The sequence below is a fragment of the Macaca nemestrina genome, chromosome X, assembly GCF_043159975.1.
Source record: "Macaca nemestrina isolate mMacNem1 chromosome X, mMacNem.hap1, whole genome shotgun sequence".
Classification (NCBI taxonomy): domain Eukaryota; kingdom Metazoa; phylum Chordata; class Mammalia; order Primates; family Cercopithecidae; genus Macaca; species Macaca nemestrina.
In genome coordinates, this window is record NC_092145.1 from 136,535,865 (window position 1) to 136,596,812 (window position 60,948).

At 42.5% G+C, this 60,948-nt stretch overlaps 1 protein-coding gene and 1 long non-coding RNA gene across 4 annotated transcripts; both read right to left on the reverse strand.

Moving 5' to 3' along the window:
* Positions 1-8,772: 8,772 nt before the first annotated feature.
* On the reverse strand, positions 8,773-22,519 carry LOC139360808 (uncharacterized). Of its 2 annotated transcripts, none has more exons than XR_011618312.1 (4): positions 22,145-22,519; positions 16,500-16,628; positions 14,067-14,352; positions 8,773-9,167 (listed from the first exon to the last, which is right to left on the reverse strand). It is a non-coding gene; the product is annotated as an uncharacterized lncRNA (long non-coding RNA). The 2 variants fall into 2 exon arrangements; XR_011618311.1 differs by having other exon boundaries at positions 14,067-14,348; positions 22,145-22,515.
* Positions 22,520-34,781: 12,262 nt separating this feature from the next.
* Positions 34,782-57,987, reverse strand: LOC105478236 (eukaryotic translation initiation factor 2 subunit gamma). 2 transcript variants are annotated; one of them, XR_011618392.1, is made up of 12 exons: positions 57,857-57,987; positions 57,221-57,284; positions 55,436-55,563; positions 55,230-55,351; positions 52,900-52,994; positions 50,012-50,170; positions 48,226-48,360; positions 46,459-46,553; positions 44,094-44,238; positions 40,553-40,722; positions 35,597-39,167; positions 34,782-35,515 (listed from the first exon to the last, which is right to left on the reverse strand). XR_011618392.1 is itself a non-coding variant. In XM_071089048.1 (12 exons), exons 1-12 carry the CDS (start codon positions 57,923-57,925, stop codon positions 35,452-35,454), a joined length of 1,419 nt encoding a protein of 472 aa, XP_070945149.1. In that variant the 5' UTR covers positions 57,926-57,987; the 3' UTR covers positions 34,782-35,451. The 2 variants fall into 2 exon arrangements, 1 of the variants encoding a protein (XP_070945149.1); XM_071089048.1 differs by having other exon boundaries at positions 38,995-39,167.
* Between the last annotated feature and the right edge of the window lie 2,961 nt (positions 57,988-60,948).

A 60,948-nucleotide genomic window follows, 5' to 3' on the forward strand; every position in this document is an offset into this window, starting at 1 on the left:
TACAGGCACCTGCCATCATGCCCAGCTAATTTTTGTATTTTTGTAGAGATGGGGTGTCACCATGTTGGCCAGGCTGGTCTCAAACTCCTGACCTAAAGTAATCTGTCTGCCTTGGCCTCCCAAAGTGCTGGGATTATAGGCATGAGCCACTGAGCCCGGCCACTGGATTACATTTTAAAAAAGAAAAGCCCTCAAATGGCTGATTCCACATCTGGGACAGAAAATTTATAATACAAACCTGGGACAACTTGCCAGGATACTATCAGGAAGGCAAAGGAGTCACCTTGAAGGGGCTCCCACTGGCCAAACAAGAGATAGTTTGAGCATCAGAAACAATAATGAGTGTAATTGATTGAAATATGTAAAATATATATGTGAGCCCACAGAGATAATTTTAATAACCCTTACCATGCTAGAGCACCATCTCATAACTCTGCAAACTGATAAATGGAAAGAAACATTTATCATGGCATTTCTGTCCCCAGGCAGAACCCCAAGGTCACCAAGTAATTAATGGAGAATACTTTGTCTCCATCAAAGAATGCCAGACAAAAAAGTACAAAAAGAATGAGAGAATGAGAAAATCAACATTTTGCCACTGCAGCCTCCACCTCCCGGGGTTCAAGCAATTCTCGTGCCTCAGCCTCTGGAGTAGCTGGGATTACAGGCATGAGCCACCACACCCAGCTGATTTTTGTATTTTTAGTACAGATGTGGGGGGGGGGGTCTCACCATGTTGACCAGGTTGGTCTTGAATTCCTGACCTCAGGTGATCCACCTGCCTCAGCCTCCCCAAGTGCTGGGATTACAGGTGTGAACCACTGCACCTGGACTTGCTCTCCCCACTTCTATTCAACATTGTAGAAGAGGTTCTAGCCACAGCAATCAGGCATGAAAAAGAAATAAAAAGGCACTCAGATGGAAAAAAGAAAGAAAACTATCTCTATTTGCAGATGACACAGTCTCAAATGTAGAAAATCCTAAGAAATTTGCTAAAAAAACAATCAGAACTAAGGAACAAGTTCAGAAAAGTGTCAGGATACAAAATCAACATGCCAAAGTCAGTTATATTTCTATACGCTAGCATTGAAGAATCCAAAAATCAAATTAGGACAACAATCCCATTTATAATAGCAGCAAAACCAAAGAATGCCTAGGAATAAATTTAAGAAAAAAGCACAAGATTTGTACACTGAAAACTATAAAACACTGTTGAAAAAACTTTAGATCTAAAAAATGGAAAAATATATACGTTCATGGATTGGAAAACAAACATTGTCAAGATGGTAATACTCCCCCAATTCACCTACAGATTCAATGGAATCCCTATCAAAATCCCAGGTTGTTTTGCAGAAATAGATAATTTAATCATAAAATTCATAGGAAAACGCATCAGACTCAGAATAGCCAAAAAAATATATATATATATATTGAAAAAGATCAAAGCCGGACGCGGTGGCTCAAGCCTGTAATCCCAGCACTTTGGGAGGCCGAGACGGGCGGATCATGAGGTCAGGAGATCAAGACCATCCTGGTTAACACGGTGAAACCCCGTCTGTACTAAAAAATACAAAAAATTAGCCGGGCATGGTAGCAGGCGCCTGTAGTCCCAGCTACTCGGGAGGCTGAGGCAGGAGAATAGCATGAACCCGAGAGGTGGAGCTTGCAGTGAGCTGAGATCTGGCCACTGCACTCCAGCCTGGGCGACAGAGCAAGACTCCGTCTCAAAAAAAAAAAAAAAAAAAAAGGAAAAAGATCAAAGTTGGAGGACTCACATGTCCCGATTTCAAAACTTACTACAAAACTACAGTAATCAAGACAGTGCCGTACCGTCATAAGGATAGGCATATGCATCAATGAATGGAACAGAATTAAGAGCTCAGAAATAAACCCTTACATTTGTGGTCAACTGATTTTGATAAGCGTGCCAAGACAATTCCACGGGGAAAGAGCAGTCTCTTCAACAAATGGTGCTGAGACAATTGGATATCCCCATGCAAAAGAATGAAGATGGACCTCTTCCTCACACAACACACAAAAATGAACTCAAACGGATCATGGCCTGAGTGTAAGGACTAAAACTGGAAAATTCTTAGAAGAAAATATAAGAGTATGTCGTTGTTACCTTGGATTTGGCAATGGTTTCTTAGACACAATAACAAAAGTACAAATGACAAAAGAAAAAATAAACTGAGCTTCCTCAAAATTAAAAACTTTTGTGCTGCAAATGATCAAGAAAGTAAAAAGACAATCCACAAAATGGAAGAAAATATTTGCATATTACATATCTATAAGGAACCTGTATCTAAAGTACCTAAAGGGCTCAATAATAAAAAGACAACCCAATTTAAAAATGGGCAAAGGAGGCCGGGCGCGGCAGCTCTTGCTTGTAATCCCAGCACTTTGGGAGGCCAAGGCAGGTGGATCACCTGAGGTCAGGAGTTCGAGACCAGCCTGACCAACATGGTGAAACCCCGTCTCTAATAAAAATATGAAAATTAGCTAGGCATGGTGGCGGATGCCTGTAATCCCACCTACTTGGGAGGCTGAGGCTGGAGAATTGCTTGAACCTGGGAGGTGGAGGTTGCAGTGAGCCGAGATCGAGCCATTGCACTCCAGCTTGGGCGACAGAGTAAGACTCTGTCTCAGAAAAAAAAAAAAAATGGGCAAAGGATTTGATAGACATTGCTTCAAAGAAGATATGCAAATAGCCAACAAATACATGGAAAGATGCTCAGTATCCTTACTTGTCAGGGAAATGCAAATCCAAACCAAAATGAGATACCACTTCACATCCGCTAAGATGGCTAGAATCAAAATAATACACGCTGGTGAGGATGCAGAAAAATTAGAACCTTCCTACATTGCTAGTGGCAATGTAAAATGCTGTGGCAGCTGTGAAAAACAGCCTGGCAGTTCTTCCAAAGGCTAAACACTGAGTTACTATACATCCCAGCAATTCTACTCCCAGGCATATACGGAAGAGAATCAAAAATATGTGCCACACAAAACCTGTATGTTCATAGCAGCATTATTCATAATAGCTAAAAGGCAGATGCAACCCAAATGTCCATCAACAAATGAATGAATAAAGAAAATGTGGTATATCCATATTATTCGAATATTATTTGGCAATAAAAGGAATGATGTGCTGCTATGAGTTGAGTTGTGCCCCTCAAAAAGATATATTGAAGTCCTAACCCCCCAGCACCTCAGACTGCAACCTTGTTTGGTAATATGGTCTTTACAGAGGCAATCAAGTTAAAATGAGGACATTAGGATAGGCCCTAACCCATAGGACTGGTGTCCTTAAAAAAGAGGAAATTTGGACACAGAAACAGGCATACATACAAGGAGAATGCCAAGTGAAGATGAAGGCAGAGATAACAGTGACATGGCTGGGCGCAGTGGCTCACGCCTGTAATCCCAGCATTTTGGGAGGCCAAGGAGGGCGGATCACCTGAGGTCAGAAGTTCAAGACCAGCCTCCCCAACACGGTGAAACTGTCTCTACCAAAAATACAAAAATTAGCCAGATGTGGTAGCAGGTGCCTGTAATCCCAGCTACTCAGGAGACTGAGGCAGGAGAATCACTTGAACCCGGGAGGCAGAGGTTGCAGTGAGCCAGGATCACACCACTGCACTCCAGCCTGGGCGAGAGAGTGAGGCTCCCTCTCAAAAAAAAAAAAAAAAAAAGATATAAGGGTGACACATCTTATCTTTGGAATGCCAAAGACTGCCAGCAAGGCAGCAAAAGCTAGGAGAAAGGCCCAGGCCCAGAACAGATTCTCCTTCACAGTCCTCAGAAGGAGCCATTCCTGCCAACACCTTGACCTCAGACTTCCAGCCTACAGAACTGTGAGACAATACATTTCTGTTGTTTGAAGCCACCCAGTTTGCAGTACTTTGTTACAACATGGATGAACCTTGAAAACATTTTGCAAAATGAAAGAAACCAGGCAGAAATGGCCACATATTATATGAGTCCATAATAAAAGTGTCTAGAATAGGCAAATCCATAGAGACAGAAAGTAGATTAGGGTGTGCCAGGGGCTGGGTGTGTGTTTGAGGTAGTGCTGGGATGGCTGCCTAATGTATATGGGGTTTCATGTTTCAGAATTAGATCGTGGTGGTGGTTGCATAACTTTGGGAATATACTAAGAACCACTGAATTATATATTTTAAAAGGGTAGGTTTATGGTATGTGACTTGTATTTAAAAAAAAAATTAAGTCCAGGCGTGGTGGCTCATGCCTGTAATCCCAGCACTTTGGGAGGCTGAGGCAGGTGGATCACCTGAGGTCAGGAGTTCGAGACCAGACTGGCCAATGTGGTGAAACCCCGTCTCTACTAAAACTACAAAAATTAGCAGGGCGTGGTGGCGAGCGCCTGTAATCGCAGCTACTCGGGAGACAAGAGAATCGCCTGAACCTGGGAGGCAGGAGAATCGCTTGAACCTGGGAGGTGGAGGTTACAGTGAGCCGAGATCATGCCACTGCACTCCAGCCTGGCGACGGACTGAGACTCCATCTCAAAAAAATAATAATAATAAAGTAAAAAAATAAAAGAATCACTTGAACCCGGGAGGCAGAGGTTACAGTGAGCCGAGATCATGCCACTGCACTCCACCCTGGGCAATGGAGCAAGACTCTGTCTCAAAAAAATAAAAATAGGCCAGGCGCGGTGGCTCAAGCCTGTAATCCCAGCACTTTGGGAGGCCGAGATGGGCGGATCACGAGGTCAGGAGATCGAGACCATCCTGGCTAACACGGTGAAACCCCGTCTCTACTAAGAAATACAAAAAATAGCCGGGTGAGGTGGCAGCGCCTGTAGTCCCAGCTACTCGGGAGGCTGAGGCCGGAGAATGGCGTGAACCCGGGAGGCGGAGCTTGCAGTGAGCTGAGATCCGGCCACTGCACTCCAGCCTGGGCTACAGAGCAAGACTCCGTCTCAAAAAAACAAAAATAAATAAAATAAAATAAAAATAAAAATAAAAATAAGGGCTGGGAGTGGTGGCTCATGCCTGTAATCCCAGCACTTTGGGAGGCTGAGGCTGGCAGATCACTTGAGATCAGGAGTTTGAGACCAGCCTGGTCAACATGGTGAAGAACCCTCATCTTTACTAAAAATAACAAAAATTAGCCGAGAATGATCGCAGGTGCCTGTAATCCCAGCTATTCGGGAGGCTGAGGCAGAAGAATCGCTTGAACCTGGGAGGCAGAGGTTGCAGTGAGCCGAGGTCGCACCACTGCACTCCAGCCTGGGCAACAAGAGCGAAACTCCATCTCAAAAAATAAAATAAAGGCCGGGCGCGGTGGCTCATGCCTGTAATCCCAGCACTTTGGGAGGCCGAGGCGAGTGGATCACGAGGTCAGGAGATCGAGACCATCCTGGCTAACACGGTGAAACCCCGTCTCTACTAAAAATACAAAAAAAAAATTAGCCGGGTATGGTGGCAGGCGCCTGTAGTCCCAGCTACTCAGGAGGCTGAGGCAGGAGAATGGCGTGAACTTGGGAGGCAGAGCTTGCAGTGAGCCGAGATCATGCCACTGCACTCCAGCCTGGGCAACAGAGTGAGACTCCGTCTCAGAAATAAATAAATTAATCAATAAAATAAAAATAATAAAAATAAATAAATAAAATAATAAAAATAAATAATCCCTCAAGCCTCAAGGAACAGGACAAGGCCCAGTGACTGTTCCTATTGTGGCTGGATGTTGAACCCACTGGTTCCTGGGGAAGGGGCTTGATTTAAAAAAAAAAAAAAAGTTGTGAAAACAAAAATAGGGGCTGGGCGCAGTGGCTCACGCCTGTTATTCCAGCACTTTGGGAGGCCAAGGCGGGCAGATCACTTGAGGTCAGAAGTTTGAGACCAGCCTGACCAACATGGAGAAACCCCGTCTCTACTAAAAATACAAAACTTAGCCAGGCGTGTTGGCGCATGCCTGTAATCCCAGGTACTCAGGAGGCTGAGGCAGGAGAATCACTTGAACCTGGGAGGCGGAGGTTGTGGTGAGTGGAGATCACGCCATTGCACTCCAGCCTGGGCAACAAGAGCGAAACTCAATCTCAAAAAAAAAAAAAAAAAAAAAAAAGAAGACAAATAGGAAAGCCTGAAAATAAGTGAGTTATATATTCAGTTCAGGATCTTAGACTTCAAAAAGTAAACTCCAAAGAAGTAGAAAGATGGGTATAAAGTCTATAAGAGCAGAAATTAATGACAGAAAGGAAAGAAAAAGGCAATCAGTACAACCAACATTTTGTTCTCTGACAAAACTACTAAAATAGAAAAAATTGTTGGGCACAGTGGCTGTCGCCTATAAACCCAGTTACTCAGGATCCTGAGGCAGGAGGATCACTTGAGCTCAGAAGTTCAAGGCTACAGTGAGTTATGATCCCGCCACTGTACCCTAGACTAGGCGACAGAGTAAGACACCATCTCTAATTTAAAAAAGAAAAAGGAAAAAATTCCAGCGAGTCTGATCATCAGAAAGGAGAAGAGAGAAAATAAACAATAATAGGAACAGAAAGGAAATATAACAAATGATAACAGTAGAGATTTTTAATAACATATGAGAACATTGTGAACAACCTTGGCCCAGAACATTTGAAAACTAAGATACCATGGAAAGATTTCAAGAAAAATACAGATTACCAAAATAGGAACTGATAATCAAATACCTCTCATGATAAGAAATATCAAGCCCACACAGTTTTACTAAAAAGTCTTACCAAACCTTCAAAGGAAAGATAATCTCTCTATATTAAATTATTATGAAATAATATATTTCAGAAAACAGAAATAGTGGGAAATTTACTCAGCCCATATTATGAGCTAATACAAATTTAATATCAAATTCACAAAACAGTGTTAAAAAATAATGTTTTAGACCAATCTCACTTATTAACATGCATGCAAAACTTCTAAATAAAATAACAAGCCGGATGCAGTGGTGCGTGCCTGTAGTCCCAGCTAACTAGAGGCTGAGGCAGGAGGATCCCCTAAGCCCAGGAGTTTGAGACCAGCCGTTGCAACATAGCAAGACCCCAACTCCAACAACAACAACAAAAAAAATAGTAACAAACCAAATTTTAGCAGACCTCATCTCTAATAAAAATAATACACCAGGCACAGTGGCTCACGCCTATAATCTTAACAGTTTGGGAGCCTGAGGTAGGTGGATCTATTGAGCCCAGGAGTTCAAGACCAGCCTGGGCAACATAGTGAGACCTCTCTACAAAACATTTTTAAAAATTAGCCAGCTGTTGTGGCGCACACCTCTAGTCCCAGCTACTTGGGAGGCTGAGGTGGAAGGATCGCTTGAGCCTGGGAGGTGGAGGTTGCAGTGAGCCGAGATTGTGCCACTGCACTCCAGGCTGGGTGACAGAGCAAGACCCTGTCTCAAAAAATAAATAAATAAAAATAAAAAGTAATGTGTTATGACTAAGTAGACTTTTATGAGGAATGCATCAAGAAGGGTTCAACATCAGAAAATCTAGCAAAATATTTTATAGATTAAAGGGAAAATATAATCATTTCGTGAGATAAAGAAGAGACAAACACTCATTATTTGAAACAAAACAGGCCAGGCATAGTGGCTCATGCCTGTAATCCCAGCATTTTGGGAGGCCAAGGTGGGTGGATCACCTTGAGGTTAGGAGTTCCAGACCAGCCTGGCCAACATGGTGAAATCCTGTCTCTACTAAAAATACAAAAATTATCTGGGTGTGGTGGCATGCGCCTGCAGTCCCAGTTACTTGGGAGGCTGAGGCACAAGAATCGCTTGAACCTGGGAGGTGAAGGTTGCGGTGAGCCAAGATCGTTCCATTGCACTCCAGCCTGGGTGACAGAGTGAGACCCTGTCTCAAAAAATAATAATAATTAAGGCCAGGCACAGTAGCTCATGCCTGTAATCCCAGCACTTTGGGAAGCCGAGGTGGACGGATCACCTGAGGTCAGGAGTTTGAGACCAGCCTGGCCAACATGGTGAAACCCTGTCTCTACTAAAAAAACAAAAATTAGCCAGGCATGGTGATGGGCACCTGTAATACCAGCTACTTGGGAGGCTGCAGCAGGAGAATCACTTGAACCCAGGAGGCAGAGGTTGCAGTGAGTCGAGACCATGCCATAGCACTCCAGCCTGGGCAACAATAGCGAAACTCAGTCTCAATAATAATAATTATTATTATTATTGACTGGGCACGGTCGCTCACGCCTGTAATCCCAGCACTTTGGGAGGCCGAGGTGGGTGGATCATGAGGTCAGGAGATCGAGACCATCCTAGCTAACGGAGTGAAAACCCCATCTCTACTAATGACAGGGTTTATGCTATATATTATATAATATATATTATATATGCTATATATTATGTTATGTTATAGATAATATGTATATTATATCATATGTTATGTTATATGACATGTATTATATATATTTATATTATATATAATTTTTATATTATATATTATATCAATTGTATATAATATATTATATATCATATCATATTTTTAAAATAATTATTATGTAATTATATATTATATATAATTTTATATATAATTTATATAACATATAATAATATATAATTATATAACTATATAATAATTAATATTAATAATTAATATAAATAACATATAATAAATAATAATTGTATATTATATAATGTATATAATTTATAATAAATAATATATAATATATAATAATTATATAATAATTTTTTTAAAGAAAAAACTTCTAAGAGAATTAGAATTAAAAGGAAATGTCCTTAATCTGGAAAAAGAAATCTATTTGAAAAATAACACTGTAGTAGAGGCAGGACTAGTAAGTACAAAGATGGACAAAATCGACAAAAAACAATTGTACAATGACCTGAGAAGTGGTCATGCCTGAAAAATTGCTGAACTTTGTGCAAGAACGGTGGGAGTCTGCAGTGTTCTTCTCTGGGGCCTCTCCCAGATTCCAGCTCCATTAGCGTGAAGATTCTGCTAAGGCTGGGTTGGCTGTGAGGTAGTCAAAGTGGTCTCACTCAGTTGGGAACAGTGGGTAATGCCCATGCACAGTAGCACAGTCAGAGGAAGTGACGATCTCAGCAAAGGGTGGGAAGGGATGATATACATCTCCCTTAGCCTGGGGTTGCCATTGTGGTTGCAGCAAGCGCATTCCTAGCTGAGACTGTATATACAGCAAAATCAGACAAAATGGCCTTTAAGATAAGAAATACTACTAGAGACAAAGAGGTACATTTCATGATGATAAAAGGTTCAATACATCAGGAAGATATAACAATTATACACTGATACATACCTAATGAGAGTCTCAGAATACATGAAGCAAAAAGTGAAAGAATTCAAAGGGGAAATAGACAATCAGCAACAATAGGCAAAGATTACAATACTTCATTCTTGATAATAGAGTGAAAAGAAAACTTTTTTTAAGAAGAAAACTTTTTTAAAAAGTTTTTTTAAAAAGACAGAGTTTCAATATGTTGCCCAGGCTGGTCTCAAACTCCTGGACTCAAGTGATCCTCCCGCTTCAGGCTCCGGAGTAGCTGGGACTACAGGCATGTAACACTGTGCCTGGCATAGAGAGAAAATTTGAACACTATTGTAGTAGACATAGTCCCTCCAAAATATCCACATCCTAATCTCCAGAACCTGTGAATACGTTATCTTACATGACAAGAGACTTTGCAGATGTGATTAAGTTAAAGATCTCAAGGTGGAAGGATTGTCCTGGATTATCTGGGTGGGCCCAATGTCATCACGAGGGTCCTTAGAAGTAAAAGAGGGAGGCAGAAGAGTGAATGTCAGAGTGATGTAATGTGAGAACGACATGAGCAACCTATTGCTGACTTTGAAGATGGAAGGGGACCATAAGCCAAGGAATGCGGAGCAGCTTGTAGAAGCTGAAATGGCAAGAAAATCCCCTACAGCACCCAGAAAAGAATGCAGCCTTGTCAACATCTTCCCCTCACCCAGTGAGACCGATTGCAAACCTCTGACCTCCAGAACTATACGATAACAAGTATGTGTTGTTTTAAGCCACTAAGTTTGTGGCAACTTGTTAGAACAGGAATAGAAAATGAATACTACTATCAACTAACTCAATCTAACTAACAATTTTAGAACATTCCACTCATCCAGTTCAGAAAACACATTCTTTTCAAGTAGACATGAAACATTCTCCAAGATAGAGCATATCATAGGTGATAAAACAAGTCTCAATAAATTTAAAAGAACTGAAATCATACAGAGTGTGTGGTATTCTGACCACAATGGAATCAAACTAGAAATCAAAATCTCTAAACATATGGGAACTAAACACACTTCTAAATAATCCATGAATCAAAGAGGAAATTTCAAGGGAAACTTTTAAAATACAGTAAATTTAAAAAGATAAATACTGTATGGTTCTACTTAAATAAGGTATCTAAATTAGTCAAATTCATAGAAATAAAAAGCAGAATGGTGGTTACCAGGGGCTAAGAGGAAGAGAGAAGGGGGAGTTGTTTAGTAGGTATAGAGTTTCAGATCTGCGAGATGAAAAAGTTCTGGAGATCTGTTTCACAGCAACAAGTCGGATATATTTAGAACTACTGAACTGTATACTCAAAAATGATTAAAATAGCCAATGTTTATGTTATATGTTTTTTTATCACAGATTAAAAGGTAAACACATTACATATTTTGGGAAAACTGGAAAGAAAAATTAATCACCTTTATCAAAATAAAAATGAATACAGTGAACTGCATGAAAGTGAAAATACAATAGCAATTATTGGTAGAACATTAGCTGAAGCAGTATTAAGAGGGGAAAAAATATCTCAAAGCAATAATCTAAGCTCCCGATAGGAAAGCCTAGGAAAATAAGAGTAAAATAAACCCCAATAAAGCAGAAAGGAGGAAATAATAAAGATAAGATCAGAAACCAATGTGAAAACAGAAAAAAAAAAAATAGAGAAAAGTCAACAGAACAAACAGCTGGGTTCTTGGGAAAAGACCAATAAAATCTACAAACCTCTAGCAAGATAGTTGAGAGAGAGAGGAAGGACATAAACTACCAATATCAGGAATGGAACAGGGGATATCACCAGAGACCCCGTAGACATCGAAGGATAAGGGAATACCACAAACAATTCTACACAGAAAAATTTGTCTTTTTTCCCCCACCATTTTGTGGAGAACGGGGTCTCGCTATATTGCCCAGGCAGGTCTCGAACTCCTGGGCTAAGCTATCCTCCTGCCTCTGCCTCCCTAAGTTCTGGGATTTACAGGTGTGAGCCACTGCACTTGGCCAAAAATTTGACAACTAAGATGAAGTGCACCAATTCACCTAAAGACACAAACTAATAATGCACCCAATATGAAATACATAATTTCAATAGTCCTATATATCTTAAGGAAATTGAATTCTTACTCTTAAAAATCCCATGTAAGGGCCGGGTGCGGTGGCTCAAGCCTGTAATCCCAGCACTTTGGGAGGCCGAGACGGGCGGATCACGAGGTCAGGAGATCGAGACCATCCTGGCTAATATGGTGAAACCCCGTCTCTACTAAAAATACAAAAAACTAGCCGGGCGAGGTGGTGGGCGCCTGTAGTCCCAGCTACTCGGGAGGCTGAGGCAGGAGAATGGCGTAAACCCGGGAGGCGGAGCTTGCAGTGAGCTGAGATCCGGCCACTGCACTCCAGCCTGGGCGACAAAGCGAGACTCCGTCTCAAAAAAAAAAAAAAAAAAAAAAAAAAATCCCATGTAAGAGGCTGGGCGTGGGGGCTCAGGCCTGTAATCCCAGCACTTTGGGAGGCTGAGGCAGGCAGATCACCTGAGGTCAGGAGTTTGAGACCAGCTTGGTCAACAAGGCAAAACCCTGTCTCTACAAAAAATACAAAAATTGGCCGGGCGTGGTGGCAGGCACCTGTAATCCCAGCTACTTGGGAGGCTGAGGCAGGAGAATCACTTGAACCCATGAGGCGGAGGTTGCAATAAGCCGAGATCACGCCACTGCACTCCAGTCTGGGCAACAGAGTGAGACTCCATCTCAAAAAAAAAAAAAAAAAAATCCCATGTAAAATGCTATAGCAGCTTTGCAAAATACTTTGGAAGTTTCTTAAAAAGTTAAAACATATAATTACCACGACCCAGCAATTTTGCTTCTAGGTGTATACCCAAAAGAATTGAAAACAGGTGTTCAAACAAAAACTTGTACAGGAATGTTCATTGCACCACTATTCACAATAGTCAAAACATGGAAAAAACCCAAATGTTCAACAACAGATGAATAAATAAACAAAATATGGCATATTATTCAATTGCAAAAAGGAATGATGTACTCACACATGCTACAACATAGATGAACCTTGAAAACATTATGCTAAGTGAAAGAAACCAGACACGAAAGACCACATATTGTATGATTCCATTTATATGAATTATCCAGAGTTGGCAAATCCATATAAACAGAAAGCAGATTAGTGGTTCAGTGGCTGAGGGGAATGAGAATGAGGAGTGACTACTCAATGAGTCTAGGGTTTCTTGTTGGGGTGATGAAAATGTGCTGGAATTAGATGGTGGTAATGGTTGCACAACATTGTGAAAGTACTTAATGTCATATTGTACACTTTGCATAGCTAAAATTGGACATTTTATGCTATGTGTATTTTACCACAATATGTATTTTTTTTTAAAGAATCACACACCAGCCAGGCACGGTGGCTCACGCCTGTAATCCCAGCACTTTAGGAGACCAAGGCGGGTGGATCACCTGAGGTCAGGAGTTCGAGACCAGCCTGACCAACATGGTGAAACCCCATCTCTACTAAATACAAAAAATTAGCCAGGCATGGTGGTGCATGCCTGTAATCCCAGCTACTTGGGAGGCTGAGGCAGGAGCTTGAACCTCCCCAGAGACAGAGGTTGCAGTGAGCCGAGATTGCGCCATTGCACTCCAGCCTGGGCAACAAAAGCGAGACTCCATCAAAAAGAAAGAAAGAAAGGAAAGAAAGGAAAGAAAGGAAGAAAGAAAGGAAGAAAGAAAGGAAGGAAGGAAGGAAGGAAGGAAGGAAGGAAGGAAGGAAGGAAGGAAGGAAGGAAGGAAGGAAGGAAGGAGAAAGAAAAGAAGGAAAGAAAGAAAGAAGAGAGAGAGAGAGAAGGAAAGAAAGAAAGGCTCATATACCATGACTAAGTAAGGTTTTTTCCATGGATGAAAATTTGGCTCAATATTCAAAAATCAGTCAAAGTAAGCCACCACATTAACAAGCTAAAGAAGAAAGATCACATAATCATATCGATTGATGCAGAAAAGGCATTTGACAAAATTCAACACCCATTCCTGATAAAAATTCTCTGAAAACTAGGAACAGAGGGTAATTTCTTCAACTTGATAAAGGATATCTACAAGAAAACTTATAGCTAACATTATATTTACAGGTGAAAGGCAGAATTCTTTACCCCTAAGAACAGGAGCAGCGGCCGGGCGCGGTGGCTCACGCCTGTAATCCCACCACTTTGGGAGGCCGAGACGGGCGGATCACGAGGTCAGGAGATCGAGACCATCCTGGCTAACACGGTGAAACCCCGTCTCTATTAAGAAATACAAAAAACTAGCCGGGCGAGGTGGCGGGCGCCTGTAGTCCCAGCTACTCGGGAGGCTGAGGCTGGAGAATGGCGTAAACCCGGGAGGCGGAGCTTGCAGTGAGCTGAGATCCGGCCACTGCACTCCAGCCCGGGCGACAGAGCGAGACTCCTTCTCAAAAAAAAAAAAAAAAAAAAGAACAGGAGCAAAGCAAGGATGTCCCCTCTCATTACCTTCTTCAACATAATACTGGACATTCTAGCCAATGCAGCAAGATTAAAAAGAAAAAAAAAGGGGGGGAAATAAAAGCCATCTTAATTGGAAAGAAACTGTCCTTATTTACAGATGACATAATTATCTATGTAGAAAATCCACAAAAGAACTCCTAGAACTAATAAGTGAGTCCAGCAAGGTCACAGGATATAATATAAACATACAAAATCAACTGCATTACTATACATTAGCAATGAACACATGGACAACGAGATTTAAAGTACAATACCTTGGCCAGGCACAGTGGCTCGTATCTGTAATTCCAGCACTTTGGAAGGCTGAGGCAAGTGGATCATCACTTGAGGTCAGGAGTTCGAGACCAGCCTGGCCAAGATGGTGAAACCCTGCCTCTACTAAAAATACAAAAATTAGCTAGGCGTGGTGGTGGGCACCAGTAATCCCAGCTACTTGGGAGGCTGAGGCAGGAGAATCGCCTGAAGCTGGGATGTGGAGGTTGCAGTGAGCCGAGATCACAGCATTGCTCTTCTGGCTTGGGCACCAGAATGAGGGCCTATCTCTCAAACAAAAAACAAAAAAAGAAGAAGAGGAGAGGAGAAGAGAGGAAAGAAGAGAAGATTATCATTTATAATTGCTCAAAAAAAAATAAAACAGGTATAAATCTGACAAATCATGTATAGGACTTATATGCTGAAAACTACAAAACACTAATTAAAAAAATAAAAGAAGCTGGGCTCAGTGGCTCACGCCTGTAATCCCAGCACTCTGGGAGGCTGAGGCAGGCGGATCACGAGGTCAAGAGATCGAGACCATCCTGGCCAACATGGTGAAACCTCGTCTCTACTAAAAATACAAAAATTAGCTGGGCGTGGTGGTACGCGCCTGTAGTCCCAGCTACTCGGGAGGCTGAGGCAGGAGAATCGCTTGAACCCAGAAGGCAGAGGTCGCAGTGAGCCAAGGTTGCACCACTGCACTCCAGCCTGGCAACAGAGCAAGACTCTGTCTCAAAAAAATATATAAAAGAAATAAATAAAAGAAGATCTAAACAAATGGAGAAACATTTCCATGGATGGGAAAACTCAACATAGAAAATATGTCAATTTTGGCCGGGCGCGGTGGCTCACGCCTGTAATCCCAGCACTTTGGGAGGCCGAGGCGGGCGGATCACAAGGTCAGGAGATCGAGACCACGGTGAAACCCCGTCTCTACTAAAAATACAAAAAATTAGCCGGGCGCGGTTGTGGGCGCCTGTAGTCCCAGCTACTCGGGAGGCTGAGGCAGGAGAATGGCGTGAACCCGGGAGGCGGAGCTTGCAGTGAGCCGAGATCGCGCCACTGCACTCCAGCCTGGGCGACAGAGCGAGACTCCGTCTCAAAAAAAAAAAAAAAAAGAAAATATGTCAATTTTTTTCAAATTGATATACAGGTGTAATACAATTCCTATCAAAATCCCAGCAAGATTTTTCTATTGATACAGACAAGCATATTCTAAAATTTACATGGAAAGTAAAAGGAACTAGATTAGCTAAATTAATTTTGAAAAAAATGAATAAAGGGGAAAGAATAAGTCAACCTGATTTCATGCTTTATTATACAGTAATCCAGACTGTGTGATATTGGCAAAGGAACAGACACAGATCAATGGAACAGATTAGAGAACCCAGAAATAGACCCACACAAATATACCCAACTGATTTTTAACAAAAAGCCTTTTCAATAACTGGTGCTACAGAAATTATATATTCATAGGCAAAAATGAGACTCCACCTAACTGCATACCTTATACAAAAACTAACTCAAAATGGGTCATGGTCTTAAATGTAAAACATAAAACTATAAAACTTTAGGGAAAAGAAAAGTAAAAAATCTTCAGGATCTAGGGCCAGGCTAAGTGTTCTTAGATTTAACACCCACAGTATCATACAAGGAAAAGTGGGTAAGTTGAACTTCATCAAAATGTAAAATTTTGCTGTAATAGAATCTGTTTAGAGGATAAGAAGTCAGTCTACAGACTGGAAGGAAATATTTGCAAATCACATATTTGACAAAGAATTAGAATCTCAAAACTCAACAGTAAAAAAGTAAATAATCCAATTACCAAATGAGAAAAGGACATGAACAGTCATTTCATCAAAAAGGATATACAGATGGCAAATAAGCCCATGAAAAGACATTCAATATCATAGCCATTACAGAGATGCAAGTTAAAATCACAATGAGGTATCACTGCACACCTGCACACCTATCAGAATGGCCAAAATAAAAGGTGATGATGGCTGGTGGGAATGTTAAAAAGTACAGCCACTCTGGAAAACAGTTTGGCAGTTTCTTTAAAAACTAAACATGTTTAAAAACTAAAATTACCTTTTCTGTGAGTTACCAGGAAGAAATAAATAAATACTAAAACTACCACACAACCCAGCAATTGTACTGCTTGACATTTATTCAGGAGAACTGAAAATTTAAGTTCAAAGACCTGCATATGAATATTTATAGCAGCTTTACTTTTTTATACATGTATTTAATCTTGCTTAATTAAGCTGAATACCACAGCTTTATTGTAACAGGCAACAAATGTAAACAACCCAGAGGTCCTCCAATAGGTGAATCGTTAAACTACAGTACATCCAGAATACTATTCAGAAAAAAAAAAAAAAGGAACAAGCCTGGGCAACATGGCAAGACCCCACCTCTACAAAACTTACAAAAAATTAACCGGGTGCGGTGGCATGTGCCTATACTTCCAGCTATTCTGAGGGGCTGAGGTGGAAGGATCGCTTGAGTCCCAGAGGTAGAGGTTGCGGTAAGCCGAGACTGCGCCACTGCACTCCAGCCTGGGGGTCAGAGCAAGACCGTATTTCAAAAAAAAAAAAAAAAAAAAAAGAACAAACTATTACACTATTGATACACACAACAATTTGAATGATTCTTCAGAGAACTATGCTGAGTGGGGAAAAAAAAGCCAATCACAAAGTTATAGTTCAATTTATACAACATTCTTGAAATGACAAAATTACAGAAATGGAGAACTGAATAGTGGTTGCTAGAAGTGAGGTAGGAAGAAAACAGACGTGGCTACATGAGGACAACATGAGGGATCCTTGGTGATGCAACAGTCCTGTATCCTGACTGTATCAATGTTAGCATCCTGGTTGTGCTATGGTACTACAGTTTTGTAAGATGTTACCACTGGGGGACACTGTGTAGAAGGTACATGGGATCCCTCCTTATCAGCGATACCCAACCTTTTTGGCCCCAGGGACCTGTCTTGTAGAAGAAAATTTTTTCACAGATAGGGGGTGGGTGGTTTCAGGATGAAACTATTCCATCTCAGATCATCAGGCATTAGTTAGAGTCTCATAAGGAGTGTGCAACCTCGATTCCTCGAATGCAGGGAGTCTCCCTTCTGTGAGAATCTAATGCTCGCTCGCCTCCTGCTGTGCGGCCAGGTTCCTAACAGGCCAAGGACTAGTAAGGGTCTGGCACTCCAGGGCTGGGGATCCCTGCTGTATATGATTTCTTAGGACAGCATGTGAATCCACAATTATCTCCTTTAAAACGTTTGTTTAGGCTGGGCGCGGTGGCTCAAGCCTGTAATCCCAGCACTTTGGGAGGCCGAGATGGGTGGATCACGAGGTCAGGAGATCCAGACCATCCTGGCTAACACGGTGAAACCTCGTCTCTACTAAAAAATACAAAAAACTAGCCGGGCGAGGTGGCGGGCGCCTGTAGTCCCAGCTACTTGGGAGGCTGAGGCAGGAGAATGGCGTGAACCTGGGAGGCGGAGCTTGCAGTGAGCTGAGATCTGGCCACTGCACTCCAGCCTGGGCAACAGAGCAAGGCTCCGTCTCAAAAAAAACAAAAAAACAAAAAAACAAAAAAAAAAACGGTTTTTTTTTTTAATTTATTTATTTATTTTTTTTAAGACGGAGTCTCGCTCTGTTGCCCAGGCTGGAGTGCAGAGGCAAGATCTCAGCTCACTGCAACCTCCGCACCCCCGGGTTAAAGCGATTCTCCTGCCTCAGCCTCCCGAGTAGCTCTGGGGACTACAGGTGCCCGTCCCCACGCCAGGCTAATTTTTTGTATTTTTAGTAGAGACGGGGTTTCACCGTGTAAGCCAGGATGGTCTCGATCTCTTGACCTCGTGATCCACCTGCCTCGGCGTCCCAAAGTGCTGGGATTACAGGCATGAGCCACTGCGCTGGGCAGGGTGATTCAGAAATTACCTCTGCTGGGCCGGGCACGGTGGCTCACGCCTGTAATCCCAGCATGTTTGGAGGCTTAGGCGGGCAGATCGCAAGGTCAGGAGATTGAGACCATCCTGGCCAAAGCTGAGATCGTGCCACTGCACTCCAGCCTGGGGCACAGAGCAAGACTCCGTCTCAAAAAAAAAAAAAAAAAAAAAGAAGAGGGCCTGGCTTGGCAGCACACACCTATAGTCCAAGCTACTTGGGAGGCTGAGGCAGGAGAATTGTTTGAACCCAGGAGTTTCAGGTTACAGCGAGCTATGATTGTGCCATTGCACTCCAGCCTGACAGGGTGAGACCATGACTCAAAAAAAAACAAACAGATCAAACAGAAAAGAGAGAAGACATAAATTACCAAAATCAGGAACAAAAGCATACAGAACTACCTACACTTCACATAAAAGGATTAAAAGGCATTCTATGAATAATATTACACCCACACATTAGAAAACTTAGATGACATGAATAAATTCCTGAAAATATACAAATTACCAAAATTAACTCAACAAGCAATAGAAAATCTAAATTATGCAGAATGCCTCATTTTATTACACTTTGCTTGATTGCACTTTGCAGATATTGCATTTTTTACAAATGAAAGGTTTGTGGCCACCCTCCGTCAAGCAAGTCTATCAGTTCCAACGTTTTTAACAGCGTGTGCTCACTTAATGTCTCTGGGTCACATTTTGGTAATTCTTAAAATATTCCAAGTCTTTTCATTATTATTATATCTGTTATGGTGATCTGTGATCAGTGATCTTTGATGTCACTACTGTAATTGTTTTGGAACACCAGGAACCATGTCTATGTACCCATAAACGTTATGTGTGTTCTGACCGTTCCACCCACTGGCCACCCCTTGCCCTCTCCTGGGGCCTCCTTATTCCCTGAAACACAACAATATTGAAAATAGGCCGATTAATCACCCAACGATGGCCTCTAAATGTCCAAGTGAAAGGTAGAGTTACGTATCTCTCACTTTAAATCAAAAGGTAGAAATGATTAAACTTAGTGAGGAAGGCACGTGGAGAGCCAAGACAGGCCAAAAGCTAAGCCTCTTGTGCCAAACAGTCAGCCAAGTTGTGCAAAGGAAACCTTCTCGAGGGAAATTAAAAGTGTTACTCCAGCAAACACATGAATGATAAGAAGCAAAACAGCCTTACTGCTAATATGGAGAAAGCTTGAGTGGTCTGGATAAAGATCAAACCAGTTACAGCATTTCCTTAAATCAAACTCCATTCAATTCTATGAAGGTTGAGAGAAGTGAGGAAACTGCAGAAGGAAAGTTGGAAGCCAGCAGGAATTGGTTTATGAGGATTAAAGAAAGAGGCCATCTCCATAACAAAAAAGTACAAAGTGAACCAGCAAGTGCTGATTTAGAAGCTGCAGCAAGTTATCCAGATCTAGCTAATTGATTAAGGTGACTACACTAAACAACAGATTTATTTTCAATGTAGACAAAACAGTCTTCTATTTGAAGAAGATACCATCTAGGACATTTATAGCTAGAGAGACGTCAATGCCTGGCTTCAAAAGCTTCAAAGGACAGGCTGACTCTCTTGTCCTAGGGGCTAATGTATTAATAGTTGATGACATTAACTTGAAGCCAACGCTCTGGCCATTTCAAAAATCCTAGGGCCTGGGCCTGGTGTCGTGGCTCATGCTTATAATCCCAGCACTTTGGGAGGCCAAGATAGAAGGATCCCTTGAGGCCAGGAGTTTGGAGACCAATCCAGGCAACATAGCAAGACCCCAATTTTACAAAAAATTTAAAAAATTAGGCACGATGGAGCATGCCTGTAACTTTAGCTACTCAGGAGGCTGAGGCAGGAGGATTCCCTGAGCCCAGGAGTTTCAGGCTACAGTGAGGTATGATTATGCCACTGCACTCCAGCCTGGGCAACAGAGTGAGACCCCATCTCTAAAAAATAAAATAAAATCCTAGGGCCCTAAAGAATTGTGCTAAATCTACTCTGCCTGTGCTTTATAAATGGAATCACAAAACCTGGATGACAGCACATCTATTAGCAGCATGGTTTACTGAATATTTTAAGCCCAATGTCAAGACCTGTTGCTCATTTTTTTGAAATCCCTTTCAGCCAGGCGCAGTGGCTCACGCCTGTAATCCCAGCACTTTGGGAGGCCCAGGAGGGTGGATCACCTGAGGTCGGGAGTTCAAGACCAGCCTGGCCAACATGGTGAAACCCTGTCTCTACTAAAAATACAAAAATTAGCCCGGCGGCCGGGCGCGGTGGCTCAAGCCTGTAATCCCAGCACTTTGGGAGGCCGAGACGGGTGGATCACGAGGTCAGGAGATGGAGACCATCCTGGCGCACACCGTGAAACCCCGTCTCTACTAAAAAATACAAAAAACTAGCCGGGCGAGGTGGCGGGCGCCTGTAGTCCCAGCTACTCGGGAGGCTGAGGCAGGAGAATGGCGTAAACCTGGGAGGCGGAGCTTGCAGTGAGCTGAGATCCGGCCACTGCACTCCAGCCCGGGCTACAGAGCGAGACTCTGTCTCAAAAAAAAAAAAAAAAAAAAAAAAATTAGCCCGGCATGATGGCATGCACCTGTAGTCCCAACTACTCAGAAGGCTGAGGCAGGAGGATCGTTTGAACTCAGGAGGCGGAAGTTGCAGTGAGCCCAGAGATCATGCCTCTGCACTCCAACCTGGGTGACAGAGCAAAACTCTGTCTCAAAAAAAAAAAAAAAAAAAAACCCTTCAAAATATTACTGCTCACTGACAATGCACCTAGTCACCCAAGAGCCCTTATGAAGATGTACAAGGAGATTAATTTTTTTATTTGAGACAGCGTCTCTCTCTGTCACCCAGGCTGGAGTGCAGTGGCACAATCACAGCTCACTGCAGCCCCAATCTCCTGTGCTCAAGCCATCCTCTCCCCTCAGGCTCCTGAGTAGCTAGGACTATAGGCCCATGTCACCACGCCTGGCTAATTTTTAAATTTTTTGTGGAGATGGAGCCTCCCTGTGTTGCCCAGGCTGGTCTCGAACTCCGGGGCTCAAGAGATCCTCCCACCTCAGCCTCCCAAAATGCTGAGATCACAGGTGTGAGCCATCACACTCAGCCCTAATACTGTTTTCATGCCTGCTAACACAGCATCCATTCTGCAGCCCATGGTTCAGAGAGTAATTTCAACTTTCAAGTCTTATTGTTTAAGAAATACATTTCGGCCAGGCATGGTGGCTCACGCCTGTAATCCCAACACTTTGGGAGGCTGAGGCAGGTGGATCACGAGGTCAGGAGTTCGAGACCAACCTGGCCAACATGGTGAAACCCCATCTGTACTAAAAATACAAAAATTAGCCAGGCGTGGTGGCGGGCACCTGTAATCCCAGCTACCTGGGAGACTGAGGCAGGAGAATTGCTTAAACCTGGGAGGCAGAGGTTGCAGTGAGCCAAGATTGCACCACAGTACTCCAGCTTAGGCAACAGAGCAAGACTCTGTCTTGGGGAAAAAAAAAAATACATTCCATGGCCTGGAGCGGTAACTCATGCCTGTAATCCCAGCACTTTGGAGGCTGAGGCAGGCAGATCACTGGAGGTCAGGAGTTTGAGATCAGCCTGGCCAACATGGTGAAACCCGTCTCTACTAAAAGACATTCCATGTTCATGAATTAGAAGAATCAATATTGTCAAGATGGTACTTCCCTCCAAACTGGATCTAGAAATTTAGTGTGATCCCTAACAAAATTCCAGAAGGTTTGGGTTTTTTCGTTTTTGTTTTTGTTTTTGTTTTGGGGGGTGTGGAATTGACAAGCAGATCCTAAAAGTTATATGGAAATTCGAAGGACTTCAAATAGCCAAAACAGTTTTGAACAAAAAAAGAAGATAAAGCTGAAGGATTTACATTACCCAATTCCAATTTCAAAACTCCCTGTAAAGCCACAATAATCAAGATGGTGTGGCACATAGATCAATACAGTAGAATTAAAGAAATTAACTTTTATACTTACGTCAACTGATTTTCAATAAAGATGCCAAAACAATCCAGTGGGGAAAGAATAGTTTTTTCAACAAATGCTTTGGGAGAATTAGACATCCATTTAAAAATAAAATTAGGCCGAGTGTGATGGCTCATACCTGTAATCCCAGCAGTTTGAGAGGCTGAGACGAGAGGATCACTTGAGGCCAGGAGTTTGAGATTAGCCTGAGCAACATAGTGATACCACATCTCTACAAAATAAAATAAAATAAATAAAAATTAAAAAATGAACACAGACCTTTACCCCACACCATTGAAAAATTAGCTTACAATAGAACCAAAACTATAAAACTTCCAGAAATTATTAAGAAGCACATGAAAAGTGCTCAACATCATTAGTCATTAGGAAAATGCAAATTTAAACCACAAGATACCACTACATACCCACTCAAAGGGTTATACAGGGCCAGGCGTGGTGGCTCACACCTATAATCTCAGCACTTTGGGAGGCCGAGGCAGTCAGATCACGAGGTCAGGAGATTGAGACTACCCTAGCTAACATGGTGAAAACCTGTCTCTACTAAAAATACAAAAAAAATTAGCCAAGCATGGTGGCAGGCACTCGTAATCCCAGCTACTCAGAAGGCTGAGGCAGGAGAATCGCTTGAACCAGGGAGGCGGAGGTTGCAGTGAGCCAAGATTGCGCCACTGCACTCCAGCATGGGTGACAGAGCGAGACTCTGTCTCAAAAAAAAAAAAAAAAAAAAAAAAGGGTTATACAGGCCGGGCAATGTGGCTCACTCCTATAATCCCAGCACTTTGGGAGCCCAAGGCAGGCGGATCACTTGAGGTCAGGAGTTCGAGACCAGCCTGGCCAACATGGTGAAACCCCATCTCTACTAAAAATACAAAAATTAGCCGGGCGGGGTGGTGGGCGACTGTAATTCCAGCTACTCCAGAGGCTGAGGCAGGAGAATTGCTTGAACCAGGGAGGCGGAGGTAGCAGTGAGCCGAGATCACGCCACTGCACTCCAGCGTGGGCAACACAGTGAGACCCTGTCTCAAAAGAAAGGGGGGTTATACAGTAATCCCCCTTATCTCCAAGGTTTCAGTTACTTGTGGTAAACCAGTCTGAAAGTATTAAATTAAAAATTCCAGAATAAGCAATTCATAATTTTGAATTGTGTGCTGTTCTTAATAGCATGATAAAGTATGATGCCATCTCACTCTGTCTTGCCTGGGGTGTGAACCATCTCCTTGTCCAGCATATCCATGCTGTATATACTATCTGCGAATTAGTCCCCTAGTAGCCATCTTGGTTATCACATCAAAAAATATAGTATATATAGGATTTGGTACTAGCTACTCTTTCAGGCATTCACTGAGGGTCTTGGAATATATCCCCTGCAGGTAAGGGGGGACGACTGTAATAAAAAAAAAAATACCAAGTATTAGAGAGGATATTGAGAAACTAGAACCCTGCTCCATTGCTGATGGGAATATAAAACGGCACAGCCTGGCCAGGCATGGTGGCTCATGCCTGTAATCCCAGCACTTTGGGAGGCTGAGGTGGGTGGATCACTTGAGGGCAGGAGTTCGAGACCAGCCTGGTCAACATGGTGAAACCCTGCCTCTACTAAAAATACAAAAATTCGCTGGGTGTGGTGGTGGGCACCTGTAGTCCCAGGTACTCAGGAGGCTGAGGCAGGAGAATCGCTTGAACCCGGGAGGCGAAGTTTGCAGTGAGCCAAGATCATGCCACTGCACTCCAGCCCAGGTGACAGAACAAGACTCCATCTCAAATAAAATAAAATAAAATAAAACAAAACAAAATAAAATAGCACAGGTACTTTGCAAACGTTTAGCAGTTTCTAATTTTAACATACACTTATCACACAACCCAACATTCCACTCCTAGGAATCTTTTTTTTTTTTTTTTTTTTTGAGACGGAGCCTCGCTCTGTCGCCCAGGCTGGAGTGCAGTGGCCGGATCTCAGCTCACTGCAAGCTCCGCCTCCCGGGTTTACGCCATTCTCCTGCCTCAGCCTCCCGAGTAGCTGGGACTACAGGCGCCTGCCACCTCGCCCGGCTAGTTTTTTTGTATTTTTAGTAGAGACGGGGTTTCACCATGTTAGCCAGGATGGTCTCGATCTCCTGACCTTGTGATCCGCCCGTCTCGGCCTCCCAAAGTGCTGGGATTACAGGCTTGAGCCACCGCGCCCGGCCTACTCCTAGGAATCTACTTAAAGCAATTAAAACATACGGCCTGCCACAGTGGCTCATGCCTGTAATCCCAGAACTTTGGGAGGCCGAGGCGGGCAGATCACCTGAGGTTGGGAGTTCAAGACCAGCCTGGCCAACATGGTGAAACTCCGTCTCTGCTAAAAATACAGAAATTTGTTGAGCATGGTGGCACATGCCTGTAATCCCAGCTACTTGGGAGGCTGAGTCAGGAGAATCACTTGAACCTGGGAGGGTGAGGTTGCAGTGAGCCGAGATTGTGCCATTGCACTCCAGCCTGGGCAATGCAGCAAGACTCTGTCTCAAAAAAAAAAAAAAAAAAGAATTAAATTAAAAAAAAATATGACTACACAAAGACTTGCATGTGAATGTTTATAGCGCATTATTCTTTTCTTATTATTATTTTTTTTTTATAGAGATGAGGTCTCCCTATGTTGTCCAGGCTGGTCTCTAACTCCCAGGCTCAAGTCATCCTCCCTCCTCGGCCTCCCAAATGCTGGGATTACAGGAGGGAGCCACTGCGCCTCGCCTGCATTATTCTTAATAGCCAAAAAGTGGCAACATCCGAATGTCCATCAAGTGGTGAATGGATTAAAAAAATGTGATATTTCTTTATAGTACAATACTATTCAGCAATAAAAAGGAACAAACTATTGAGACATGCTACTACATGGATGAATCTCAAAAACGTTTTACGTGGCTGGGTGTGGTGGCTCATGCCGCACTTTCAGAGTGTAATCACAGCACTTTCAGAGGCCTTGGTGGGGAAATCACCTGAGGTCAGGAGTTCAAGATCAGCCTGGTCAACATGGCGAAACCTTGTTTCTACTAAAAATACAAAAATTCGCCAGGCATAGTGGCACGCGCCTGTAATCCCAGCTACTCAGGAGGCTGAGGTAGGAGAATCACTTGAACCCGGGAGGCGGAGGTTGCGTGAGCCAAGATTGCTCCACTGCACTCCAGCCTGGGTGACAGAGTGAGACTCTGTCTCAAAAAAAAAAAAAAAAAAAAAAAAAAAAGGCCAGACACGGTGACTCACGCCTGTAATCCCAGCACTTTGAGAGGCCGAGGCGGGCGGATCACTAGGTTAGGAGATTGAGACCATCCTGGCAAACGTGGTGAAACCCCGTCTCTACTAAAAATACAAAAAAATTAGCCGGGCGTGGAGGCGGGCCCCTGTAGTCCCAGCTACTCAGGAGACTGAGGCAGGAGAATGGCATGAACCTGGGAAGTGGAGCTTGCAGTGAGCAGACATCACGCCACTGCACTCCAGCTTGGGCGACAAAGCAAGACTCTGTCTCAAAAAAAAAAAAAAAAAAATTTAAGTGGAAGAAGCCAGATGCCAAAAGACAACATATTGTAGAAGGATAAGGGAATTCTCTGCGGTGATGGAAATGTTCTGTATCTTGTTTAGGCTGCAGGATACAAGGGTGTATACAATTATCAAAATGCATCAAAATGAATATTCAAGATTTGTGCATTTTATTGAATATAAATTATACCTAAATAAATGAAGTCTTATTTGCTCAGCTAAGGAAGTACCAAGTGGGAAACTTTAGCCTTAAATGTTTATACCAGAAAGACGGCTAAAAGAAAATTAATGGGCTGGGTGCAGTGGCTCCCACCTGTAATCCCAACACTTTGGGAGGCCAAGGTGGGTGGATCACTGGAGCCCAAGAGTTCGAGACCAGCCTGGGTAACATGACAAAACCCGTCTCTACAAAAAATACAAAACTTAGCTGGGCATAGTGGCGTGCACCCGTAGTCCCAGCTACTTGGGAGGCTGAGGTGGGAGGACCTCACTGGGTATGCAGTGAGCCTTGCTTGTGCCACTGCACTCTAGCCTGGGCAAAAGAGGGAGACCTGTGTCAGAGGGAAAAAAAAAAAAAAAGAAAGAAAAGAAAATTAATGAGTTAAGTACTTACAAAAAAAAATAGCATGATAAACCCAAATAAAGTAGAAGAAAGGAAATGAGAAAGGTAAGAAATCAGTGAAGTTAAAAGTACAATAGAGAGGCTTTAACAAAATAAAAAACTGGTTGTCTTTGTTTTCTGCTGCTATAACAGAATACTACAGTCTGAGTAATTTATAAAGAAAAGAGACTTGTTTGGCTCATGGTTCTGGAAGCTAGAAAGTCCAAAAGCATGGTGTTGGCATCTAGTGAGGGTCTTCTTGCCGCATGGTAACAGGAGCCCACTTTCATGACAACCAACCCACGCTTGAGATGAAGGCATTAATCCATTTATGAGGGCAGAACCCTCTCGGCCTAATCACGTCTTAAAGGTCCCACCTCTCAACACTGTTACAATGATTAAATTTCAACATGAGTTTTGGAAGGAACGTTCAAGCCATAGCATTGATCTTTTGAAAAGACTAATATAATTTTTGAAAAATAGGCCATGAGTGCCTGTAATCCCAGCACTTTGGGAAGCCGAGGTGGGCGGATCACGAGGTCAGGAGATCGAGATCATCCTGGCTAACACGGTGAAACCTGTTCTCTACTAAAAATACAAAAAATTAGCCGTGCGTGGTGGCGGGCGCCTGTAGTCCCAGCTACTCGGGAGGCTGAGGCAGGAGAATGGCGTGAACCTGGGAGGTGGAGTTTGCAGTGAGCCGAGATTGCGCCACTGCACTCCAGCCTGAGTGACAGAGTGAGACTCCGTCTCAAAAAAAAAAAAAAAAAAAAGAAGAAAAAAGAAAAAGAAAAAAAAAAGAAAAATAGGCCATGAGTCATATTTGATGAGAAACTTTGAGACAAGCAAAAGACTGTTGGGTTATGCTTTTGAGAATGCCAACCACTGGACTAATGGGTTTTGTTGTAATTGTGCAACCCTTTGGAGAAAGTTGAAGATGATTACAAATGATGAGGTCTCTAAGACTTAGGAGATTTTGCAGTAGACAAAGGTCTTGTTTAAGTTTGAGTTATGCATATTCTGCGTCTTACTACCACTAAAGTGTGTTCTGGGCTCATTGAAACCCCTACTGTGACATTCTTGGTATACTTTTTTTTTTTTTTTCGAGATGGAGTCTTGCTGTGTCACCTAGTCTGGAGTGCAGTGACGCGATCTTGGCTCACTGCAACCTCCACCTCCCAGGTTCAAGCAATTCTCCTGCCTCAGCCTCCTGAGCTGGAACTACAGGCATGCGCCACCACGCCCAGCTAATTTTTGTATTTAGTAGAGATGGGGTTTCATCATGTTGGCCAGGCTGGTCTCGAACTCCTGACCTCAAATGATCCACCCACTTCGACCTCCCAAAATGCTGGGATTACAGGCATGAGCCACTATGCCCAGCCCAGTATACATATTATTATTATTATTTTATTTATTTTTCTTGAGATGGAGTCTCTCTCTGTTGCCCAAGCTAGAGTGCAGTGGCACAATCTCTGTTCACTGCAACTTCCACCTCCCAGATTCCAGTGATTCTCCTGCCTCAGCCTCCTGAGTAGCTGTGACTACAGGTGTGTGCCACCACACCTGGCTAATTTTCGTATTTTTAGTAGAGACGGGGTTTCACCATATTGGTAAGGCTTGTCTCGAACTCCCGACCTCGTGATCCACCCGCCTCGGCCTCCCAAAGTGCTGGGATTATAGGCTTGAGCCACCGTGCCTGGCCCTAGCCCAGTATACATATTATTTTTAAAGGATTTATTGTTATCTCTTTTGGAGTATAATACTCAGTTATGATTCCTGCTATGTCTTTGTTTGTTTGTTTGTTTGTTTGTTTGTTTGTTTGTTTGTTTTTGGAGATGGAGTTTCCCTCGTCACCCAGGCCGGAGTGCAATGGCGCAATCTCGGCTCACTGCAACCTCCACCTCCCGGGTTCAAGCAATTCTCCTGCCTCAGCCTCTGGAGTAGCTGGGATCACAGGCACCCACCACCACACCTGGCTAATTTTTGTATTTGTAGTAGAGACGGAGTTTCACCATGTTGGCCAGGCTGGTCTCGAACTCCTGACCTTAGGTGATCCACCTGCCTCAGCCTCCCAAAGTGTTGGGATTACAGGCGTGAGCCACCGTGCCTGGCCTCCTGCTAAGTCTTTGTATGTTTCTTGTGGAGAACATATTACTCAACGTTCACTTGTAATAGGAAATTATATTTAGGCCGGGAGCAGTGGCTGGCGCCTGTAATCCCAGCACTTTGGGAGGTAGAGGCGGGTGGATCACCTGAGGTCAGGTGTTTGAGACCAGCCTGGCCAACATGGTGAAATCCCAATCTACTAAAAATACAAAAATTAGCTGGGTGTGGTGGTGCCTGCCTGTAATCCCAGCTGTTCAGGAGGCTGAGGCACAAGAATCACTTGAACCCAGGAGGTGGAGGTTGCAGTGAGCCAAGATTGCGCTACTGCACTCCAACCTAGGCGACAAAGTGAGACTCCGTCTCAAGAAAAAAAAAAAAGTAAAAGGAATTTATATTTGATAGAAAGCATGTGTTTTAAGAAAATAAACTGTAATGGACACACCAGCTCAATAGTGATTTTTAACGTATAATTTCACTACTATAGAAGTGGTACAAATTCACTTGTTAGTGTTAGATTTCTCCCTGTGACGCTGTATGAGAAAATAAAGTTGTGATTCGAACAGATTCAATGCTAATACTGATGTGGGGCGTGTTCCTTTTACATTCCTCTTCCTTCTTGTTTTTTTTTTTTTTTTTTTTTTTGAGACGGAGTCTCGCTTTGTCGCCCAGGCTGGAGTGCAGTGGCCGGATCTCAGCTCACTGCAAGCTCCGCCTCCCGGGTTTACGCCATTCTCCTGCCTCAGCCTCCCGAGTAGCTGGGACCACAGGCGCCGCCACCTCGCCCGGCTAGTTTTTTGTATTTTTAGTAGAGACGGGGTTTCACCATATTAGCCAGGATGGTCTCGATCTCCTGACCTCGTGATCCGCCCATCTCGGCCTCCCAAAGTGCTGGGATTACAGGCGTGAGCCACCGCGCCCGGCCTCTTCCTTCTTGTTGAGTCAGCAATAATCAATACTGTATTTTGAATTCTCAAATCACTTGAAGTCAAAAATTATTTCCTCTCAGGGATTCCCAAGAAATATTTTTGGGACCAGTATTTTCACTTTTAATTTTAACCAGGCTGAATCAAAGGTAGCTCATTGCTTTATTTCATAATAGAATGAATTTACCACAAAATATTTTAAATCATTCCCTTTGACTAACATTTAGGTGCCTTGCAATAGTTGCTATAATAAACAATGCTGGGGCCCATCCCTGGTGGCTCGCACCTGTAATCCCAATGCTTTGGGAAGCTGAGGTGGGACGATCACTTGAAGCCAAGAGTTCCAGACCAGCCTGGGCAATACAGGAATAAAATAGAATAAGTAAACAACACTGGAATGAACATCCTTCTACATATATCTTTATGAACATAAGCAAATATTTATGATTTATTTTCAGATATGAATTCTGGGTCAAAAGGTGAGACATTTTAAATCTTGATAGATATAACAGTAATATATCCTCACCTACATTGATTATAAATATTTTTAATATTTTTGTTTTTGAGATAGGTTCTTGCTGTCACTCAGGCTGGGCTGGAGTGCAATGGCGCCATCTAGGCTCGCTGCAATCTCCACTCCTGGGCTCAAGCCATCCTCCCACCTCAGCCTCCCGAGTAGCTGGGACTACAGGCAGTGTCACCATGCCTGGCTTTTTTTTTTTTTTTTTGAAATGGAGTTTTGCCATGTTGCCCATGCTGGTCTGGAAGTCATGGCCTGAAGCCATCTGCCCTCCTCAGCCTCCCAAAGTACTGGGATAACAGGCACGAGGCACCGCCCCCGTCCTTTTTTTTTTTTTTAGACACGGAGTCTTGCTCTGTCACCCAGGCTGAAGTGCAGCGGCGCCATCTGGGCTCACTGCAACCTGTCTCCTGGGTTCAAGCGATCCTCCCACCTGTCTTCCGAGTTGCTGGGACTACAGGCACACACCACAACGCCCAGCCAATTTTTGTTTTTGTTTTTTTTTTTTTTTTTTGAGACCGGGTTTCCCTATGTTGCCCAGGCTAGTTTCAAACTCCCAGGCTCTACCTCGTCTTGTACCACAGAGTGAGACCCTGTCTCAAAAAAAAAAAAACAAAAAAACAAAAAAAAAAAAATTTTTTTAAACCTTTCTGGATTATGTTGAATTTGTAGAAAAAAATGGCAGTCATCTGTACATTGATCCCATCCAATATTTTCCTTGTAATTCATATCTTCTTTAGCAAAATGTTTTATTCATACATATCTTGAGTATTCCTGTTAAATGTATACGTGGGTAGTTTACATCTATCACATTTTGATTTTTGTGTGTGTGTATGTGCGCGTGTGTGTGGTGAATAAGGAAACTAATATTAAATAATTTTGCATATTTATCTTGAACTTTATCACCTTACTCAACTGTCCTAGCAGTTTTTCAGTTTCTGGGATGTATTTTCTACGTGGACTATCTTACACTTTGTGAATAACATTCAATCTCTCCATAAGGTAAACTATCTTACATTCAGTCTCTTCCATTCCCAGTACTTTTATCATTTGCTAAGCCCCAGAGAACAATGTTGTAGAATTGTAGTAGTAGCTGACGTTCTTGTTTTAGGCCTTAATGAGAACAGAGGTGATGAATTCTGATATAATGCAAATGATTGCTTTTCACGCTCTGAATTGCATCCTAATCATTTCATCAACTTACAATAACCCATTTTACCCAACTGAAATATTTACCTCACCTATCACATTATGGCAAGATGTTACTGTGCTCCAATGTCTCATCACTGAAAATAATTCTGAAAGTTCTTTGCTTAGCACACATTAAGTTCAGTTTCCTTTACATGGTATCTCTTTTAAAAATCACTTTGAACTGTATCAAACACATCTCCAAGGTACTTTCTTTCAACCTATAATACATCCCTGTATACACAATGTGTTATTTTTAATACACTGCTGGGTTTATTAAATTTTAGTATGGACTTTATATTTGTATGTGAGAATGGTCTCTAGTTTTTCTGGGTTTTTGTTGTTGTTTTTATGTAGAATTCTCTCCCAAGTTTGAGTAGTGGGGACAGAATAATTTTTTTTTTCAGAGTCTCACTGCAACGCCCAGGCTGGAGTGCAATGGCACAATCACTGCAACCTCCACTTCCCAGGTTCAAGCAATTCTCCTGCCTGTTTCCCAAGTAGCTGAGACTACAGGCGTGCGCCACCATGACCGGCTGATTTTTCTATTTTTAGTAGAGACGAGGTTTCACCATATTGGCCAGGCTGGTCTCAAAACTCCTGATCTCAAGTGATCCACCCACTTTGGCCTCCCAAAGTTCTGGGATTACAGGCATGAGCCTCCATCCCGGCCAGCAGAGGTAATTTCTTTTATTATTATTTTTTTGAGATGGAGTCTCGCTGTCACCCAGGCTGGAGTGCAGTGGCATGATCTCGGCTCACTGCAACCTCCACTTCCCAGGTTCAAGTGATTCTCCTGCCTCAGCCTCCTGAGTAGCTGGGACTACAGGCGCATGCCACCACGCCCAGCTAATTTTTGTATTTTTAGTAAAGATGGGGTTTTGCCATGTTAGCCAGTCTGGTCTCGAACTCCTGATCTCAGGTAATCCACCTGCCTCGGCCTCCCAAAGTGCTGGGATTACAGACGTGAGCCACCGTGCCCGGCCCCAGCAGGGGTACTTTCTGAATCACCTGTTTCATGGTTATTAACCTTTTATCTGCTTCATTTTAGGTTATTAAAATTTTCAAAATATATCTCCAGAAAATCACCCATTTCACTGGAAGCATCACCCTATCAGGTTTTTCTAGAAATGGGATTTTATGAGTGGTTATTTGCATATCCTTATTAGAATAAAAGTCACATTGCCTCTGCAAAAACAAGCACACACAGGCATCCTCTTTGGAAGTTAGATACAAGGAGGAAAGTACTGATGGCTTTCCAGGTCAGCTTCAAAATCACCTGGAAGATGTCACAGCTAGTCTGTCTTCATACCCCCCATTTCTGTGAGGCTAAAAAAGGCTAACTTTTACACCTTACTATCACAGAGTTGTATGTAGTATTCGCTAAAAAAACAGGCACTCTGACTATTGTGTTGTGAACAGACTGCAGCAGGGCAAGTGTAGAAGCAGGAATTAGAAGGCTAGTCCAGGTGAGAGCCAGTGATGGCTTTGACTAAGGTGGTAGCAGTGGAAGTGATGAGAACTAAAGACTTTGAAAATATCTTGACAGTAGAGCCAAGAGAATTTACATATGCAATATATACTTTTTTTTTTTTTTTCTCCAAGACAGAGTCTTCCTCTTGTCGCCCAGGCTGGAGTATAATGGCACAATCTCGGCTCACTGCAACCTCCACCTCCCAGGTTCAAGCGATTCTCCTGCCTCAGCCTCCAGAGTAGCTGGGATTACAGGCGCCTGCCACCACACCCGGCTAATTTTTGTATTTTTAGTAGAGACAGGGTTTTGCCACGTTGGCCAGGCTGGTCTTGAACTCCTGACCTAGTGATCTACCCACCTCAGCCTCCCAAAGTGCTGGGATTATAGGTGTGAGCCACCGCGCCTGGCCGCAATGTACTTTCATCAGAAACATTACAGGCACATTCTCAACTAGGTACATCTCTTGATAAGAATCACTGCGCTGGCTTCAAGTTCTATGAAAATAAGGTCCATTTTCTTCCTATCTGTATATGCCCATTACACTCAGTACAGTGCTTTACAAATTTGCTGATAATTCATGTGGATGTCTGAAATTCATTATAATAGAATTCTGGTTTCAAATCTTACATGAGATTAATTATAATAAATTAGTCTATATTTTAAGTCTTATTCCAAAATTTCTGGTAGAAGGTACCTTCAAAACACATGGGGACATGTTAGATATAAAATTAATGTTTGATTTAGAATTGTTTTATTTGTGTTCCTCATGCTACAACACAACCTTCAAAGTCAGCGAAGTTTATAACATTAATATGCTTCCTCAAAACATCAATTTAGATAACCCATAGCCAGAGCTTCTAAACTTCTACAATGCAACTTCAACATTCCCAAGAGCACAATATGCTTCAAATCCCATCTCAATGCAAATTTAAGCAAAGCAAAGCAAACTGTATTACCAGACTACCAAAATTCAGTAAGATTCTGTAATTTAATATATCTACTTCTCAACTCTCTAAATTTGTTTCTCAACACTGGGGAGAGTTTTTAAAGATATCAATACCTGAATTCTACTCCAAGCCAATTAAATCAGAACAATTAAAATCAGAATCTCGGCCGGGCGCGGTGGCTCACGCCTGTAATCCCAGCACTTTGGGAGGCCGAGGCAGGCGGATCACAAGGTCAGGAGATCGAGACCACGGTGAAACCCCGTCTCTACTAAAAATACAAAAAAAAATTAGCCGGGCGCGGTTGTGGGCGCCTGTAGTCCCAGCTACTCGGGAGGCTGAGGCAGGAGAATGGCGTGAACCCGGGAGGCGGAGCTTGCAGTGAGCCGAGATCGCGCCACTGCACTCCAGCCTGGGCGACAGAGCGAGACTCCGTCTCAAAAAAAAAAAAAAAAAAAAAAAAAAAAAAAAAAATCAGAATCTCTGTGGGGCATCTTTTTTTTTTTTTTTTTTTTTTTTTTTTTTTAAAAAAGCTTCCCCAGCAATTCTATTGTCAGTGAGTTGTAAATCACTGCTCAACAGAACCTCTTATGAAGCAAAAACATAAAGAAAAATAAGCCGGGCACAGTGGCTCACGCCTGTAATCCCAGCATTGTGGAAGGCAGAGGTGGACAGATCACCTGAGGTCAGGAGTTCAAGACCAGCCTTGGCAACATGGTGAAATTCCATCTCTACTAAAAATACAAAAATTAGCCGGGTATGGTGACACGTGCCTGTAATCTCAGCTACATGGGAGGCTGAAGCACGAGAATCACTTGAACCAGGGAGGCAGAGGCTGCAGTGAGCAAAGATCGTGCCACTGTACTCTAGCCTAGGTGACAGAGTGAGCCTCTGTCTCAAAAAAAAAAAAAAAAAAAAAAAAAGGAAAAGTACACGAAGTATAGGGACATGGGGAATAAGTTAAAAATCAAAAGGACTCACTCACTGCTTTCTAACATCTTTTACTTCTTGACCTTTCGAAACATCCAAAAATTAGTAATATAATCTGTGTCACAATCTTAACAGTTAAGAAAAACCATAAAATGAAGGCCTAGAAAGATCTTTGTTACTCATCTAGAATTATTTGGTATAACAGTATTTTCCAATGGAGGAAGACTATTGGATTTCAGGCATAAAACAATGCAGAAAAAAATCTCAAGGCATCACAGGGAGAGGGAGATAACTTCTGACTCTGGTTTCCTGTGTTTCAGGCCAGGAAGAGCAAGGGGAGAAAAATATCTGTCCATGGGAACAAGTAATCATGCTTTAAAGGACAATTTCATTCGAACCCATTCATTTCCTTTTCATGCAAAATTTCAAAGATAAAGCAACATAAAATATGGGGCCAAAGAAAAGAGAGAAGGTCTTCAAGGAGAATTTGTGCCTTTAAGTTTTTACTGGTACAACAGTCCTTCAGCCTGGAGGTACTCAAAGACGAATCATGAAAAAGAAAAAAAAAACTTTATTTCAAGCAGGTTCAGTGATATATGTGTGTACTACAGCAAAGGCTGGTTGTGGCAAAGTTTCATTTCAAACTGTATGATGTGGGCTGGGCAAGGTGGCTCACGCCTGTAACCCCAGCACTTTGTGAGGCCGAGGTGGGCTGATCACCCTGAGGTCAGGAGAGACTGGCCTGGCCAACATGCCGAAACCCCGTCTCTACTAATAATACAAAAATTAGCTAGGTGTGGTGGCGCGCACCTGTAATCTCAGCTCCTCGGGAGGCTGAGGCACGAGAATCGCTTGAACCCGGGAGGTGAAGGTTGTGGATCACGCCACTGCACTCCAGCCTGGGTGACAGAGCCAGACTCAAAAACAAAAGAAAATAAAACAAACAAAAAAACCAAAACTGCATGATGTATAATTTTGACATTATGTGGGAACGCTTGACTTCTGCCAAAATGTAGATTCAATCCAATATTATGCCAATTTTTATATTCACTGTAGTCCCTAAATTTTCATAACCAAAAAAAAAAGAGAATAACCTTACAGTTACCTACTAAGGTAACGAACTGTGAAATCAATTCCCCAATATTGCTTTGAAAATAAACCCCTTGGTTGTTAAGAGAAATTCCAACTTCCAACTCCATCCGAATGTATTATTTAACTGGTATTCTTCAGTCATCATCTACTGTTGGCTTGATTGTCACTCCTCTTCTTATCTGACCCCAACCAATTAAACTGCAAAATGAAAATAAAAGAAATCATAAATCTTACATCCATTTCACTCTCATTACCACACAATCGTATGATAAATTTTACCTGCTTATCTTCTGAATTCAAATTTGTTCCCAAAGCCTGCTCCTCCATAAAGAAAGCCTACATTATATTCTTAGATTCTTTTTTATTCTTGCTTTTTTGTTTTTGTGGTTTTTTTTGAGACAGTCACTCTGTCACCCAGTCTGGAGTACGGTGGTGCGATTTCGGCTCACTGCAACCTCCGGCTCCCGGGTTCAAACAGTTCTCGTGCCTCAGCCTCCCGAGCAGCTGGGACTACAGGCATGCGCCACCATGCCCGGCTAATTTTTTGGTATTTTTAGTAGAGATGGGGTTTCACTATGTTGGCCAGGCTAGTCTCAAACTCCTGGCCTCAAGTGATCCGCCCACCTCAGCCTCACAAAGTGCTGGGCTTACAGGCATGAGCCATCGTGCCCGGCCTGAAAGTTTATTGTTTAAATCTATTTTAAAATACACTGGAAGTCGTATGTCTGCAATAGCAAAAAAATATATAATCACAAAAGAGAGTAAAATCAAAAGGGCATAAACCACCACAAATAATTATTTACTTAAGAGACAGCAAAAATTTAACTTTCTAAATTACAGGGCAATAATTCAGATAAATCTCCTGGACAAGTGATGAGACCATCATGGGCACAGTAGCATGGAAGCCTTAACAAAGGAAACAGGGCTGGGCAGGGTGGCTCATGTCTATAATCCCAACACTTTAAGAGGCTGAGGTGGGAGGATGGCTTGAGGCCAGGAGTTTGAGATCATGCTGGGCAACACAGTGAGACGTGTCTACACGAGACAGTGAGGAGTGTCTACAAAAAACAAAAAAATTAGCTGGTCACGGTGGTGTGAGCCTATAGTCCTAGCTACTTAGACACTGAGACTGCAGTGAGCTATGATCAAGCCACTAAACTCCAGCCTGGTCAACAGAGAGACCCTGCCTCTAAAAAATATAAAATAAATAATTAAGGAAGTAGATAGTGGGCAGGGGTGATCTGAATAATTATGGGGACAGTCAGGGCACAAAATAGTCTAATTTAGAGGGTTTATATAAGACAATGCAGAAGGAAAGGTTAAATGGGTTGAAGCAGGTTTCTAGAAAAGTCCCAAATATCAAAAAGTAGTGAGAAGCCTCTAGAAATTATTAAACACAGCATGATGAAAATGTTTTAAGAAGACTAATTTTGACCAAGCTCTTAAGTAATAAAGAGGCAAACTAGGGGTCTTTCACACTAACTGTGAAGTGTAAAGTATGGTGGTATGGACTGTGATGATGTGACAAGGAATGGAAAGCAAGGGGCAAATTCAATAACTAACCTGGAAAGAGCAAAAAGTCAGGAGCCAAAAATGTGTGTATGCTTCCTGGGTCTATGCTCTCAAAAGACCTAGAAGCAATAGCACCCTAGGAGCAATGAGCACACCTGAACACTCAGCTTTTCATTTCTAAGAGAAATGGCCAGTTCTAAAACTGGAACAGAGAAGGTACAAGATGAGTCTGGAAGATACTGTGCCAGAAAATAAGGAAATGTTCCAAAAAAAGAAGAGGTTGGGCATGGTGGCTCACGCCTATAATCCCAGCACTTTGGGAGGCCAAGGAAGGCGGATCACCTGAGGTCAGGGGTTCGAGACCAGGCTGGCCAATGTGGTGAAACCCCATCTCTACTGAAAATACAAAAATTAACTGGGCACGGTGGCACATGCCTGTAGTCCCAGCTACTTGGGAGGCTGAAGCAGGAGAATCGCTTGAACCTGGAAGGCAGAGGCTGCAGTGAGCTGAGATCACGCCACTGCACTCCAGCCTGGCGACAGAGCAAGACTCCGTCTCAAAAAAAAAAAAAAGAAAAAAAAATGATGAATACATGTCAAAAGGACACAAGAGCCAGCCTGAAGGACCTCCACTGGCCAAACGTTGAAAAATGCACATGAAAATAAAGGAAGACAGTGATGGATCATAACATGTTGAATAAAATGGGACTCCATGAGTCCATATTATAACTAGATAGGGAAATAAATAACGGCAAAGAAAGAATGCCAAATGATAAATGTGGGGTGGTAGAGTTGAGGGAGGATACTGTGACCTGTAGAGGTGCTATGATTTTGTAATCATTATAGTCAAGTTCAATTCAGGCAAGAATCATCAGTGGATGCTACATCCAGGGGTGTGGGATTTGATAAGCAGCAGGCTATTCGTATTGGCTGAAAAGATCTCCCTACAGATTGCTTACTAGTTGCAAGGGTAGAGAGTAACTACACAGTAGAGAGGCTGGACAACATCTTGACTACATAGTCAAAACTAACCTTAATAAAGAGGAGCAGTCAGATATCATGTGCCTCTAGCTGTGATTCCTGAGAAGGAGACTTCACAGTGTATTTAACTTAAGAACCTGAATCTAATGTTACACTTCCGAACCATAAGAAAAACCCAAATTGAGGAATATTCTATAAAGTAACTAGCTTGTATTCTTCAGAACTGTTAATGTCAATTAAGACAAAGGCTGAAAAAGCTCCAGATTAAATATCAAAGAGACATAAAATTAAATGCAATGCATGATTTTAAACAGGAGGAACATAAAGTACGTTATTGGGATAAGTAATAAAACTGAAACATGCACTGTAGATTTCAGTATTTTGCCAATGTTAAATTTCTAAGTGCTTATATAAGAGTATCCTTTTTTGATGGGAAATATACACTGAAGTATTAAGAGATCAAGAAGTATAACATATATAGCCTACCCTCAAATGGTTCAGGAAAAAACTTATATTTGTAAATAAATCTGTATGTGTATTTGTCAATCTAGGAAAAGGCTATAGAGGAGTTTTCTGTAAAATTCTTGCAATTTTTCTATTAAGTGTGAAATGATTTCCAAAGTCAATGACAACAGAAATACTGAACCCAAATTCATTCGGTTTTGCATAGGTTGTGTCTAACAGGCAGAGAAGCCAATCACAGTATTTGGACTAAAATATGGGACTATAGTCAAGGTTGTAGTTTTTTCTGAGACGGAGTCTCGCTCTGTCGCCCAGGCTGGAGTGCAGTGGCGCCATCTCAGCTCACCTCACTGCAAGCTCCGCCTCCCAGGTTCACGCCATTCTCCTGCCTCAGCCTCCCGAGTAGCTGGGACTACAGGCGCCCGCCACCACGCCCGGCTAATTTTTTGTATTTTTTAGTAGAGACAGGGTTTCACCGTTAGCCAGGATGGTCTTGATCTCCTGACCTCATGATCCGCCCGCCTTGGCCTCCCAAAGTGCTGGGATTACAGGCGTGAGCCACCGCACCCGGCCGAAGTATAGTTTTCAAAGTCATCCAAATAAATAGTTGAGACTGAAAGCCACAGTAACTGTTGTCCTCAAGGAAGAATGTGCTTTTTTTTTCTGTACAACAAGACTGTGTCTTTTTTTAATTAGACAGTGGCAAAGACTAACAAACTTACCGCCAGTGTTTTTCAACTCTTCGGCTAAGGGCAATTTTTTCTCCTACCTCTGTGCACACTGGATTGGTCAAAACAATTTTACCCAAATCGGCCTTGACAGCACTAACTCTCCCTCCTGTCGACAGGGATCCTATGTTCACCATGAGCACTTCATTCTTAGACAGCTTTTGAACCTAGAAAAATAAATTAGGGAAAAATAAATCCCAAAATCAAGAAAATGCTTTCCAAATATAAGTAAGAATTTACCAAATACTATGGGAAATACGTCAATCATAAAAGAAAAAAAATTCTATATAAATTTTATTGTAAAGGAATTTGAACTATATACAGTCTAAAGACAGCAAAAGGAAGGTTTATTTGGCACCCACTGAACTTACACAAGATCCACCTGTACAAAATAAGGTAGGAACCATACCAAAGAACCTCTTAAAATTCTGAAGCAGTTACCTAGTACAAATGAGGTACAAAATTTCCCAAAGTGGGGAATGGGGAGGACTATGGCTATGTAAGAGTTAACATGGGCCAGGCGCAGTGGCACACGCCTGTAATCCCAGCACTTTGGTTGGGAGGCTGAGGAGAGCAGATCACCTGGGCGGGGGGGAGAGGTATGATTGCTTATTTTCCTAAATCTTTGCCAACACTAGGTGTCAGCAATTTCCCATCTCTGCCAACCTAATCTGGGACATTTTTTAATAATCATGAAGCTGGGCACAGTGGATCACACCTATAATCCCAGCACTTTGGAAGGCTGGGGTGGGCAGATTGCTTAAGCCCAGGAGTTGGGAGATCAGCCTGGGTAACACGGCAAAACTCCGTCTCTACAAAAAATACAAAATTAGCCAGACGTGGTGGCCCGCACCTGTAGTCCCACCTACTCAGGAGGTTATGGTGGGAGGATGGCTTGAGCTGGGAGATCGAGGCTGCTGTGAGTCAAGATCGCACCACTGCACTCCAGCCTGGGCAACAGAGCAAGACTCTCAAAATAAACAACAAAAAAATCATATCGATTTTAGGAATATCATGTCTTTGTCATAAATGGCAAATACTTTTCCCTGTTTTTTAAGTTTCTTTCTTAAACTGACTGCCATATAGTTCTCAATTTTGGCCGGATGCAGTGGCGCATGCCTGTAATCCCAGCACTTTGGAAGGCCGATGCGGGCGGATCACTTGAGGTCAGGAGGTCAAGACCAGCCTGGCTAACATATAGTGAAACCCCATCACTACTAAAAAATACAAAAATTAGTTGGGCGTGCTGATGCATGCCTATAGTCCCATATACTTGGGAAACCGAAGCAGGAGAATCGCTTGAACCCAGGAGGCGGAGGTTGCCATGAGCTGAGATCGCGCCACTGCACTCCAGCCTGGGCAACAGAGCAAGACTCCAACTCCTTAAAAAAAAAAAAAAAAAAAAAAAAACCTCAATTTTGGGGAGGTCAAATTTATTTACCTTCTCTTTTTTTCTTAATTTCATGTTAACTACAAAACAATAAAACTCAACACTGGTTTAACACTCCCATTTGTCACTTTTTTACAAACAGGAATTATAAAAAGCATTTACCTTTGCTGCTTTCTTGTCTCCTTCAGTGCGTACACCTAGAAGCCGTCTAAGCAGGAAATAGGAAATTTCCAATTCTGTGAATATCTCAGGTAAAGCTCCAACTGCACCAAGTACTTGTCCCACCATTCTGTCAGCCCGGCACAAAGTGGGGTCAATTTTTGTTCCAACTCCTAATATAAAAATAAGATGTATACAGCTCAATTTTTTATTTCCTAAAACACCTATAAAGTGAATTAGTCAGCCAGGTGCAGTGGCTCACACCTGTAATCCCAACACTTTGGTAGGCTGAGGCGGGTGGATGCCTGAGCTCAGGAGTTCAAGACCAACCTGGGCAACACAGTGAAACCCCGTCTCTATTAAAATATAAAAAATTAGCCAGGTGTGGCGGCATGCGCCTGTAGTCCCAGCTACTCAGGAGGCTAAGGCAGGAGAATCGCTTGAACCCAGGAGGCAGAGGTTGCAGTGAGCAGAGATCGCACCACTGCACTCCAACCTGGGTGACAAAGTGAGACTCCATCTCCCAAAAAAAAAAAAAGTGAATTAGATACCCCAAAGCCATATAAGCACGGCACATACCTACACACTTTCATACTTTTATTTTCATACTCATACAATACCTATATAGGCACAAGAAAATACCTGTTTTATCTAGACAAATAGAAATGTACACTCATGAGATGACTGGGCAAATGAGAACAGAAAGATTCTCTTGATTTAAATTCTAAACAAAGGGTTTAGAAATCTGATTTTCTAGGAATGATGGCTTGGCTGAGAACTTAATGCAGGAGATGTAAGTATTACTGACCTGGTCTTGAAAACAATAAAAATAAATTCTAAACAAAGGGCAAATAGAGATAATAAGTGAACTCAAAATGAGTCTGAATATCCTTAACAAAAACTGAAAGAATATAAAATCTTAAATGAGTAGTTTGCAGAGTATTTGCATGCCATTTCTCCCCTGAAAGACTGATCGAAAAGATAATTAAAGACCACATATGGGCTGGGCGCGGTGGCTCACGCCTATAATCCCAGCACTTGGGGAGGGGTTCAAGTTGGAGGATTACCTAAGGTCAGGAGTTCAAGACCAGCCTGACCAACGTGGCAAAATCCAATCTCTACTAAAAATACAAAAATTAGCCGGGCATGGTGGCAGACACCTGTAATCCCAGCTACTGGAGAATCACTTGAACTCGGGAGGCAGAGGTTGCAGTGAGCCGAGATCGCGCCACTGCACTCCAGCCTGGGTGACAGACTCTCAAAAAAAAAAAAAAAGACTACATATGATTCCTGGGATCTACTTCAAAATATTCTAGCTGTGTCTTGAGGGGAGTAGGGGAAAGATACATAGATGGAACAAGATTGATTTGGAAAACTTTTTTTTGCTGCTGTTGTTGAGACACAGTCTCTCTCTGTCGCCCAGGCTGGAGTGCAGTGGTATGATCTCGGCTCACTGCGACCTGGGATTACGGATATGTGCTGCCATGGCTAATTTTTTTTTTTTTGTATTTTTAGTAGAGACAGGTTTCTCGAACTCCTGACCTCAGGTGACCCGTCCACCTCGGCCTCCCGAAGCGCTGGTAATACAGGCATGAGCCACTGCACCCGGCCAAGATTGGTAAAATATTAATAATTGCTGAAGCTGAGTGATGGCTCTATGGGGGTTATCATTACAGTATAGGCCAAGTGCGGTGGCTCACGCCTGTAATCCCAGTATTTTGGGAGGCCAAGGAGGGTGGATCACTTAAGAACAGAAGTTCGAGACCAGCCTGGCCAACATGGCGAAACCCCATCTCTACTAAAAATACAAAAATTAGCTGGCTGTGGTGGTATGTGCCTGTAGTTCCAGTTACTCGGGAGGCTGAGGTACGAGAATTAACTGAACCCAGGAGGCAGAGGTTGCAGCGAGCCGAGATCATACCACTGCACTCCAGCCTGGGTGGCAGAATAAGACTCTGCCTCAAAATAAATAAATAAATAAATAAAAAGTTCCTTAAGTTAAATTTTTAAAAAGTTACCAGATCTCCCTTGTTTACCACACACATGCACACAAAGGATAAAATGAGAGATGGAACTACAGGGACCAAACCAAGTTTATTTTACTATTTGATTGGAGAAACGGCATCTCACGGTTTCCTAGGCTGGTCTCAAACTCCTGGTCTCAAGCAATCTTCCCACCTCAGCTTCCCAAAGCACTGGGATTATAAGCATGAGCCACCATGCCCAACCTGGTAAACTCTTTTTTTCTTTTCTTCTTGTTTTTCTTTTTTTTTTTTGAGACAGAGTGTCACTCTGTCACCCAGGCTAGAGTGCACTGGTGTGATCTCGGCTCACCCTCCGCCTCCTGGTTTCAAGCGATTCTCGTGCCTCAGCCTCCCGAGTAGCTGGGATTACAGGCGTGGGCCACCACACCCAGCTAACTTTTGTATTTTTAGTAGAGACAGGGTTTTACCATGCTGCCCAGGCTGGTCTCAAACTCCTGAGCTCAAGCGATCCATCCACCTCAGCCTCCCAAATTGCTGGGATCACAGGCGTGAGCCACTGCGCCCAGCCAATCTGGTAAACTCTTTTTCGTTTTTCTGTTTTCTTTTATTTCCCTTTTAAAATTTTCAACCAGACACACAGCTTGTTTGGTGAAGAATAAACTGTGCCCTTACCAAACATTTTCTTCTTTAATCTAAAGGTACATACACCCCCTCTAATTCTCACTGAATCTTTCATTTTTCTGGGTATTGAGTAATACAGTAAGTTGTAAGAGACTAGAAAAGTTTTTAAATCATTTCAGTAATTGCTACACAAAGAAATTTATTTTCTTTTATTTCTACATCATTGGAAATACGATCTGACATCATTCAACTGACATTTGTAGGTAATTTCCCATTTGCAAAATATACACAAAAGCAACCATGGCCGGGCACGGTGATTCATGCCTGTAATCCTAGCACTTTGAAAGGCCAAGGCGGGGGACTGCCTGAGCTCAGGAGTTCAAGACCAGCCTGGGCAACACGATGAAACCCTGTCTCTACTAAAATACAAAAATCTTAGCTGGGCCTGGCAGCATGTGCCTGTAGTCCCAGCTACTCGGGAGGCTGAAGCAGAAGAATGGCTTGAACCTGGGAGGTGAAGGTTGCAGTGAGCCAAGATTGCACCACTGCACTCCAGCCTGGAGGACACGGCGAGACTCCATCTCCAAAAAAAAAAAAAAAAAAGGCAACCATTATCTACCACAAAAATTGTGTTAACAAAAACATAAGTGTACGTAAATACCTTACATGGTAAGTCATCAAACTTTTTTATATTGCTAAAAAGCAGTTACTCTATATTTGACCAAAATGTATCCTTTGTGTTTAAAAATCATTTTTACAAATGCATGAAACCATCTTATAACCTAAAACAAGAGCTTAATCACATGATTGTTCCCCCGCCCCACTCTATTATTAAAATACCCAATTAAAAATCTATAATATGTCCCTTTTAGTAATCCATCCCCCATGAAAAGTCCACAAATAGCCACAAATTAAAAGAGATGAGAAAAAATCCTTACCAATAAGACCGCCTGGAGCAGCATATTGCAGATCATTATGCTCTGCAAAAAGTGATACAATTTTGGAAAAGATTGGTTTACACATGAGTTTTCCTTCACTATCTTTGGAAACAATACCAGGTCTTACTTCTATCTCCTGGCCCACCTGTAAACATATAATTAATAATTAGAATTACTGTGTTACACAAAATGATCATTTACCTATCAAAAGTTCCAACAGGGACTGGGTGCGGTGGCTCACGTGTGTTATGCCAGCATTTTAGGAGGCCGAGGCGGGTGGATCACCTGAGGTCAGGAGTTCGAGAGCAGCCCAGCCAACACGGTGAAACCCCATCTCTACTAAAAACACAAAAATTAGCCAGGTGTAGTGGCACGCGCCTGTAATCCCTGCTACTCAGGAGGCTGCAGCAGAATTGCTAGAACCTGGGAGACAGAGGTTGCAGTGAACCAAGATCGCACCACTGCACTCTAGCCTGGGCGACAGAGAGAGACTCCGTCTCAAAAATAAAATAAAATAATAATAAAGTTCCAACAGGAAGATCATAAAACTGAAAAGGCAATCATTCCTATATTTCAAAGATAATTATTCTTTAAAAAAAAAAAAAAAAAAAAAAGATGTGAACGAGACTGTCAAAACCAGAACAATCCAACTGTTGCTAACTACCCACCACACAAGACTATTACCACATCAAATGTGCTCCATACTTATAAGTCTATAAATTTTGAAGTCAGACACAAAAGACATAATGGAAAACAAAGAAATATAGCTGGGCATGGTAGCTCATGCCTGTAATCCCAGCACTTTGGGAGGCTGAGGCAGGCAGATCACCTGAGGTCAGGAGTTAAGAGACCAGCATGGCCAATATAGCGAAACCTCGTCTCTATCAAAAAAAATTAGGCTGGGCGCGGTGGCTCACGCCTGTAATCCCAGCACTTTGGGAGGCTGAGGCGGGTGGATCACGAGGTCAGGAGATCGAGACCATCCTGGCTAACACGGCGAAACTCTGTCTCTATTAAAAAAAAAAAATACAAAAAAATTAGCCAGGCGTGGCGGCGGGCGCCTGTAGTCCCAGCTACTCGGGAGGCTGAGGCAGGAGAATGGCGTGAACCCGGGAGGCAAAGCTTGCAGTGAGCCGAGATGGCGCCACTGCACTCCAGCCTGGGTGACAGAGCGAGAGTCCGTCTCAAAAAAAAAAAAAAAAAAAAAATTAGCCGGGCGAGGTTGCGAGTGCCTGTAGTCCCAGCAAGTTGGGAGGCTGTGGCAGGAGAATCATCACCTGCACCCAGGAGGTGGAGGTTGCAGTGAGCCGAGATCATGCCAATGCACTCAAAAAAAAAAAAAAACAAATAAACAAAAAAAAAAAACAACTATTATCAGGGCATGTAAATTAGTACAGCTACCATGGAGAACAATATGGAGGTTCCTTGAAAACCTGAAAATATGAAAATAGAGCTACCATATGATGCATCAATTTCACTAGTGGGTATACATTCAACAGAAAGGGAAGCAATATATCAAAGAGGTATCTGCACTCCCATGTTTATTGCAGCACAGTTCACAATAGCCAAATATGGAATCAACCTAAGTGCCCATGAACAGATGAATGGATAAAGAAAATGCAGTATATAGGCCAGGCACAGTGGCTCACACCTGTAATCCCAACACTTCGGGAGGCCAAGGTGGGTGGATTACCTGAGGTCAGGAGTTCAAGACCAGCCTGGTCAACATGGTGAAACCCCATCTTTACTACAAATACAAAAATTAGCTGGGCTTGGTGGCAGGTGCCTGTAATCCCAGCTACTTGGGAGGCTGGGGCAGTGAGAATTGCTTGAACCCGGGAGGTGAAGGTTGCAGTGCGCCGAGATCGCTACAGCTTGGGCGACAGAGCAAGACTCCACCTCAAAAAAAAAAAAAAAAAAAAAAAAAAAGAAAGAAAGAAAAAAAGAAAAGGCAGCATATATATACAACGGAGTATTATGCAGCCATAAAAAATAAAGAAATTCTGCCATTTGCAGCAACATATCTAGAATTGGAGGCCATTTTAAGTAAAATAAGCCAGGCACAAAAAGACAAACATCACACATTCTCACTCATCTGTATATGTGGGAGCTAAAAAGGTGGATCTCATGAAGGTAGAGTGGATTCAGAGGTCTAGAAGGGTGGGGGGAGTGAAGTTTGAAGATGGAAAAGAAGAATATTAAAAAAGAGAACTCTTTATCAAATGCCAGAAACCATGGAAAAAATTTTATTTTTCAATTTGGATTGTCCATACTTTTTTTCCTGATTAAGACAAGGGTAAAACAAACAAACAACAACAACAACAACAACAAAAACCAAAATCACAACAACCAAAACCCATTTTACCTTTAATACTCCTTTTAGGATACTACCACCAGCTACACCTCCCTTAAGGTCATCAACTTCACAGCCAGGTTTGTTGACATCAAAAGATCTAATAACTAAAATAAAATAAAACAAATTAAAGTCAGTTCTGTTCATTTTAACTTTAGAAGAAATAATATTTTCCATGTTAACATTTCGAAAATAGTGACCATTTGAGATTTATACCAAAGGGGTGCCTTTGTAACAAAATCTAGTATTATCCCAATGCTTATGCAGTCTTACTTATGATGGGAAAAATGAAAATAACTTAAGTTTGTTAACAAGTGGCATATATGGTATACCAGTATTATAGAGCATCATGCAACTATTAATAATGTTGGAGCTGTATGTAATGATATGGAAGGATGACCCTCATATACTGTTAAGAAAAATTATAAAAATTATATGTATAATATAATCCCACTTCCATAAAGAAAAATAAACTAATCAATGTCTGTATATGGATTTCTTTTTCCCTCTATCATAGAGGCTGGAGTGCAGTGGCACAATCATAGCTCACTATAGCCTCAAATTCGTGGGCTCAAGCGATCTTCCGGCCTCAGCCTACCAAGTAGTTGGGACTACAGGTACACACCACTGCACCCAGCTATATTTTATTTTGTAGAAACGGGGTCTTCCTTTGATGCCCAGGATGGTCCCAAACTCCTAGCCTCAAGTAATCCTCCCACCTCAGCCTCAGCCTCCCAAAGTGCTGGGATTACAGGTGAAAGCCTCCATGCCCAGCCTGTGTATATGTTTATACATGATGATATGAACAATGAGGAAAGTGTGGGAATAATGGACAGCAAATGTTAACTTTGCTGACTTTAGGGCTAAGGGACTAGAACTTGAAGACAGAGAGATTATGGACATTTTCTTTACATACCTCTGTAACTCCTGTAAGAACAATTCAGCTTTATAACTACAAAATACTAGGACTACATGACCTGCACTTCGGAAAGTATTTCCTACTAAACACCAGGAGCCTGGATGAAGGCCCAGAGGAGCTCAAATGTCTGTTTCGAGAAGGTTTCTACATCCTTGTGTAGGAACCACAAGCCTAGGTGATCAAATTATATCAGTATCAGTTCTTCGTTAATTGAACAACAAAATCATCTGTATGATGTTTTAGTCAGGAAGTTCGAACACCCTGACTAAAACATTATGATTCCATAGAGAATACTGTATTACTCCATCTTGATCATGTACCATATATTGAGCACAGAAAGGTTAACAGTTGTTTTTGGTTTTTTTTTGAGACGCAGTTTCACTCTTGTTGCCCAGGCTGGAGTGCAGTGGCACGATCTCAGCTCATTGCAACCTCTGCTTCCTGGGTTCAAGCGATTCTCCTGCCTCAGCCTCCTGAGTAGCTGGGATCACTGGCGCCCGCCACCATGCCCAGTTACTTTTTTGTATGTTAGTAGAGACAGGGTTTCACCATACTGGTCAGGCTGGTCTCAAACTCCTGACCTCATGTGATCCACCCACCTTGGCCTCCCAAAGTACTGGGATTATAGGCATGACCCACCATGCCCGGCCTAGGTTTACAGCTCTTATTGTGTTCAGGACTCTGTCCCTCATTCAGTAATACAATCTAGCACTACTAATACAATCTCAGAATTGATTTCAAAAAAATTGTATGAATCATCACCTCTGCAGAAAGAGGAAATATTAATAAACATCCTTGAAGAGGAATCACCAATGTGGAAAAGATCAGATTAAGAGTTAAAGGCAAATCCTATCACTTACCAATAAGCCGGGGCTCTGAAGTAAAGTCTCTTGGGGGTACTGGAATTTTCTTTACTATGTACTCACAAACAACTTCAATATTGTATTTCAGCTGAGCTGAAATTGGAATAATGGGAGCTCCCTCTGCTACTGTACCTATATGACAAAATTCAGAAAGATCAAAATTATTCAGTTTTTAAAAATTTATTCTATGTATGTTACATAAAACGATTAAGATTACTATAATAAAATAGATGCCTAAACCCCATACAAATGTCAGCAACAAGTGGAAAGTGGATAATTCTGTTCAGAAAGATGGCAATATTCTGTTTGTTTTCACTCCTGAAAATGAATACTAATCCCTTTAAGGGAAAATTTGTTACTTTATATTAGTCGACATACTTAATATTAGTACAACGATAAACTTGTTTAAAGAACATACTAACACTCCTGTGAAAGAACACTCTACTAGTTGAAAAGATTTCTAACAACATGTAATTAATCTCCCAATGTCAAGATAAAATTACAGACTCTGCTAATCAAAGACTGCTAGCACATATAATTTTAATTTTTTTTTTTTTTTTTTTTTGAGACAGGGTCTTGCTCTGTCGCCCAGGCTAGACTGCAGTGGCATAATCACGGCTTGTTGCAACCTCCACTTCCCAGGTTCAAGCGATCCTCCCACCTCAGCCTCCTATATAGTAGCTGGGACCACAGGTGTGTGCCACCAAGCCCAGATAAATTTTTGGATTGACGGAGTTTTACCATGTGGCCCAGGTTGGTCTTCAACTCCTGGACTCAAGCGTTCCACCCGCCTCGGCCTCCTAAAGTCGTAGTATTACAAGTGTGAGCTACCAAGCCCAACCATATATATTTGCTCTGTATTAATTATATGTCAAACAAGCTAGTCAAAGAAATAGACCAAACACAATTAGACTTTAATCAAAATCACTTACTACTTTTCATGATGACAGAACTGAGTTCATAAGAAATTAACCTAACAAGAAAAACAAGACTAAGAGAGAAAATGTCAAGAATAAGATACATCATGTCTCCTCTGAAATGAAAAACATTATGCTATTAGAGAAGGGACACTCAAGAGATTTATTTACTTATTTATTTATTATTATTATTATTTTTTAGATGGAATTTCACTCTTGTTGCCCAGGCTGGAGTGCAATGGCAGGATCTCGGCTCACCGCAACCTCCGCCCCCTGAGTTCAAGCGATTCTCTTGCCTCAGCCTCCCAAGTAGCTGGGATTACAGGCATGTGCCACCACACCCTGCTAATTTTGTATTTTTAGTAGAGACAGGGTTTCTCCACATTGGTCAGGCTGGTCTTGAACCCCGGACCTCAGATGATCCACATGCCTCGGCCTCCCAAAGTGCTGGGATTACAGGCATGAGCCACCGTGCCCGGCCAACACTCTAGAGATTAAATAATCACTGTCACTTCCAAATCTTAAAGTAGCTGTTCAGTAACAAATACTGTAAGATGAGGTTTTTAAAAATTATTTTATTCATTTTACTGAGATTTTTTTTTAATCTGATCGATAAAGTTTCCAGAAAACAACCCCAGTTCTAACTTGCTGCCAGCAAAAATATAGTTTAGTATATTAAATTCAGAATCATAGATTTCATTAGTTGTATCAGGTTGCTAACAAGCAGTAGGTAGGGCAATAAGGCTTAAGACTCATAAGTTTACCTTGTTTTAGATAATATATTAAAAGTTAATTTAACATCTGGTATCCAGAGTAAATGGCTCTCAAAGTGATTCATAGATTTATTACATATTATGGCTTCTTACCTTGGACAAATGCAAGGATCTGCTCGTATTGTTCTTTAGCCTGACTTTCTTTTACCAAATCAATTTTATTTTGTAGAATCAAAATATGCTTCAGTTTCATGATCTCTATAGCAGCCAGGTGTTCAGACGTCTGAGGCTGAGGACAAGATTCATTACCAGCTAGTTGATGAAGAATAAAAAAGATATATATAAGAACAGCTGGAAATATCCAGAACAGGCAGGCAAATCCATAAAGAGAGAAAGCAGATTATTGGTTGCTAGGGGCTGGGGGAGGAAAACATGGCAATGGATGCTTCATGGGCATGGCGCTTCCTTTTGTGGTGATATAAAAGTTCTGGAACTAGATAGTGGTGAAACTACAAACACTATGTTGTACAAAATTGTCAATGTACTTAATGCCACTAAACTGTACACTTTAAATACATAAAATGGTACATTTTGAGTCTCTTTTGCCACCCACTCCCCCCCGCCAAAAGAAGTTGGCATCTAATAAAGGAGACTTCTCAATGTCCTAACCCTAATGAAGGCAACATTCCTAGATATTATTGCCAGATATCCACCGTTTGGCCCCGCTTCACTGTCTGTTGCCTGCGTTCACTGGAACCTCCCAATTGTCTGGCTCCCAATCCTGGTCCTGAGCAAGAAGCTTAAAATCAGTAAGTCTGGCTTTTCTCAGGGTCTGTACCCAGTTTTTGCTCAGGTATGGGGTATAGCCCTCTAACTCTCTCCAGTCTTAGAAATGTTCTGGCCCAGTCAAATTCCTGAGAAGTAGACACTAATTAAAAGGGAAAGGCACCTAATACTGTCCATGAATTTTAACTAATATCAGAGGCTATTCTTCAACCGAGGGAGGGAAGAATGCTAACTGCGAAGATAACCCACAGTGTATTATAAAGAAATGGGCATGTTTTGTTGAGGACTCCAATGATCAACCCCCTCAAGTCGTGATGTTCAAGTGTCCTGACTATACTGACATGGCATGCTTTAAAAAAAAAATTTTTTTTTTCTTTTTTTTGAGACTGAGTCTCACTCTGTCTCTGTCACCCAGGCTGGAGTGCAGTGGCGTCACCTCAGCTCACTGCATCCTCTGCCTCCCGGGTTCAAGCGATTCTCCTGCCTCGGCCTCCTGAGTAGCTGTGATTACAGGTATGCCCCACCACGCCCGGCTAATTTTCGTACTTTTAATAGAGGCGGGGTTTCACCATGTTGACCAGACTGGTCTCAAACTCCTGATACCTCAAGTGATCCACCTGCCTTGGCCTCCCAAAGTGCAGGGATTACAGGTGTAAGCCACCACGCCTGGGTTTTTTTTTTTTTCCTTCAAGACCAAGTCTCCGTCACCCAGGCTGGAGTGCAATGGCTCGATCTCGGCTCACTGCAACCTCTGCCTCCTGGGTTCAACTGACTCTCATGCCTCCGCCTCCCAAGTAGCTGGGATTATAGGCATGCACCACCATGCCTGGCTGATTTTTTGTACTTTTAGTAGAGACAGGGTTTCACCCTATTGGCCAGGCTGGTCTTGAACTCCTGACTTCAAGTGATCCATCTGCCTCAGCCTCCCAAAGTGCTGGGATTACAGGCATGAGCCACCATGCCCAGTCGCTTTTTTTTTGAGATGTAGTTTTCACTCTTGTTGCCCAGACTAGAGTGCAATGGCGCGATCCTGGCTCACCGCAACCTCTGCCTCCCGGGTTCAAGAGATTCTCCTGAGTAGCTGGGATTACAGACATGTGCCACCACACCCGGTTCATGTTTTTTGTTTTTTGGTTTTTTTTTGTTTTTTGAGACGGAGTCTTACTCTGTCACGCAGGCTGGAGTGCAGTGGCGCGATCTCAGCTCGCTGCAAGCTCCGCCTCCCAGATTCATGCCATTCTCCTGCCTCAGCCTCCCGAGTAGCTGGGATTACAGGCACCTGCCACCACGCCTGGTTAATTTTTTGTATTTTTAGTAGAGACGGGGTTTCACCATGTTAGCCAGGATGGTTTCGATCTCCTGACCTCGTGATCCGCCTGCCTCAGCCTCCCAAAGTGCTGGGATTACAGGCGTGAGCCACCACATCCGGTGCTTTTAAAAAATTTTACCCCAGGCTTGGCGCGGTGGCTTACGACTGTAATCCCAGCACTTTGGGAGGCCAAGGCGGGCAGATCACAAGGTCAGGAGATCCAGACCATCTTGGCTAACATGGTGAAACCCCGTCTCTACTAAAAATACAAAAAATTAGCCAGGCGTGGTGGTGGGTGCCTGTAGTCCCAGCTACTCGGGAGGCTGAGGCAGGAGAATGGCGTGAACCCTGGAGGCAGTGCCTGCAGCGAGCGGAGATGGCGCCACTGCACTCCAGCCTGGGCGAAACAGAGCCAGACTCCGTCTCAAAAAAATAAAATAAAATAAATAAAAATAAAAAAATTTTATCCCATAGTAATGAAATCTCTCAACAGCTAACGTAAGAAACAATACATACGCTACCCTTCAAAACTCCACTTATTCCTAGACTTCAGCACTTATTATGAATGGTATTTGTATCTTAAATACTTCCACAGTAGACAGTTCAGACATACACACACACACAAACCATAACACAAAGTTTTACACATACATTTAAAACTAAATCACCTCATGTGATTTAGATGAGAAAAATGAACTACTAACTTTTTTTCATTTTCTCAAATGCTACCACAAGAATTCTCACAAGCTATCAGCCCCAAATCTATCTTTTTCAGTATTTTGTGATAGCTGGTAGGTAGGAAAGTCATCCTGGATGACACGTTAGTTCCCATTCATGTCACCCTTAGGTAATAGATATGATCCTTAAAGGCCTTAGTTCCGCTTTAAATACTTCATCTTGGATTTGCTCCACACTGATTTGTCCAAACCAATTGTGAGGTATTTACCTATCAACAGAAGAGCTGCATCCATCACTGCTGCACCATTCAGCATAGTAGCCATCAAAATATCATGGCCAGGACAGTCAACAAAGGAAACATGTCTAACAATTGAGAAATAACAATCAGCCTTAATATCAATCACTACTTAAACATGCTAGTTATAGATTTTTTTAAAGTTAAATCAACTTAGGAAATAATCTTATTGGTATAAAATGGTTACAGGGCTTGGTGTTTCTAGAACTTGGAAATAAGTTCACCAGCTGATTAAAACCACTGCAGATTACAAAGCAAATTAAATTAGCTATGTGCAGAACGGAAGATAAAGAAACTCCCAAATCCAACGAAAGTGAAAATGGTATAGAATAATGGTGTAGAGTATATACTGAGAATGTCATTGATTTGAAAGCTAAAACTTATAATGACTTATCCCAGCACTTTGGGAGGCTGAGGCAGGTGGATCACCCGAGGTCAGGAGTTTGAGACCAGCCTGACCAACTAGTGAAACCTGGCCTCTACTAAGAAAAAAAAAAAATTATTTTCCAAAAATACCTGTAGCACCTTGAAAAGCTAGAATTGCCCATTTGAAACAGAGATGGCAGCCCTTTTTAAAACAAAACTATGGTATTCATTCAGAGTCACAATTTTTTTTTTTCATCGTATGCTCACATTGTCATGATCTAAAACAGAGGTCAGCTCTTAGGCCAAATCTAGCCCACCACCATATCTATTTATACATATATTGCCTACATCTGCTTCTGTAATAGAAGAACAGAAGCAACAGAAACTCTGGCTTGCAAAGCTGAAAATATTTACCATCTGGCCCTTTGTGGAAAAAAGTTTGCTAATCCCCTACTAAGGACCAGGACTACAGTGAGACAAGCGCGAACTTTAAGAGAATGCCAAAAAACTCAGTAATCAAGGAAAATGGCCAGGCATTGAGGCTCATGCCTGTAATCCCAGCACGTTGGGAGGCTGAGGCAGGCAGATCACTTGAGGCCAGGAGATGGAGACGAGTCTGGACAATATGGTGAAAGCCCGCCTCTACTAAAAATCTAAAAACTAGGCTAGGCACAGTGGCTCACACCTGTAATTCCAGCACTTTGGGAGGCCGAGGCCGGCGGATCACAAGGTCAAAAGAAAAAGACCATCCTGGCCAACATGGTAAAACCCCGTCTCTACTAAAAATATAAAAATTAGCTGGGCGTGGTGGCGCGTGCCTATAATCCCAGCTACTCGGGAGGCTAAGGCAGAAAAATAACTTGAACCAGGGAGTCAGAAGTTGCAGTGGGCCGAGACCACGCCACTGCACTCCAGCCTGGCGACATAGCAAGACTCCATCTCAAAAATAAATAAATAAATAAAAATACAAACTAGCTGGACGTGGTGGCTCATGCCTGTAATCCCAGCTACTCAGGAGGCTGAGGCATGAGAATTGCTTGAACCCAGAAAGTGGAGGCTGCAGTGAGCCGAGATCGCACCACTGCACTCCAACCCGGGCAACAGAGAGAGACTGTTTCAAAAAAAAAAGAAGAAAGAAAAGAATATGAAAGAAAAATATATGCATTCAATATTTTTAAAAAGTCAAAATTAATGCAAAAAATCAATCATAAACAAAATACAAAGCCATGCTGAGCCACAAAGTGATACTGAAGCAAGAGAGGAAAAAAATTCAGTAATATTGAGTCTGCCTTTATTTAAAATTCTGATATTGTTTATCATATTTTTTGCATTAATTCCAAAAAAACTGCATTAAAATATTTATCCTAATTACTGAGTTTTCTGGCATACCTCCACCCCCAGGCCCACTTAAATTTTGGGCTTGAGGTGAAGGCCTCACTTGTCTCTCCCTGGTCCCAGCCCTGCCCCAATCTAAACATTCCTTGTAGGGCATCTCCAATCCCCATAAACATCACTAGACAGATGTCAGTATCCTGATAAAAAACCAGGTATGCAATCATATTCAGAAAATAGATGGCGAACAAGTTCAAGTGTTTTAGAGAATTAGAAATGGCTCTGTTCATCTCTATTTAATATACAAAAACAGCACTGTTTAAAAGAAATTCAGGAAGCCTAGAAAAAGAATCCCTTCAATCCAATGAGTTGTTTTTCTATTTTGTTTAAGTGATACTTTTAGTTTGGAGAAACTGCAGGTAAGTATTTTAACTCAGGTTTAGATGCTTGACTTTTCAGATTTGCCATAAAAACATAAAACAATGGAAAAACAACAAAACCATTTAGCAATTAGATTCATTGTTTAACATCTCAATATTTCAAAAAGTACAAAACAGAAGACAATAAAATATAAAGTGTAGTATGCTTAGCAAAAAAGAGGTCACCTGACTAATTTGAAGTTCCCTTTGGTCCCTGCAATGTCTGTAGGAAACTCATCAGGTGTACTGCTCCCACAAGATCTATAACATTCTGGCCGAGGGCAACTTGGGTCATCAAGTTTATAAATCTAAAATTTCAATAAAAAAAGATTTTGATTTATTATCTGCACAACAATTAAAGTTAGTTTCTTGTTCCACAGTACACAGCTTACCTTAGCATTAGCATATCCAAGCTTGATTGTAATATTTCTTTCTAGTTCATTTTTGAACCTGACGGTGTGAACTCCAGAAATAGCTTTGACAACTGTGGATTTCCCATGAGCTACATGACCAATTGTACCTATGGTCAAAGTTCAAAAAATTAATTCATGTGTATTTAATTACATACCAAATATTTTTTCAAATAGTGTTAAGTGTAGAAAACCCAAAGCCGGCTGGACATGGTGGCTCACGCCAGTAATCCCAACACTTTGGATCACAAGGTCAAGAGATCGAGACCATCCCAGCCAACATGGTGAAACCCCATCCTACCAAAAATACAAAAATTAGCTGGGCGTGGTGGCGCGTGCCTGTAGTCCCAGCTACTGGGGAGGCTGAGGCAGGAGACTCATTTGAACCCAGGAGGTGGAGGCTGCAGTGAGCCGAGATCGCATCACTGCACGTCAGCCTGGCAACAGAGTGAGACTCTATCACAAAATAAAATAAAATAAATAAAATAAAGCCAAAGCCATAACTTACTGTAAATATCAACATAAAACCAACAGTGATTTCCAGTTTTCCTCCTCCATACCCCTTCCTACTAGAAACGTGTTCTCATATAGGACTGAAGAGAAACTTCCATGTAACAGCTTTACTTAAAAAACATACTCTGGGACAGACTGGAGTGCAATGCCCTGATCACAGCGCACTGCAACCTCAACCACCTGGGCTCGAGCAATCCTCCCACCTCGGCCTCCTTAGTAGCTGGGACTGCAGGCATGCACCACCACACACAGCTAATTTTTTGTATTTTTTGTAGAGATGGGGTTTGGCCATGTTGCCCAGGCTGGTCTCCAACTCCAGGACTCAAGCAATCCACCCGCCTCCCAACGGGCTGGGATTACAGGCATAAGCCACTGCACCCAGCCAGAACTTTATATATTAAGGAACCTTCCAGCATTTCCAGATTAAAGTAAACAGGTATGATGGGCCCTGACACAACAAAAAGGGATTTGTGAACAAACAAGGAAACAACCTAAGTTTAATTGTAATTTGTTCCAATGATCAAATTATTGGGTCAATATATGCATAGTAATTCGCTTTAACTGGTATAGTCTTAGCATAGGTTGTTCGGAGATTAAGTTATGCTCCGAGGTCACCCCAACCAAAATTTTTAATGCAGGGGCAGTAGTTTAAGGCCTGTAGGCTTATTTGGGCTTTGTTTGCATTAATAAGTTAAAGCTTCAGACTGTAATACTGTAACTTTAATAGCCTCATGGTGGGGTCTTACTTTTTAACTAGGTTAAAAACTAGTCTTACTTTTTAACTATGCTGTTTGTACAAACTCAAAATGTCCAAAATTTACACTCGGTCAACGTAACTTCTCCTCTAAAGTTCCAGGTGCCAATTAAGAAAAAAAAAACCCTCTACTTAATCACAGCTTGTACATCAAATAAATCTTTCATAAATTCGGCCCTTGAAATAATCCTGTGTGGCAAGTACAGCCACATTTTCACCTCTTCCTTAAACTTCTGCTACATATGACTACATACTGCCTTATGCTATTAAACTTTTCTTATGTCTCCATTTTTTCTTCTTACCAAGTCTGTAAGCTAGACATGGGCAGCATTCTTTGTGCTCCCTTCCCCCGCAAATCTAGCAGGTGCTTTATTCACAAGGACTCAATATCTATTTCTTGAATATGTGAATCCTCATATTATCCAGGTAATCACACAAAAAGTGAGGTTAAAATTAATTGTTGGAGATCAAGAAGATCAGGTTTCTTAAGTTACTCTTACCTATATTAATTGTGGCTTGCCTGCTGATAACTTCGTGTGAAAGTGGCGTCAACTTGGTAACATCCTGCAATGAAATATATTTTAAAACATCGCACATAAAACAAAGCAGAACTTTTCCTTTGACTTTACGTTTGCCATCTATATCTCGCCACCATCTGCACAGCTTTCTACTACTTCTAAAGCGCCTTTCCTCTATCGGTAACTCTGTACTCCTATGGCTGGGAAGCTGTAACAGCCCTTCATCATTACACAACAGACTACACCTCCACTCAACTATGGGATATCTGGGGATCAGAGGCTCCCCCAATCTTGGGAACATTAGCACTAAAAGTAATACAGACAAGACACTCCCTTCCCAGACGTTAAGAGGCTGAAACCATGACAATCAACATCAAGACTTCCAGCCGAATCCTCCAGAAGCTCGAAGTCCCACGACCGTACACCTCTGCGCCCAGATCGTGGACTGGCCTGGGTACAGGCGGCGTGAGCATGGCTTAAGGCGCCCAGCTCCAGGTCTCCCTCCTGACCCAGGCTCCTGACCCATGCTCCCGACACTGACTAGTACCAATGCCACCGGGAGGCTCGGTCATCTCCACTCCCGAGCTCACTCTGCATCCTCCCCAAGCAAAACCTCACCAACGTGGTGAGATCCTGACGCGAAAGATGCGGCTGCCCCAGAGTCACTCCAGTTTCTCCGCCCGCCATGTTGCCAGAAGAGGAAGGAAGTCACCCCGGCTGCCGCCTGATCGTCTGCAGGGGTCCTAGTGCGGGGCGGGGAAGCGGAGGCGGGAAGGCCGAGTAGGGGCTCAGGATGGCCAGTTCAGCAGCGGCCTCACTACTTGGACTTCTCTCCGCTTGAATCTGCACAGTGCCTGTCGGTAGGCTTACTGGAAAACACGGTGCAAAGTTGCTGGAGCAATTCGTCGCAGACCTGGTAGATATTTGTGCAGGCAATACTGAGGGCAGCCACCAAACCCCCGCCCCGCCCGGCCCGTGCGAGGCGGGTGATGCAACCCGGCGCGCGCGCTGGCCAGGGAGAGACCATTTCCGTTTCCTGTGGAGTTTCCCGAAACCTGGGAATCAGCTAGGGTGTGAGAACAGAAAAGAGGGAGTGTCCACCCCGCCCTTTTTTTTGAATACCGATTTCTGTAATTTAATAAGGCGAGATCGGCTCGGGGTCCGCGCCCACCTATGACGGGGCTCTTGGCTGGGAAAAGGCCGCGTGCTGAGCCCCGGCGGGTGGCGGGGCGGGCGCCCCCTCGCGGAGGTTTGGTGAAGGGCTCAGAGGGGCAGGGCTAGCAAAATCAAAGTCCCTAGCTTGTTCCCAGAGAGTGATTTCTAGGGCCCGGGAGGTGGGCCTTGGTGACGTTAGACTGCGTTCCCAGTGAATTTAGCTAGGTGTCGTGAGAGCATCTAAAGTGCGCTGTGTTGTTTTGGTTTTTTTTCTTAAAGAAGTAGGTCCAAAAAAACCTCGATTACCGATAAATCGGTATTTTAAAATTTAAAAATCCTTGACACCTTAACCCACTTTTCGTCGTGTTGAAAAGCAGTTGAGTGATTTTTTTTCTCTGTGCATTTCTATACAAATTTTGTCATAAACAGCTATTTCCTTTTTTGTTGTTTGCAATAAATTTATTTACATAAAAACGTGTGAGACAACTATTATGCAAAATTATAGTAAAGAGAAGTGAAAAGATAATATGAAAGCCACAATGACGAATACTGAGAAGCCAAGCTCACTTTACAATACTTGTAAGTAGTCATCAAGTTAGCTTTTAGGAAAGAAATATTATTAATGAGGCCGGGCACGGTGGCTCACGCCTGTAATCCCACTACTTTGGGAGGCCGAGGCGGCCGGATCACGAGGTCAGGAGTTCGAGACCAGCCTGGCCAATATGAAACCCCGTCTCTACTAAAAATACAAAAAAAAAAAACCACACAAAAATTCGCCAGGCGTGGTGGTGGGTGCCCGTAGTCGCAGCTACTCGGGAGGCTGAGGAAGGAGAATGGCGTGAACCCAGGAGACGGAGCTTGCAGTGAGTGTGCTGAGATGGCGCCCCTGCACTCCAGCCTGGGTGACAGAGCGAGATTCCGTCTCAAAAAAAAAAAAAAAAAAAAAAAAAAATATATATATATATATATATATAAAATAAATGAAATAAAAGGGAAATTGGGGAAAATGAGGGGCAACATGAGAAGTGAAGAAAAATTCATTAAGGTGATAATTTCTCTGCTACCTCTCTTTTTTTTTTTTCCCGACTTTTAAGTTCAGGGGTGCATGCGCAGGATGTGGAGGTTTGTTACATAGGTAAACTGTGTGCCATGGTGGTTTGCTGCACAGATCATCCCATCACCCAGCTATTAAGCCCAGCATCCATTAGCTATTCTTCCTGATGCTCTCCCTTCTCCCACCCCCAACCCTCGGACAGGCCTCAGTGTGTGGTGTTCCCCCGCATGCTTCCATGTGTTCTCACTATTCAGCTCCCACTTATGAATGAGAATATGCGGTATTTGGTTTTCTGTTCCTGCGTTAGTTTGCTGAGAATAATGGCTTTCGGCTCCATCCATGTCCCTGCAAAGCATATGATCTTGTTCGTTTTTATGGCTGCATGGTATTTCATGGTGTATATGTACCACATTTTGTTTATCCAGTCTATCATTGATGGGCATTTGGGTTGATTTCATGTCTTTGCTATTGTGAATAGTGCTGCAGTGAACATATGTGTGCATGGATCTTTATAATAGAATGATTTATATTTTGGAGGCTATATACCTAGTAATGAGATTGCTTGGTCAAATGGTATTTCTTCCTCTAGGGCTTTGAGGAATTGCCACTCTGTCTTCCACAATGGTTGAACTAATTTACACCCCCACAAATAGTGTAAGAGCATTCCGTTTTCTCCACAACCTCACCAGTATCTTTTGTTTTTTGACTTTTTAATGATCACCATTCTGACTAGTCCGAGGTGGTATCTCATGTGGTTTTGATTTGCATTTCTCGAATTATCAGTGATATTGAGCTTTTTTTCCGTGTTTCTTGGCCGCATGTATGCCTTCTTTTGAGAAGTGTCTGTTTGTGTCCTTTCCCCAATTTTTAATGGAGTTGCTTTTTATAAACAGCTATTTCAAACCAGAAAAAAATGTAAGGACAGGTGAATAGATAAGAATTTAGGTTTTCTGGGCCAGGTGCGGTGGTTCACGTCTGTAATCCCAGCACTTTGGGAGGCCGAGGTGTGCTGATCAGTTGAGGTCAGGAGTTCGAGACCAGCCTGATCAAAATCCTGACCTGGCGAAAACCCTTTCCTAAAAAATAGAAAAATTACCTGGGCGTGGTGGCACGTACCTGTAATCCCAGCTACTCGGGAGGCTGATGCAGGAGAATCGCTTGAACCCAGGAGGGGGAGGTTGCAGTGGGCTGAGATTGAGACATTGCACTCTAGCCTGGGCAACAGAGCCAGACTCCATCTCAAAAAAACAAAAAACAAAAAAGATAGAATTTAGGTTATCTGTGTGTTCATTGAATACTTAAGTAAAATTTATATGAATACGTGTTTTATATCACATAAATTTTTAGTACAACAATTTACCTAAAATAGGAAGTTATGTTTCAATAAATGCATGCAGCCGGGCGCGGTGGCTCAAGCCTGTAATCCCAGCACTTTGGGAGGCTGAGACGGGCGGATCACAAGGTCAGGAGATCGAGACCATCCTGGCTAACACGGTGAAAC

Coding starts and splice junctions, on each gene's coding strand:
- LOC105478236 (XM_071089048.1), bottom strand. CDS start 57,925: ATGGCGGGCGGAGAAACTGGAGTGACTCTGGGGCAGCCGCATCTTTCG. Junction 55,564..57,220: donor GCAAGCCACAATTAATATAG/GTAAGAGTAACT, acceptor CTTTGACCATAG/GTACAATTGGTCATGTAGCT. Junction 44,239..46,458: donor TCCTAAAAGGAGTATTAAAG/GTAAAATGGGTT, acceptor ATATGTTTACAG/GTGGGCCAGGAGATAGAAGT.